At 36.6% G+C, this 72,089-nt stretch overlaps 1 protein-coding gene across 3 annotated transcripts; it reads right to left on the bottom strand.

Annotated features, from left to right (window-relative positions):
• Positions 1–38,347: 38,347 nt before the first annotated feature.
• On the bottom strand, positions 38,348–69,287 carry Hmgn3 (high mobility group nucleosomal binding domain 3). 3 transcript variants are annotated; one of them, XM_026410842.2, is made up of 7 exons: positions 69,102–69,287; positions 49,604–49,654; positions 42,953–42,982; positions 40,412–40,462; positions 39,153–39,266; positions 38,943–39,035; positions 38,348–38,625 (listed from the first exon to the last, which is right to left on the bottom strand). In XM_026410842.2, the coding sequence occupies exons 1-7, from the start codon at positions 69,114–69,116 to the stop codon at positions 38,587–38,589; spliced, it is 393 nt and encodes a 130-aa protein (XP_026266627.1). In that variant the 5' UTR covers positions 69,117–69,287; the 3' UTR covers positions 38,348–38,586. The 3 variants fall into 3 exon arrangements, with proteins under 3 accessions (XP_026266627.1, XP_026266631.1, XP_026266639.1); XM_026410846.2 differs by having other exon boundaries at positions 38,949–39,035; XM_026410854.2 differs by having other exon boundaries at positions 38,936–39,035; positions 69,102–69,286.
• Between the last annotated feature and the right edge of the window lie 2,802 nt (positions 69,288–72,089).

Below are 72,089 nucleotides of genomic sequence, written 5' to 3'. Positions count from 1 at the left end.
AAATATCAGACAAATCTCAGTTTAGGTACATTCTCCAAAATACCTCACCAGTACTCTCAAAATTGTCAAGGTCATCAAAAAAAAAAAAAAAAAGGAAGGTCTAAGAAATTGGCATAGTCAAGAGAAGTCTAAGAAGACAGCTATTAAATGCAATGTGGTATCCTGGGTGGGATCTTGAAAGAGAAAAAAGAAAAAAATATTAGGTAAGAACTATACTTTATTCAGGACACCTGAATAAAATATGTATTTTAGTTAATAAAATGTGTCAATATCTGTTTATTAGTTATAACAAATGTGCCAAACTAAACTATAAATAGTAGGGACAACTGGGTGTGACCATTGTATATGATCTTCACGTTTTTTATATAAATCTAAAACTGTGCATAAAGAGTTTATTTTAAAAGCAAAGCTACACACGGATATCTTATTGAACAGCATAGCTTTAGATCTGACTACTAATGTTCAGGAAACACACAAGACTGAAAAATATAAACTCTATGATGGGATGCACTCAGTAAAATCCAGGGCATAGAAAAATCAAAGAAAAAGTTGGAGATGAAGACGCATATCAACAGATCATAGCTTGTAGAACTTCTTTAGACACTGATTCAAACAAACTACAAATAAACCATATAATTACAAAACTGTTAGAAATTTTAACAAACTAAATCTTTGATAATTTTAACAATGACATGATACCAATTAAGAAATTGTTACTCTTGTTTTGAATGGGATAATGCTATTGTGGTTATTTTAAGAAATATTTATATTTTAAAGATATATATTGAAGCATTTAAGGATCAAATTATAGGTTACATGATATTTACTCCAAAATAATATGTGGTAGGGTAGGGATGGGTAGGAGCACAAACAAAGCAAGATTGGTCATGAGTTGTTAAATGTGGAAGCTGCGTTACATGTAGAGATTCATTATACTATTAATTATGTTTAGCTCATGTTTAAAATTTTCCATAATAAAGAGCTAAATGAAATAAACTTACAAAATGAAAATAGCTGTTTAATAAGCCTTACTGTATAGTACTCTATTCCTAAATAGTAAAGTGTTTTCCACCTACACATCACCATTTCTCAGAATAGCAACTTGAAGATAGAAAGTGACATTTAAGCTGTGTCTACAGGAAGCCAAAACCTACTGGTTGATTTGATTAATTCAGACAAAGAGCTAGTCAGTTTAGAAGAGGAAAAACAAAATCAAACTGCTCATTTTGTTGAGTGTACTGAATAAGTACCTCATATAGTAGCATGCACATAAGTAATTAATATTTGCTAATCCCTAAATCAGTGAATTTGATATTTGTTCCGGCACCTCAATGAAGACATGATTTGACTGTCAACAAGAAATTTAAAGGAACTGAGGAACAATAAGCAAGGTCACCTCAGCTGGCTCCGCACAAAACAGTAGAGAAGGAAAGATTCATTTTCCAAATATTCACGTGCAAGTTGATGACAAAAACTAGATCACAAACTACCATGAGGTTAAGTTTAACTAAAATTCCACCAAAAGTTATAACAATATACACTTAAGCTGAACTGATCTTTTCATTATAACACACACACACACACACACACACACACACACACACACACACACCCTATTCTTTTAAAGCCTAATGTAAGAACTCTAATATATAGCTCTTTAAAAAAATCACAAAAGCACTTTTATGTTGCAGTGTATCATGTTACCTCATTTTTGAATCAGACCAAAAAAATAGGTAACATTATCTCTGTTTTTCAGGTAGGAAACAGGGCTCTGGGAGGTCTCCTGGTGCTCCCATTGCCAAAAGCAGAGAAGTGGGGACTGGAACCCAGGTGTTCTGGCACCAAGTCCAGTATTCTCTGTTTCATTTAACTATTCTCAAAGGAAAATGTATAATGCATTCTTTTTGCTTCTTACTTGGATTATTGTGGAAAGAAAGTGGACATGGATAAATATCTCTAGTTTAGGTACACAGCCTTCTATTTTGTTAATCTCTGGTATGTAAATTGTGTCAATAAACTTGTGTTTCCTTTTAATGACTGTGTATTACAAATAGTCAATATTTGGGGCAAAGTAATGCTGCATTAGTAAAATATCCTGTTTGTTCAGTGATGCACGGCTAGAATCCAGAGATTAAACTCTGTGAGGAAGCAGCTAAACACTCTTCTCAACATTATTAAATCCTCTGATGTTGAAAAAAGAATATGAATTAAAGCATATTAAAATATTATATAATAATTTTATAATGTCAATGAATACAAAGCTGATCATTCTCACTCATTATTTGGCAAATAGCTTTATTCTTCCACAGTGTCTTTTTCTACGAGGACTTTTTGCTCCTCCTCAGAAGATTTACTCCATTTATTTTTCACACCTTCATTGCTGTTTGAATCCATTTTCTGCCCTATTTTATGTTCAAATAAAAACATTCAAAATAGTTTATGTGATGGTTTGTTTCTCAATAGTCAGTGACCATTTCCATTCAAATCATTTTAAACAATGTTTGGAATCAATTCATTCTTTTCGTTTGCATACATTCTATATCTTTTTTTTCTAACTTCTCCCAAATGACTCACTTTTGCTTTTGTTTTTAATTAAAGGCTCTTTGTATGGTTTCTTCCTGAGTATCCCCTTTGGAGCTAGACAAATACTTGTTTTGCACAGCAGTCTGTCCAGCCAAGAACAAAACTATAGCCATGCATTGCAACAAGGTTTTAGTGGATTTAATCAGAATGCAATTTAACAGTTTATGTCCATATTTCAAAGACGACAGAAATTAACATTATATGCTATTTCAGCAATATGAACAAGTCAAAGTGTCGCTGTTCCAGTAGAAAATAAACATAATTCCAAAATTGTTTCCCCAATTCACTTCAAACAGCCTGATCATACTGCAGAATGTGACCCATGGGGCTGCCACTTTACCTCCTGCAGAATAATCAAACTAAGAGGATCTGAAATGTCACTTCACAAACAGAGACTGAGGAAACTGGAAGAGATAAACTAAAAGAGATCTCTGGATTGAAAAAAAGTGCTTGGTGGGCCATGGCACAGTGGCAATGCATGTACCTGGGATAGGCTCAGAAACTTGGGTGAAAGTCAACGATGACCACTTGGTGCTGAAGTTTGAGGGAACTTGGATCTTCCTGGAGCATTTGCACCAGAAAGTTAAGAACAATTGGCACATATCATTGGGTCACTCATTACCCTGCTTCACCAAGATGTTAGATGTCTAATGCTACAGTAACAAATTACCATAAATTTAGGAGCTTGAGACAACAGAAATTTATTATCATAAGTTTCTTTAGATCAAAAATCCAGTAAGAGGGGCTGGGGATGTGGCTCAAGCGGTAGCGTGCTCGCCTGGCATGCGTGCGGCCCGGGTTCTATCCTCAGCACCACATACCAACAAAGATGTTGTGTCCGCCAACTAAAAAATAAATATTAAAAAATTCTCTCTCTCTCTCTCAAAAAAAAAAAAATCCAGTAAGAATTTTACCAAATTAAAATCTGTTTGTTGACAGGGCTGTGTTCTTTTCTGGAGGCCAGCTCTACAGATCCAATTTTCCTGACCCTTCTGCCATAATGTGGGAAAAGGTCTGTTTTGAGGGATTTATGTGATTAGGTTAGGCTCACCTGAATATTCCAGCATTTCTCATCTCAAAGTGCATAAACTTAATCTTATCTATAAAATCCCTTTGCTATGTAAGGAACATATTCATAGGTCCTGGAGATTCGGATGAGTGAGAGTTTTGGGAAAAACTATTATCCTGGCAACCACTCCAAGTGAAGAGTAGAAGGCTAGAGACTTTGGGTACAGGCTGCTCTTTCATCCACCTTTCATCTTTTCCTTGTATTTTAATGTACTGACTGGATCGGGGCCTACCATTATGTACCCCAACATATCCTAATCCTATACTTGTCTTACTGTTTATTTTCAGCTCACCTGGTTTGAAAACCACACCATCTATAATTTCTTTCATCATCGTGGGTTATTTTTATTATTATTATTATTTCTTCTTCTTTTTTCAATTTTAGTTGTAAATGGACGCAGTCTTTTCTTTCTTTCTTTCTTTCTTTCTTTCTTTCTTTCTTTCTTTCTTTCTTTCTTTCTTTCTTTCTTTATTTATTTATTTTTATGTGGCGTTGAAGATCAAACCCAGGGCCTCACACATGCAAGGCAAATGCTCTACCACTGAGCTACAACCCCAACTCCTCCCCCATTGTTCTTAACAATAATATCTTAAAGTGTGGAAATTTTATAAGACAAATTATTTTTATGTTAACTGAAAAAAAATGCATGTTAATTCTTAGAAAAAATATTGTATCTGTACATCAGTTGTCTTCTGGCTTAGGAGTCCAAATATCTTTTTCAAAATTAAATATGCTCATTACAATAGCATCACAAAGATTGTACTTTTAGAAATCCTTTATGTAGTTTGTTACAACAGCCCCATGAAGTAGGTCATCAACTATTTAACCATAACAGTCAATTTAGAATCTTTGAAGATATAAAAATACAAAAATTTGGGTTTCTTCAGAGAAGGAACCCCAGGAATTTCCTTGTCCTTTTTAGTTGTGACTTTGGTAATCTCAGGGGGCCAGAAAATTATATTATTATTTTCTTTGGTCCAAATGAATTAATGATTCTTATTAAAAATTATTTTATTTTCAGGAAACAGTTCCAATCCAAGTTTTGAAATGGGATAAATATTTTTGCCACAGTTTTATGGATCAATGGAGTTAGACTTTTTAAAAAAAAAACTAATGAAAGCAAAATTGAATTAACCTTAAAGCTAATTGAGCTTAAGGTTAATTCAATTTCAAGGCCCTGATTTTGTATGAATGTTATTTGATCATATTTTCCTAAAGAGAATAAAAATAAAAATTGCCTGTTTCAGATTCCATAAAACGTGTCCACCTGTTACTGGCTGGAGTTTTCTGTCTGAATTGCCTAAGTGTTTAGAATCGTATTGTTGTCTTTAAAAATATAAATTCAGTCATTTAATCTCACTGTTTTTTTCTATCATAGAAAGATAGACTATTTTATTTGTTCACCATTTTTTAAATTCTCTCCATTTTTACTATGTTCACTTGTAATTCAATGTACTCCCTTGCCCTATTGACTCTGGAAGGTTTTTGTAAGTGAAATTTGAGTTTGGAGGAGTATGCTATGTCCCAGCAGAAAATTTCAATGCCTTTGTGTGTTTGGGCTCTACTATGAGCATTACATATCCCAAGTACTGGCTGCTGCTTCCATCTGGATTCCAGAAGAGCAGACACTGACCCCAAGAAAGATCAGCACCAGACTAGTCGACCTGCAGCCTACATGTAGCTAAGAAACAACATTTGTGGTTGCTTTGAGATTTCCTACTGTAGAAAAAGCCAGGTGATCACCATTCTACCTGTTTTATCATAAGGTATCTCTCTATCAACATTAATATTTTCCATGCTTGCAGTATGTGTGTATATGTATGTATGTGTGTGTGTGTGTGTGTATGTGTATGTATGTATGTATATGTATGTATATATATATATATATATATATATATATATATATATATATATCACACTCTTTGGTTGCCTTTAACTAGCATACTTTTTTTATGGTTGCCAAGGACTGAGTCTCTTCCCTGGAGAGAGCCTTTTGTAAGTTCTTCTTCTTCTTCTTCTTTTTTTTTTTTTTTCTAATAAATTGGCAGGTATATACAAGGAAGGAAGTTTACATCATTGGGGACTTCAGATCCCCAACCCTGTGCTATACAATCACCATTTTCTGAAAATGTAAAATCCATCTCTCTGTTTTCTTGAAGTTATTTTATAAAATATGTGGAGTTTTTTAATCTAATTATTTTTAATTATGCCCCTATAGAATTAGTGCAAATTTCCCTTACTCGTTCATTTGGAAATACATATGAAGTGAGGCTATGTCCCCTGATGGGCACTATTTACATTTTAAAGCATCTAAACATGAGTCTCTTTTGCTGATCTTTTCCGGTGTGACCAAATTAATGTCATTCCAATTTTTGCATTTCCACTAAATATCCCTCATCAGTGATAATAGATGCTATTTTTCTGTATGAGTTCATTAAATATATTATTTCCTTAAGCACACAATATTATCAAGATACCTATCCCTTCCTTAAAAGGTGCTGTGATTCTAAACTATCAACCTTTTTGACTACATTAGATATATCAGAAACCCCTCCTCAGCAGGAGAGGCTCCCTTTGGAAGGCAGCATGGTATTATTTTGTTTTACAACAGCTTTGATAGGCTTGACTGAATGTTTACTTGAACCCTATTGCGAACTGTTTCTAAATCTAAATTGTAAAAATAGCTTTATTTTAAGAAATTGTTTTTTTTTTAGAAATAACAGTTATATGAAATCTTAATGCTACCTAACCTAAAAATCTTAAGCAAAGGAAAAAAGCAAAGTAAAAAAAATAATATTTAATACATTAGATTTTAAAATTATCTAAGAAGTAGAGAATGCCAGAATATTTTTATGCTTTATTTCTGTGTAAGCTTGAATGTATCCTTACTCTGGGAAAAAGGATATTAGGGAACATGATATCAAAATGGTAGTAGATACTCAACAAGTGTTTTGAGAATGAACTGGACTAAACTAAAGAAATGTGTCTTTTTTCAAGGGATAAGAAAATGGAAAAAAGTCGCTTTGAAAGCATTGCATGATATCTAGATTTAGGTTATGTTGATACCTATTTGGAATTGATTGTGAAAAAGTACATCTAATCACTTGACAGTACTACTTGTTATGTCATTGAGTGCTCCTTTAGCAAAGAAGATTTTGATTCTTTTAGGTCAAGATTGGTGGGTACACAAAGAGAATACTATTGTCTGAGGCCAATTAATACTGCACAGTCAGATCAGCACAGAGCCTGCCAACATTGTCCTTAGGCATCAGAGACCCTCAGGGTGCTTCAGGAGTCTTTGCCAGTACTTATTCATTCACTCGTGAACAGGGAATAATAAAGTCCCTATCACAATCGCTAGAGACAAGATTCTGGAACTCAAGCGTAGTGGAATAAATGGTGGACCTTCAAAAGACAGGTCCACATCCTAGTCCCCAGAGCCTGTAAAGGTTGCTTTTTTTTCTTTTTTTAAGAACTTCTTTGTAAATTTAATTGCAAAGATTAAGGATTTTGAGTTGAGGAAATCATCCTAAATTGTTCATATAGGCCCTAAATTGAAAGACATAGGTCCTTATAAGAGTAAAACAAAGAGGCATTAGACAGAAGAGAAGGTCACATGACCATGTTTCCATATTTTCAAAGATGAAAAACTTTTGGAGATCTGTTTTGCAACAATGTAAATATACTTACTGTTACTGAACTATGAACTTCAAAAGTTATTGGCTAACTTTCTGTTACTATGACAAAATGCTTGAGATAATCAACTTAAAAGGAGGAAAGTTCTCATGGTTTCAGAGGTTTCAGGCCATGGTCACTTGACTCTCTTGCCTTGGGCCTGTGTTGTCATAATACGTCATGGCCAGAGTGTGTATCAGAGGAGGACTGTTTACTTCATGGTGACTAGGAAATAGAGAGAAAGGAAGGAGTTAAACATCCCTCAAATTTCCTTAGATGGCACACTCCTGGTGACCTAACTTCCTTGCACTAGGCTCCACCTTCTAAAAGTTCCACTGCCTCCCAATAGCACCACAGCAGTAAGGACTAGTCTTTCAACACCAAGCCTTTGGGGGACATTCAAGATTCAAACTACAGTAGTTATGATGGAAAAATTTTGTTTATTTTAGAAACCCTTTAGAGTGTTTTATAGAAATACATATAACAAAACTGAATTAAATATAGAAATAAGAGAACATGGAAAGTAGGACAGAATAAATTTGAATAGAAAAGCAAAATTTAACTAGTAGTGTTTTGTTCACAATGTGAATGCTGTAAGGTTTTGTGCTTTTGATTCTAGGCTTTTAGCAGCCTTTGCCAACAGGAGACTAGTTACATGATTTTTATAATTTACAAAAATGAATTTATAGTATGATCTCAACTAGCTAAAATACATGTTTACATATATAGGTATAAAAAGACCTTAGAAAGAAATATGCACACACGCATACACAAACTTACAAATAAAGATACAAAATGTTAACAAAGATTATCACTAGGTGATTGTATTTTCCTCTTAATTCTTTTATATATTTTCTGAAATTTTCACAGTTGACCTATAACTTAACATTTAGGAGAATGATTTTGTGTCTTTTGATGACTTTCATAGAAATTAATTAAGTGACTCAAAGGGGAAAAAAAAGTAAAGCTATCAAATGTATAGATCTAGTACAGGGTAAGATTGACTTCAGACAGAAAGAGAAAATCCCCAAGAGGATGGTGTTGGCGTGGGGTGGCTGAAGGATCACAGGACTTATTGTCTCCAAGGAAGGGAAGATTTATGAAATCTCTGAGTCCATCATGCGTGCTGAGCACTGGGAGGAACAGCTTCTCCTGAGCCACAGTCTAATCTCAGTGTCTAGTGATACGTAAGGAACAGAGTATATCAGGGGAGAGAGGGCTAAAGTTCAAGCAATCTCTCTTGAGGGAAATATACCATTGCTATTTGCTTTTGTTGTCAATTTCCGAGATCCTAAGTTTATTTCCAGGTTCTTAGATTTCATTAATTCAGGCAAATTTGGGGCAAAGTTAAATAGATAATATGGAATTCAATGAATGATTTTGGAAATTATTAACAGCTCTATAGACATATAATTTATACATCATAAGATTTACCTGTTTAAGTATACAATTCAATAATTTTTAGTATTTACAGAGTTGTATAACAAATACAATTAGGGTTAGATGTGGTGTCTCCCAAAACTCATGTGTGAGACAATGCAAGAGGATTCAGAGGGGAAATGATTAGGTTGCAAGAACCTTAAACTAATCAGTGAATTAATCCCTAATGGGATTAACTGAATGGTAACTGAAGGCAGGTGGGGGGTGGCTGAAGGAGGTGGGTATTGGGGTGTAGCTTTGGGACATATATTTGTATATGGCAAGTAGAGACTCTCTCTGTCTCTCTGCTTTCTGATCATCATGTGAGCTGTGTCCCTTTGCCACACTCTTCCACCATGAGGTTCTACTTTACCCTGAGCCCTGAAGAATGGAACCAGCCTTCTATGGACTAAGACCTCTGAAACGATGGGCCCTCAAATAAACCTTTCCTCTTTGACAATTGTTCTAGTTGGGTCCTTTAGTCACAGTAGAAAAAAAAGCTGGCTAAACAAACACCATAATCTAATTTTTTATCAATCTCATACCTATTAACAGTCATTTCCCATTTTCTTCTATCCCAGTTCTAGGTAGCCACTAATCTACTTTCTATCCTACAGACTTGCTTCTGATAGACATTCATATAAATGGAATCTTATAATATATGGCATTTTGTGACTTGCTTCTTTCACTAAGCCTAATGCATTTTGAGGTTCATCCATATTATAAAATGTATCATTTTTTAAATTCCTTTTTATGGCTGAAATGTATTCTGTTATATGTACTACATTTTATTTATCTATTTGTCAGTTGGTAGACATATGGGGTTATTTCTACTTTTTGGTTAGATTCTTAACCTGTTGTTAATAATTTTTCCTATATGGAGCCTATTTCTTAAAGGTCCTTCTTTATGAAAGTCTTATTGGGTGATTAATTTATCCCATTTAAACTAATCAAGGACATTAAATGACCATTATTCAGAGTTTCTAAATAGCATGAAATAATCAATTATCCTTTGAGATAATCAACTACTGTGCTGAACCGATGTAACTTCAGTCAAAACCCAGAAACTTGGCACTTTAGTTGGTTCATACAGATTTAAGTTAAATGTCCCATTTCTATAAGGCTTTCTGATAAAATGAAAATAGTGCAGTTTCCCATCATTACCTCTGAGGCCATTGAGAGGCCTGGAGATAGAACCTGAGGTTGGGAGTCCCGCTTTCAAATTACGGAAAAGTATACCAGGCACTGAGCTTTATTGTTTTCTATTACATAAAGTAACAAAGACTAATTTCCAAAGCATTGGCATAAAATGTCCCCAGGGGATTTGGCTTAATGAACAGCTAAAAGTGATCTACAATGAACATATTTGCTATGGTATGTAAATGGTGCTTTTAAGAAGCTTTAGTGTTTTCTTCTGAGGGAGGTGAAATCTGGTTTAGCTTGCTCTTGTGCTTCAGTGCACAGAAGGGGAACTTCTTCATGGATTTCTGTCCCAGTGTTCACCCACCATCCCAAGAGAGTGAGCATCAGTTTGCTCTCTCCCTGTTGTCCTTTGTGCTGCTCTTTCCCACCCTTGGAGAAAGAGAACTGATTCTAACGATCTGATTTCAGCACACGGAAGAGGTAACTTCTTCCACAAGTCTAGCAATTATGGGTAGAGTCCCTTTTCAGAATTTCATTTCAGTTTTCTTTCTTTTTTTTCTCCCCCTTTCCTCCAACACAGTATAGGTTCGCTACCCTAACCTGAGAAGCAAAAGCAAAACAAGAGGAATGCTAACTCTTGAATAACATTTTGAAAAATTAGATAATGTTGATGAGAAGGTAGTAAAATGCCATGACATGGAGGCTATTCATAGGGTGATGCCCAATTTTCATGCTTCCCTATGAATCCATCTTGGCCTGCCTCTGCCCCGGGCTAGGTCTTCTTGATTCGACTTTGCCTTTGCTTTAAAAAAAAAAAAAAAATCAGTAGGTGAAGGTCCACAAAGATCCAGTGAGTCAACTATTTTAACAAACAGCCCCAGACTGCAGTGGCTGAAATTGGTAAAAACTAATTGCTTTCACATCATAGTCCAATAGGATTGGCAGTCATTCAGAAGAGGCCAGGCCTTCCACGATTTGACACCACTATTTCTGGTTTTCCATGCCAAAGCACCACCTCAACAGTATTTAACAGTACCTGAATTAATAGTAGAGATTCAGAGAAAATAAAATTCAAGAGTTATGCTGGATCTTTCTGAGAAAATGGATTTTGTTTGATATTATAAAGGTCAGCAACAGTCCAGTAGTATAGTAGAGCTTTGGTTCTTTCTTAATTAACCTTGTTGGAATTTTTTTATCATTTGAAAAACTTTACCTTTGGCAAGCAATGCTGTTAGAATTTTCATTTATGTATACAAAGGACCATACCTGACAATTTGGAGGCAGGTAAGCCTAGTGGTCAAGAGCACAGGTTCTAGGTCAGACTGTCTGAGAGTGATTTGGGGCCATTAACCTAATTCTCTATGCCTCAGTTTCCTTATCTATCAAGTGTTGGAGGTGGCTCCAGGGTGAATATATTGGTTCCTACCTGGTATACTATGAATTGCCTTGCTTACCTTACATTCTACCTCCTTCTAAGGGTCTTTCCTCTTCAGCAGAAGTTGAAAAGTTAAAATCTGCATTTCTAAAAACTTTAGGCAGGTGGGAACTGGTTATGATTTTGATTCTGTCATTTTGATGAATTTATTAGAAATTTGGAAGTTGGATATAAGGAGGCCATTATCTTGCCTATTTTGCTGCTGACAAGCAAGATTCTGGAGAGGAGAGGTTTAATCTTTAGCAGGGTTCCAGTGTCCTTTTTTCCAGCTTCCTGAATGTCTAAGGCAAGTGTTAGTAGTGGCATGTGCAACAGCTTCTTGAATCTGGATTCTGGCAGTAGGACATGTTCTTGAATTGACTAGCTCTAGTGACCTCAGAAGTAGTGGCTTTGGTAATGGGCTAGTTCTGTATTACTCTGGGAATTACTTATGGAGACCCAGACTAGAACCTATTCCTTCAACCCTTGCAGCTATTTCATAAAATCAATTTACTGTACTACCCAACTTGCAAAAATTCAGAGGTTCCTTTTTTTTTTTCCTGCAGTGAATCCTAAGGAAATCAATTTCTCATATGGTTGCTGTGAGAAAGAAATAATATATGTAAAGCACTAGAACTTGGTATGTAGTAAGTGCCAAATATATGTGAGCTTTATTATTATATACACTAATGACTAAGAATGTGAAATGAATTTTTATAGGATCCCCTAAAGAGTTCCATTTTAAAATATGAATTTGGCTCTAGAAATATGTGTTCCCAGCAGCAAATAAGTGGAGTTTGAGTCATACCCAGTTAATTTGCCCACATTCCTTTTCACATGCTAATTCAGGAAAAGCTATTTGGCCCTCTGCTGACCCAGGTACTTTGATAATTGCCATTTCACCTGGTTCTAAAAGGATACAACCCCAAATTATTATTTATCTTTTCGACTTGATGAGGACACTGTCGATGAAGACACAAATGCACCAACAACAGAGGTATCTTATTAAAACCCTCTCTTTTTATATCACTCTATTTAATTTCAGAAGCCCACTAAAGATAAACAACTGACTATTCTAAAGTAAATGCTAATATAAAAGATGAGACTTTGAAACAAAATTGTATTTGGTCACTCTATGAAACTTCCTTTATTCAGGGTATAAAAAAGCCTGATTTAACACTCATTATTTCATCCTGAAATTCATTCATTGTGCCTTTTTAAAAAAATAAATTAGCTTTTCAACCCATTCTTTGCATTGAAACCACAGAATTGTTCCTTTACTGTTCCTCCTGTTGCATCCATTTTTTTAATCAAAGCGACCATTAACATACTATGCATGAGGAATTTTCAACGAAATATCATTAATGAAATTTGAGTCATTTTGGGAGGGGATTGGCAGATTATTGCTGCTGCTGATGACTTTTTTTTAACAAAAGAGAGTAGAGCTAGTTTTTTTTTAAAATAATGATATATATATATTTTTTCAAACTGAAACTCTTGAATAACTTGATTTGCATTGTCAAAGAAAACTTGTTGGATGCTACATATAAGAGAGGTAAGAGGAGAGGTACTTTGAAACCAGGTAGACTCTGATGGAGACTCTACCTACGACTTTTATGACCATCTCTGTTTTTTCATCTGTGAAATAAGAATAATGAGGAAGGAGGGGAAGGAAGGGGAAGTATGGGGACTAAATGGAAACAAATTATATTCCATGCTTGTATAATAATGTCAAAATGAACCCTAATATTACATATATATAATGAACTATAAAAGATAAATTAAGGGGCTGGGGATGTGGCTCAAGTGGTAGCACGCTCGCCTAGCATGCACTGGGTTCGATTCTCAGCACCACATAAAAATAAAATAAACATATTATAAACCTATTGTGTCCATCTAAAAAACTAAAAAATAAATATTAAAAAAAAAGATTCTCCTCTCTCAGCCTCCCAAGCCATTGGGATTACAGGCATGTACTACCATGCCTCTTGATCTTGATCGTGGTGGGGGTGATCATGCAAGTGTATGGTACATGAAAAAATTTGTTAGGCAGGGCTGAGGGTGTAGCTCAGTTGTAGATCTCTTGTCTAGCATGTGCAAGGCCCTGGGTTCAGTGCCCATAGCCAAAAAAAAAAATTAAAAAAGAATAATGATAGTTTATTCTTAGATTTTTTTATGGAGAATATTAGTCATAATGTATATATAATGCTTCACACAGAACCTAGCAGATACTAGGGGTACTTATGACCACTAGTATGTTTTTTAGTTTTCTCATAAAACTTTTTTACAGAATATTATTAATAGTTTGTGTCAAGACCTAATGCATATATGTAGTAATTATTGTGCCTATTGTGATTATTCTCACAGTCATCTCTCTTTAAACTAGAATATTTGGTTAACAGAATACTCCTAAACTATGTTAGATTTATAAAGTATTACCCATTTTTGTAAGTCACTAGATGTTAAAAAATAATAGATTAAAAAATAAAACAAAGCTTAAATTAAAATGGCACAGACCTAAATGGCATAGAATCATTAATTCTATTGTTGCACATTCTATTGTTGCACAATCAGGATGGTATGGCCAGAGACAAAAAGTAATTTATCTTTCTATATGACCACCTGTTTATTTCAGTCACCAGAGCCTGAGAGATTATGTCTAAAATCTTTGCTTCTGTGCCTAGATTATAAACTTATTCTACTGGCAATTTTTATACTATATCTAGACATGAAATATGAACTATTCATAAAAGTATTAAGTATTTTTATAGTTGTTCCTGAGAATGTTTTATGTTTACAAATGTGATTTAATTATAAGCAAAGAGTATTAACAAGCCAAAGACAAAAGGCTCTTGGTGGAGATTGTGCCACTGACATTTTCTGCAATGATCATTTGTAGATCCTCAGGACTGTTTTCAACTGTGCCTGCAAAGAAGCTGAGATTGTTTGTAGTTCAGAGTGTTGTGCTGAGTTTGGAGTATTCTGTTAGTTTTGAGTTATTAAAGTCAGGGTATCTGACCAGGTTCAAGGAGCTGACTGGGTCTTGGAAGTTGAGGAATGCGTTTCCTTGTGAGCAACCAGTGCCACTTGTCCTTTTAGGGTATGCCCCACTCAGTACCAGGGAATAAGGACCCTGACCTTCCACAGTCATACTTGACTATCTGACTTGTCTTTCACTCGGCCTGTTTTGCTGAACCAGGATCCTCAGTATTCTTCCAGTTACATGTAATCCAATGTGAACATTAACGTTCTGCCCACTGGCGTCAGCACAGAGGCTTATAACAATGTGCATTTGACTTCTCTTCTAAAAATGGTCTGGAAATACCCTAACTGAGACGCCTCCATCAAGATCAGGGAGTTTGATACTAGAGATTACAACACAGAAATTGGGAACAGATACTGAGTAAAATCATCCTTTTGTGGAAAAAAATATTGTTTATCTTTTTTTGAAATCCCCTAATTTAAAAACAAGACTTTATATAAGTATACTTTTTATATCACAAACTTTACACATTTTAATTGCACAATTCAATGATTTTTTTATTGGCAAATTTACTGAGTTATGCAACCATCACCAAAACCTAGTTTTAGAATATTTTGGATTGTTTATTGCTAGTATACTGAAATTTATCGATTTATATATGCTCTCTCTATATATTTGAGACCTTGCTTCACTTTAAAAAAATAAAGCCATTTTAATTGCTTTTCTTGTTATATGTATGTTGCTGTATATACATGATCCTGTTGTCTAAGAATAAACATGGATTCTACACCCCTCCCAACTTTTAATTAAACAACAGATACCAAATCTAGTCCCTTCATGAGGAGGAAAAACTGGGAGGAGACATTAGTTTTAGTCTGTACAGGCTATGGGGATGTCTTTGTGGCAAGTTATAAGAACCAAGAGCCTATTCTGTGGATTCAGGAATCCACAGAATCCTCTTCGCAGTTACTTATTTTTGTCTGTAGTTATAATTATATATCATATTTTTACAGGTATTTATATTTATTGTTACTGGGGTTATTTACAATAGTTAATGAGAATGGTTTTATTCAAATTCGGTTGAAAAACAAATCTCTCACCATGCAGAAAACTCAAACTCTAAGTGGATCAAGAACCTAGGAATTAAATCAGAGACACTGCACCTCTTAGAAGAAAAAGTAGGCCCAAATCTTCATCATGTCAGATTAGGCCCCAATTTTCTTAATAAGAGTCCTATAGCATAAGAATTAAAATAAAGAATCAATAAATGGGATGGGTTCAAACTAAAAAGCTTCTTCTCAGCAAAAGAAACAATCAATGAGGTAAATAGAGTCTACATTTTGGGAACAAATTTTTACCACATGCACATCATGCAGAACACTAAACTCTAGGATATATAAAGAACTCAAAAATTTTAAAACTAAAAAAAAAAAAAAACAAAAACAAATAACCCCATCAATAATGGGCCGAGGAACTGAATAGACAATTCTCAGAGGATCAACAAATATATGAAAAAATGTTCATAAGCTCTAGCAATCAGAGAAATGTAAATCAAAATTACTCTAAGGTATCATCTCACTCCAGTCAGTTACTATGGCAGTTACTATGAAGACAAATAACACTAAGTGTTGGTGAGGAGGACGGCGGGGTGGGGGTGTGTGTGGGGGGGTGGGGGGGGTGGAGGGGGGGAGGTGGGGGGGTGGGAGGGAAGGCACACTCATACATTGCTTGTGGGACTGTAAATTGGTACCACCAGTACTGAAAGTAGTATGGAGATTCCTTGGAAAATTTGGGATAGAACCAACATTTGACCTAGCTATCCCACTCCCTGGTCTATACCCAAAGGACTTTAAATCAGCACACTACAGGGACACAGCCACATCAATGTTTATAGAAGCACAATTTACAATAGCTAAACTATGGAGACAACCTAGACACCCTTCAGTAGATGAATGGATAAATAAAATGTGGAATATATACACAATAGAATATTATTCAACATTAAAAGAGAATAAAATCATGGCATTTGCAGGTAAATGGATGGAACTGGAGAATATAATGCCAAGTAAAGTTAACCAATCCCCCCCCAAAATGCCAAATGGTTTCTCTGATTTAAGGATGCTGATTCATAATGTGGTTAGGGGAGCATGGGAGGATTAGATGAACTCTAGATAGGGCAAAGGTGAGGGAGGGGAAGGGAGGAGGCATGGGTGTAGGAAAGATGGTGGAATGAGATGGACATCATTACCTTTAGTACATGTATGAAGACATGAATTGTGTGACTCTACTTTTTGTACAATCAGAGATATGAAAAATTGTGCTCTATATGTGTAATATGAATTATAATGCATTCTGCTGTCATATAAAACAAATTAGAATAAATTTAACAAAAGAAATTCAAGACTGAAATTCAAATGCCTTTTGATGACATGTATGGATATGACCAGTGTTTTATATATTGTAATTTCTGCCAGGAGTTCCTGGCCATCACTTCTTACTCAACTGACAGTAGAAGAATGACTTGCCTCTTTTTCTCCAAAAATACATGTCTCCTTTCTTTTCCTTCATAATTTTCCCATAGCACTTGATTTTATATCTTCTTGTACTCTCTTCAACTTCACATCCATGAGCAGTTTATTGGTGAATCCTGCTCCTCTCTATCATGTTGCCATGAAAGATTTCTCTCTTTAAATTGTATTTCTCCCCTTCTCTCCTTGGCCACCTGGAAAGTCAAAGATATTTTCTCCATTATTAAAGCTATTCAGAATTCTTCCAGATAGAATGTCAAACCTCAGGTTTCTCGTTTCCCATCTTGATTAATAGATACTTCTCTGTTGGCTTTAATTATAAATCACTTCTATTTGCCCCAAATAATTTTCCATCTTTGTTCTTGTAAGAACACACCTTTACTGGTCTCCTTTTTTGTTAACTCCATTCCCCTCATAGGATTTTCATTACGTCATGAATCTAGTTCGTCTTTCCTTTCATCCAGCTTTAGCTAATCTTTTGGTTTTTAAGGTACAAAGTAAAACAAATCAGAGAGGACTTTTGTCAGGGTGTAGCCATCTTTTACATGTCATTCCCCTACTCACTTCAGAGAGTAGTGTTCATGCATTCACATGTTTACCAAATCAGAGGCTGAAGAGCCAGGGAATGTGTTCTGTTCTTATTGTCCGTGTTCTCCCAGCACTTAGTGCAAGTCCCTGTACAAAGAAGCCACTGTATGTTCCTGTAGTGACTGACTACCTTCCCCATGCCTGATGCCTTCTGGGCTCTGGGACATAAAAAGGAATTGCCTGGGCTTTGATGAACTTACAATCCAACCTCCAGTGTGAAAAGGACACCTTACTATTGTTATGAGTGCTGTGATACAAGCAGGGACCTGCTGTATGGAAACACAGGAAAGATGTATCCAGGGAAGGTGAGCAGAGGTTTCAGGAAGAAGGTGGAACTGGAACCAGGCTTTGAAGGGGATTTTGCCAGAAGAGAACCTATGTAAGCAGAATAGTTCTGTGAATATTTTAGACTGTCGAAACAAGGATGAAAATAGCAACATGGTGAGGGCAGACATTCTGAACTCCGGTACCATTTTGGGGGGTTTTCTAGACAAACGATCTTGAGTATATCACTTATATGTGTCTGATTTCCCACCTTTTAAGTGGAAGTGATATAATAACATTTCTCTTAAAATATCTGTGAAGATCACATGAAATGATTGATGCATGTGTAAACCCACATGTAAAAACCTACTTCTAAGAAATTATATGAAAATAGCTTAATATCAATCTATTCTGCAAACATGGTATGATAGTCCCTCTTTGGAAGCCAATGGATATTTGTGGTTAAAGATTATTTTTATGTTACAAGTAGAGTACACCTTATCTGGAATGCTTGGGGCCAGAAGCGTTTCAGATTTCACATATATTTTTTAAATTTTGGAATATTTGTATGCACATAATAAGACATCTTGGGGATAGGACCCAAGTCTAAATATGACATCTAGTTATGTTTCATGAACACTTTATACACAAAAGCTGAAGATAATTTTATATAAATTTTGGGGGGTACTGGGGATTGAACTCAAGGGCACTTAACCAGTGAGCCACATCCCTAGACCTATTTTGTATTTAATTTAGAGACAGGGTCTCACTGGCTTGCTTAGTACCTTGGTTTTGCTGAGGCTGACTTTGAACTCATGATCCTGCTGCCTCAGCCTTCCTCCAACCCACTGGGATTACATGCGTGTGCTACCGTGCCCACGTTACACAATATTTTTAATAATTGTGGGCATGAAATAATTTTATGGAGTTTACCACTATGGCCTCATGTTGGCACTCAAAGTTTTGGATTTTGGAGCTTTTCAGATTTTAGATTTTTCAATTAGGTATGCTCAATTCATATATTATATATAACAATATATAATTATTAAAAATTATCATGATTTAAGCAAATCAAGTCTTAGGGTTAGAAAAACACATTATGGAAGTGAAATACCAGAGGAAATACCTGAAAGTGTATACATTTGGGGTGTGGGCATGGGGGGAAAATGTGTAGCAGGCAATTGTTATTATATGCTACTTGACTCATACAACATTTGGTTTAAAAAAGTAAAAGTAAATTAAAAAGTACAAATGGAAAAACTTGAAGGAGTGTGTTTGTGACCTAAGATCCTCTGTTCCATCATACTTCAAAACAAAAGCACATACCCCACTCCTTGGGCCTGACTGCATCCCCAAATTCCAATCCGACTTCATGATCAGAGGTAACCAAGGTTCTAAGTTTTTAATGGGGCCTGTACTATGTCCTCAAAGGGTGTTTTGGACTTCTGTTAAGTTCTTACTAGTTGTTCCAGTGACAAGTTGCAAGGAGTTTGTTGAGGGAGAGTCTGGAACTGGTTAGTGACCTTTTCTAGGCAGGAACCAGGGATACTAGAAATCCCAACGTGTAGTGTGCAAACAGCTGTGCACCAAAGGAGGGCTGTCCTGAATTTTTCATGACTTTTACATATCCCCCCAGACATTCATGTAGATCTAAAAAATTCCTGTAGTATCTAAGCCTAGAATTTAACTTTGTTATAAAATATCCATGGTGAATATTCTAAATTTTTTTGCAGAGTTTTAAATGTCACAATCAGTTTGAAGTTTAAGTATTGTGTATCATAAAAAAAAAATCATTGTCAACAACAAAGCCATTTGTAGTATTTGAGTCTCCAGTACAACATTAGCCATTGCATTGTAGTGATTTCACGCATGCATAGAAGAAGTACATATGTTCCCTATTTCAGAGTTGCAAATATAAAGGAAGTCTGCTGATAATCCACTAACTATATCATTTTTTATAAATCAAAATATATTTTGTGCATCTAGCTACTATGCTATGTCTTCCTGTGAAGCTATGCCCAAGCATTTCTGTATGTAGTTTATATTAAATTACTTTTTAAAAATCGATATTTATTTTATAGTTAAAACAGTATATTGAAATTATTCCTTAAGGTGGAATATATTGCCTATAAGCAATATATTACAGGACAGTGAAGAGGGTGTTAAATGTCTATTATGTAAGTGGGTAGGTCCAATAAGGTTGAATACAGCTATTATAAGAATTGAAAGTTCTTTAAAGTTGAGCTGGATTCCTCCTGTCATTATTAAATATCATTTCCAGATTTCAGTCATTTTCTACTTCCCTAGAAAGTAGCTGGAAAATAGCTACTCAGAACCGCCTTAAATTTTTTTCTTTTTCTTTCGTTCTTTTTTTTTTTTTTTTAGTCCAAAGGTGTCGATGATGTCATATCTTATGTCCAATAAGTTTGGCATTGTAAAACCTTTTCTGAGTATAATTTTACATGGCTCAAAGTTCAAAATCCACATTTCATGTGGAACCAGCCAAAGGACAGCAGCAGCCTTTCTGCTGTCTTTTCACAGCAGCCTTTCCTGAGCATCCCAGTTACAGGGCTGGTCCTGCTTCATGTGTGATTTGTGGGGCCCTGTGAGCTGGGGCCTGCTGCACTCTGCATTTTTCCCTTTGCACTGCTAATTCACCAAGCTAATTAGGCTAGTTAAGGGTCTATTAAGGCAGAAATCTGTTGGAGTTTAGTCTCATTCATTTCTTTCAGAGGAACTTGCAAGGAAGCTCCTGTCAGCTTTTGGAACAGGAACAGAATCTCAAAAGCTTGGCATGAGAAACAGCTGAAAGCGCCAACCTTCCAGGCCAAAGATTCTAGTCACAAAGAGTCCCAATTCAACTTGTTCCCTTGAGGCAAACTTCAAAGTATGCGGGAATCAAAAACTCATATAATGAAAATAAACCAAGGGGTAACACACTTAGCTTGGACTTGCTGGAAACACAGTTCTTCCACTCTTACCTCCATCCCCTCTTCCTCCAGAATAGCCTCCTGGTCCCTAATGACTTGTAAGAAAGAGAGAACAGGTTTTCTGATGTTCATTTACTTTTTTACCCATGTGCTTGTTTTATTACACACTTTAAAAATTATTCTTAATTTGTGGATGAAGAAATACATAAACATTGTTTTAATTTTCCTTTAGTGGTGTTTTTCTTTCTTTGTTTTTTCCCCTTACATAAAGTTTTAGGACAATATGTAATTTTGTCTGAGTACCAAATTTTTTTAATGATTGAAAAATCATTAAATGACTATAGTAGAGATAGAGTAAAGTACAATTTCAAAACACAGTATTTGCAGTTGTGGGGTTTTTGTTTTAGGTGAAATATCAGCTACTTAAAAAAATTTTAGAGCAGGGCATAAATGAAAACTTTTTTAGAGATTCATTTGGCCATTAGTCTCAATTTACCAGAATAAATCAACACCAGAGGTTTTAATCTCTTTGATTTCTCTTGTTTTTATGTGCTCTTGGCATTGCCTACTTTTCCCCCCACTGGTGAATTGCTTACCTCCAGGCTTTTTTGGGATGGCAAGAGAAGAATGGCATCCTCACAACCTGTATAAGGGCATTGTTCACACATCAGAGCACAAATTCAAAGAGCAAATGTCCAACCATGGTGACTACTGCAGTGGGTCATTCACACTTTTTGCTTGCACCTATATAGTACCATTTATCTGCAATCTTTTGTGATGATTTGATTAAAATTTAATGCATATTCAGCTAGTTGGTTTAAAAATTATCAAAGTGCTTGCAAAGTCTTGAAACTTGTGGTCTATGAAAATTAGAACTTTCCTATTGGAGTATTTTGCATTTCACAAAAGTGGACAAAAGCTGTGTTTGTTAGATAGCTCTTGCCTCATCTAATTTATTTAGGGTACTGAAATTTTTACCACCACTATTTTGGAATTCTGAAGTCCCTGCCATTTAGATTTGGATTATTGTCAACTACCAATTAGTGGAGAGAGGTATGGGACTGCTCTCCCCTTTAAGTTTTTTCCATGCCATTGAAACTTTACAGCAAACTTGCTATTAACTGGAATGGTCAGAGAATGTGGAGAACTGATTACTTGGATAAGGGAAGAGTTAATGAGGAAGCCCATTCTCTTAAAACTCTTGGACTTCTTTGTAAAATTAATTAGTACCCTTAATGGCCTTAGAAAACAAAGTGTGTAATATTAAACATCACTGAATATTTCTTTCAGAGAACAAGGTATTGCTATGCCTCAGTGTTCTCATTCTGTAAGTGCATTATTATTATAATACAGAACTGTAGTTGGAGAAGAGAGGAGACAGGACTGAACCTATGTTTCTCCCTGGCCTACATACTCTGGAATTCTTTTCACTCTTATCTCTGATATAAGTTGTTTCTTTATCAACAGGATAGACAGGCTCTGGAGCAGTTTATCAGGGATTAAATTTTAATTCCATAATTCATTCACTATATGATATTAGGCAATTTAATTCTGTTACTAAGTTTCCTCATCTGTAAAAGAGGCAAAATAGTAAGTAGGGTTTATAATAACCCCTTCATGCTAAATTTCCATACAAAAGCACTAAGGAAAATGCTTATTCCTAGAATTAGCCAAACTGCAAAGTCTTACGACACAGTTCTCAAGAGAGTCCTCAATTTCAACAGCTTGTGTTGGCCTACTTCCAATTTTGATAATTCATTGGAAGAATTCATAGAATTCACTGAAAACCATTGTTATCATTTATTACAGTGAAATGATACAAGAATCTAGGAGAGTTTCAATCTTTTAAGTTTTCCTTGTCCTCAGGATGTTCTGCTGTTCAAGTATCAATGGGAGGTAGTATGCATGGAGTTATTATCAACTTGGAATGCTTGTTTGAGCTTCAGTGTCCAGAGTTTTTATTGAGACTTGATTACATAGTCATGGTTGATTGATTGATTGTCTATGAGGTTGAACTAAGTCTCTAGTTTTCCTCCTCTCCACTGACGTTAAGCTGATACCACCTGGCCCATGGGCTACCATGAGTCACTTTGTGGCATAAACCAACAGGTATGAACAAAACCTAAACCTCTCTTTATTATACAACCTAGCACAGAGTAAGTACTCTCCTAAGTAAGTACTTATTTTATTATTAATTATCTTCTTTCTTTTATTAGAGGATCTCAAAATATTTTCCAATTTCTTCATTTTGTATTATGAAAATGTACAGACATACAGAAAATAATATTACATAACTACCTGTATAGCCACTGCTAGACCCAAAAATTAATATCATGCCATATTTATTTTATCTATTTAGATGACTGTGTATAAGGTATGCATAAAGAACATGTATTGATAGATAAATATATAATTTTTGTTTGTATCATTTGAAAATAAGTTGCAGGTATCAAAGCCATTCATCCCTAAAAACTTCAGCACACATGTCTGAAGAATAACCACAGTATCATTATTACAATTTAGAAAACTAATAACAATTCCCTAAAATGCCATATCCAGACTATACTCTAATTAAAGAAAAAATATGAGTTAATTGAGGGAGACTCTTCTTTCCAAAAAAAAAAAAAATAATAATGCTCATTCTCCCTCTCCTCTGTAGAAGAATCTAGGGTGGCTTCTTGTTTCTTACTGAATGAAGTCCAAACACTGGTGGCCACCATTCAAGGCTTTGTATGATTGTGAGTCTCATGTACTTCCCCTACATTCCCACATACATTTACATAACATTTCCTGAGTGTTTACTCTGTGCCAGCCATGGTGCGGGGTGCTTTATGTGCACGTCTCAGTTCCCACTGCTTCCCACCAGCAACTCTGTGCTCCAGTGATGGTGTCTCCATATCTGCACAAACTATGCCCACCATTATTAGGAGGAGTCATTCTGTCACCACAGAGGTTTGATTCCTTCCTTCCTTTCTTACTTAAGCTCTGACATAGACCTTTAGAAGTTCCCTGGTTTGGGAGTCTTCAAATTGTATCCGATGGGATCCACCTCACGGGTGAGGCAATGGCCAGGAGGATGAGTTAACTTCCTGCTCTGAAGCTCCCCTACTACCACTGTGCAAGAATTATCCACATTCAGTTGCTTTAAAAGTGGCTTTAATCAAACCCAGTCTGATCATTTTACCGAAGAAATGGAAGTGCAAAATAGTGAATGGATTTGCTCAGGTAGTCAAAGCTTGATTTTGAGAGAAGAACCTAACCTAAGGACTTTTGACTTCCTGTATATTACCCTCCGCCTCTGGAAAAGTTGCTTCCATGTTTAAAAACTACTCTCATTCTTCTCTGGTCCATTCCAATCCCTTATAGGATCAGGAGCATCTACATTCCCTCCACCACTAAATCTCCCAGCTGCTCAAGATTCTCTTCTCTGGTCCCTTAGAACCCTTTTAGTCTGAACTGCACACATTCAACACTTAATTGTGTGCACCAGAAAATCTTTTCTCCTCTTTTATATGTTTTAGTACTTTAAGAGTTGGGAGAACAACTTGGACTTTTAATTTGGTCCATGTAAATATTTAGTAAACATTCATTGATTAATTACTGTGTACCAGGCATCAATTAGGTGCTTTGGAGGTCAAAAAGATGACTCCCTGCTTCCAGAGACTCAAATTCTACTTGTGTAAATAGATTGTATTCTACAGTGTGAATGAAATGAAATGTCCTGTTCTGTGAGCAGGCAATAGGAAAGGCAACTCATTGTGATAGAAATGATCGACAAAATTCTTCTTTGTTTCTATCCATCATGGATCATGCAGTAAACACTTGTTGATTGACAGAGGGGTTTATTCCATCTTAGTTCGATGAAATATTATTCAAATTTGCTGCATTAAAAAAAAAATGAGAAGTGAATTTGGCTAAGGACCTATCTTGCCCATAATGGCAAAGAGGAAAATTTCATCTCTTTTTGGAGTTGTGATTACTCTGTAGGTGCAGGACTCAGAACACAGTGGCTGCTTAACAGTTACTTGTTGAACAGTTCTTGGTGCTTTGTATATGCTGAGTAAGCCCGTTTTTAAAAAGAGTACCATTCATTACCAATTTTTCCCATTGAATTCCATCAAAAACTGAAAGCATATTTTTAAATCACCTTATTCTGATTTAGTTCCCACTACTAGAAGATCTTACAAAATTCTCAGAAAAAAAGCAGTCCTTTTGAAATTCAAGGGAGACAGCTCCAAGAACACAACTATAGCATATTATCACTAAAGTCAATCAGATTCTGTGATTTCCAACTCTGAGACCACCTTCCTCTCATTGTTTATTCCCCCCAAACTCTGTTTTACCTGTTAGGTCATTCAAATTCCACTGGACATTTGTGTGACGGACTGGAAACTTCTGATCCAAAAAGATATCAGTGGAAGAGCCATGAGAAGTACTCATGGCTAATTATTTCTTGGAAGTACAACTAGACGTTAATTATGCCAAACCCACATTGTCATTTTTGGCAGGCACTCTATGGCAACCAGATGAAGAATACTTAAAAAATGCTATTCAATAATTTAACTTAGTTTATTGTGGCTTTGTTTATGGCTAACATCTGTTAGGGTCATTGAGATATAGTCCTGAAAAGGAAATCCATTAGAGGAATGACATCAAAGGTTTATTGTGGAAGAAGTTAGGGATCTGTAATGGCTCATGTAAATATACATTTATTTATGTTACTATGTAATTAATGTAGACTTCCTTACTAGATTCCATATTCCATAAGAGCAGGGAAACCTACCAACACCATTGTATCCCAGTACCTGATACTTATATGTTTAATATATTTTTGATGAACGTGTGAGCCTAAAAGAAGAATTTGATGCAATCTTGGAACACTCTTTGCCCAGTAAAGCGTATTTGTTAATCAGGATGAACTCACAGAAGATATACTAATAAAATTTTCAAAGGGTAAAATAATTGGGGAAAAGGTATAGGTTGGGCGAAATGAAATCATTGTTACTACAAACCTAAAAAAGAAGATAGGCATTTCCTAAGTTCCACCTAATTGCAATTGTTTTGAATAATTTTTGCCCCCATTTCTCAACTCTGAATTCAAAGGCTCATTGAAATGCATCACATTTTAAAAAGAAATCTATGTCCTACAACAGTAGTCTATGAGGATGCATGAGAAAAAAAGAGGTGTTTCAAATTGGATGTGAAAGGTATCTTCAGATGTTTGAAGAGCTGCTGGGGAAGAATCAAGCTAATCCATATGCTTCCAATCCTAGCAGAACTGGGATAAAAAATTGGAAGTGACAGGGAGCTAATTCTTGTTGTACCAATTAGAAACCATTCTCTTAACTTTCAGAGCTGTTTGGGTGTGAGAACTTCTTAAAAACTGAAGGTGTTCAATCCATCTGAGCAACTCTGGGGAATCTAAGCCACATAAGAGAGAGAGTAGATGACCTCAGGTGTTGTTCCAATCTTTTATGTTTATGCTTTGGCTTCAAAGAACTCATGAGCCCCATTAACCTAGATCCAAGAATATTTACCTCTAAGGGAATATCCTTTGTTCAGTTGTTAAGTACTTTATGATCTGGAAAGAAAGGTATTATATAGAGCATGATGCAATTTTTCTACAAGAGTGAAGCTGGACCTGTATTAAAAGTTAAGTATGTACATGAGCTGAACAAGTATTGTCACAAGAATAGTACCACAGGGGGGAGGGGCAAGCAGAAAAAATCAAAGTGATAGAGTGCCAGGGATCCCAGCAGCCTGGAGCAGGGCCCCGGAGATCCAGGCCAACTGATTCGCGTGGCCTGCCCTGCGGCTACAGAAGGCGTGGCGCCTCAGTGAAGCCATTAATTGGCAAGCAGGGAGGTTAGGGAAGGCCATTAGGTGGAATCCCACCAGCCAAGCCCACACGGACCCTTGGGCCGAGCACGGGTTCTCAGAAGGGGAAGGAAGCGGTACAGTCCCATCCCCCACAGCGGACACTCCGCCGAGGCAGTCAGCGGCCACCATCCGGGAAAGCTGAAGGATACACCGCCACTCTCCTTCAGAGTGCGACATCAAAACAGGTCGGTGTCATTCAGCTCACCCCCCAGACAGCGGGAATTCGCATAAAATCTCTCCTAGGCTTGCCGGGAGAGGGAGTATCAAGCTGAACCTCCATACAGACTAGGGGGAAACCAGAGTCTCCTGACCTCCAACCCCTCCTCCCAGTAGCAGCCAAAAGGAAACCTGGCTAGCCAGCACTGGGGGAGGGGCAAGCAGAAAAAATCAAAGTGATAGAGTGCCAGGGATCCCAGCAGCCTGCAGCAGGGCCCCGGAGATCCAGGCCAACTGATTCGCGTGGCCTGCCCTGCGGCTACAGAAGGCGTGGCGCCTCAGTGAAGCCATTAATTGGCAAGCAGGGAGGTTAGGGAAGGCCATTAGGTGGAATCCCACCAGCCAAGCCCACACGGACCCTTGGGCCGAGCACGGGATCTCAGAAGGGGAAGGAAGCGGTACAGTCCCATCCCCCACAGTGGACACTCCGCCGAGGCAGTCAGCGGCCACCATCCGGGAAAGCTGAAGGATACACCGCCACTCTCCTTCAGAGTGCAACATCAAAACAGCGGACACTCCATCCAGGCAGTCAGCGGCCACCATCTGGGAAAGCTGAAGAATACACCACCACTCTCCAACAGCTTGCAACATCAAAACAGCCAGCAGCAGGACCCCGGAGATCCAGGCCAACTGATTCACGCGGCCTGCCCCGCAGCTACAGAAGGCATGGAGCCTCAGAGAAGCCATTAATTAGCAAGCAGGGAGGTTAGGGACTGCCGTTAGGTGGAATCCCGCCAGCCAAGCCCACCGCCCACGCCCGGAACAGGCCCAGCGACCTGCCAACATTGTAGTCACGACACCACAATTGGAATAGGGACAGAGCAGAGCCGCCTTCCACTCCTGGAACAGGCCCAGAGAGCCGCCAGCGTGGTGGACACGTCACCCCAATTGGAGTAGGGGCACAGCCGCCGCCCGCACCTGCAAGGGAGACTTTTCAAGTATACAAGAGCAACATAAATAAATAGGGGGTAAATTTCAAAACACAACAGTTGCACCAAGCAGAAAGAAACGCGAGCAGTATGAAAAGACAAGGAAAGAAAGGACCACAAGCAATGCAGGTCAACTCAACTTTAGAAGAGGTAATAGCTGCAACAGATGGAATATCAGATAAAGAGTTCAGGATATATATGCTTCAGATGATCTGGAGTCTCAAGGAAGACATGAGACAGCAAAATCAGACAATGAAAGATCACATTGACAAACAAATCCAGGAAGTAAAAGATCAATTTCACAGGGAGATAGAGGTAATAAAAAACAAACAAATTGAAATTCTAGAAATGCAGGAAACAATAAACCAACTTAAAAACTCAATTGAGAATACTACCAGCAGAGTAGATCACTTAGAAGAGAGAACATCAGACAATGAAGACAAAGTATTTCAACTGGAAAAGAACATAGACAGCTCAGCAAGTCTGCTAAGAAACCATGAGCAGAACATCCAAGAATTATGGGACAATATCAAAAGACCAAATTTAAGAGTCATTGGGATACAGGAAGGCACAGAGCTCCATTCCAAAGGAATAAACAGTCTATTCAGTGAAATAATACGAGAAAACTTCCCAGAATTGAAGATTGAGACAGAATCCCAAATCCTAGAAGCCTACAGGACGCCGAATGTGCAAAATCAAAAGAGATCCACACCTAGACACATTATAATGAAGATGTCCAACATACAGAATAAGGAGAGAATTTTAAAAGCTGCAAGAGAAAGAAAGCAGATTACATTTAGGGGTAAACCAATCAGGATAACAGCTGATCTCTCAACACAGACTCTGAAAGCTAGAAGATCCTGGAATAACATATTTCAAACACTGAAAGACAATGGGCTCCAACCAAGAATCGTGTATCTGGCGAAATTAAGCTTCAGGTTAGAAGATGAAATTAAAACCTTCCACAATAAACAAAAGTTAAAAGAATTCGCAGCTAGAAAACCATCTCTTCAAAAAATCCTTGGCAAAACATTACAGGAAGAGGAAATGGAAAACAACATTGAAAACCAACAATGGGAGGTAGGACAGTAAAGGGGGGAAAGTAGTCAAAGAGGATAACAAATCAGGTTTAGTAACATCAATAAACAAATATGGATAGAAGAACAAACCATATCTCAATAATAACCCTAAATGTTAATGGCTTAAACTCACCAATTAAGAGACACAGGCTAGTAGAATGGATCAAAAAACAAGACCCAACAATATGCTGTCTACAGGAGACGCATTTGATAGGAAAAGATATACATAGACTGAAGGTGAAAGGTTGGGAAAAATCATATCACTCATATGGACCGCGGAAACAAGCAGGAGTGTCCATACTCATATCTAATAAAATAGATTTCAAGCCAAAGCTAATCAAAAGGGATATAGAAGGACACTTCATACTGCTCAAGGGAACCATACACCAACAAGACATAACAATCATAAATATATATGCCCCAAATAATGGTGCAGCTGTATTCATCAAGCAAACTCTTCTCAAGTTCAAGAGTCTAATAGACCAACATACAATAATCATGGGAGACTTCAACACACCTCTCTCACCACTGGACAGATCTTCCAAACAAAAGTTAAATAAGGAAACTATAGAACTCAATAACACAATTAACAACCTAGACTTAATTGACATATATAGACTATACCACCCAACATCAAGTAGCTACACTTTTTTCTCAGCAGCACATGGAACCTTCTCAAAAATAGACCATATACTATGTCACAGGGCAACTCTTAGACAATACAAAGGGGTAGAGATAATACCATGCATCTTATCTGATCATAATGGAATGAAACTGAAAATCAATGATAAAAGAAGAAAGGAAAAATCAAGCATCACCTGGAGAATGAACAATAGGTTGCTGAGTGATCAATGGGTTTTAGAAGACATCAAGGAGGAAATTAAAAAATTCCTAGAGTTAAATGAAAACACAGACACAACGTATCGGAATCTATGGGACACATTGAAAGCAGTTCTAAGAGGAAAATTCATTGCTTGGAGTTCATTCCTCAAAAAAAGAAAAAACCAACAAATAAATGATCTCATACTTCATCTCAAAATCCTAGAAAAAGAAGAGCAAAACAACAGCAAAAGAAGTAGAAGGCAAGAAATAATTAAAATCAGAGCTGAAATTAATGAAATTGAAACAAAAGAAACAATTGAAAAAATTGACAAAACTAAAAGCTGGTTCTTTGAAAAAATAAATAAAATTGACAGACCCTTAGCCATGCTAACGAAGAGAAGAAGAGAGAGAACCCAAATTACTAGCATATGGGATGAAAAAGGCAATATCACAACAGACACTTCAGAAATACAGAAGATAATCAGAAATTACTTTGAATCCTTATACTCCAATAAAATAGAAGATAGTGAAGGCATAGATAAATTCCTTGAGTCCTATGATCTGCCCAGATTGAGCCAGGAGGATATAGACAACCTAAACAGACCAATAACAATAGAGGAAATAGAAGAAACCATCAAAAGACTACCAACTAAGAAAAGCCCAGGACCGGATGGGTATACAGCAGAGTTTTACAAAACCTTTAAAGAGGAACTAACACCAATACTTTTCAAGCTATTTCAGGAAATAGAAAAAGAGGGAGAACTTCCAAATTCATTCTACGAGGCCAACATCACCCTGATTCCGAAACCAGACAAAGACACATCAAAGAAGGAAAACTACAGACCAATATCTCTAATGAACCTTGACGCAAAAATCCTCAATAAAATTCTGGCGAATCGGATTCAAATACATATCAAAAAAATTATACATCATGATCAAGTAGGATTCATCCCTGGGATGCAAGGCTGGTTTAATATACGGAAATCAATAAATGTTATTCACCACATCAATAGACTTAAAAATAAGAACCATATGATCATCTCAATAGATGCAGAAAAAGCATTCGACAAAGTACAGCATCCCTTTATGTTCAAAACGCTAGAAAAATTAGGGATAACAGGATCATACCTCAACATTGTAAAAGCAATCTATGATAAGCCACAGGCCAGCATCATTCTGAATGGAGAAAAATTGAAGGCATTCCCTCTAAGATCTGGTACAAGACAGGGATGCCCTCTCTCACCACTTCTGTTCAACATAGTCCTCGAAACACTGGCCAGAGCAATTAGACAGTCAAAAGAAATTAAAGGCATAAAAATAGGAAAAGAAGAACTTAAATTATCACTATTTGCAGATGATATGATTCTATACCTAGCAGACCCAAAAGGGTCTACAAAGAAGCTATTAGAGCTAATAAATGAATTCAGCAAAGTGGCAGGATATAAGATCAACACGCATAAATCAAAGGCATTCCTGTATATCAGCGACAAATCCTCTGAAACAGAAATGAGGACAACTACTCCATTCACAATATCCCCCCAAAAAATAAAATACCTGGGAATCAACCTAACAAAAGAGGTGAAAGATTTATACAATGAAAATTACAGAACCCTAAAGAAAGACATAGAAGAAGACCTTAGAAGATGGAAAAACATACCCTGCTCATGGATAGGCAGAACTAACATCATCAAAATGGCGATATTACCAAAAGTTCTCTATAAGTTCAATGCAATGCCAATCAAAATCCCAACAGCATATCTTGTAGAAATAGATAAAAGAATCATGAAATTCATATGGAATAATAAAAGACCCAGAATAGCAAAAACAATACTAAGCAGGAAGTGTGAATCAGGCGGTATAGCGATACCAGACTTCAAACTATACTACAGAGCAATAGTAACAAAAACAGCATGGTACTGGTACCAAAACAGGCGGGTGGACCAATGGTACAGAATAGAGGACACAGTAACCAATCCACAAAACTACAACTATCTTATTTTTGATAAAGGGGCTAAAAGCATGCAATGGAGGAAGGATAGCATCTTCAACAAATGGTGCTGGGAAAACTGGAAATCCATTTGCACCAAAATGAATCTGAATCCCTATCTCTCGCCGTGCACAAAAGTTAACTCAAAATGGATCAAGGAGCTTGATATTAAATCAGAGACATGGCATCTGATAGAAGAAAAAGTTGGTTATGATCTACACGCTGTGGGATCAGGCTCCAAATTCCTCAATAGGACACCCATAGCGCTAGAGTTAACAAATAGAATCAACAAATGGGACTTACTCAAACTAAAAAGTTTTTTCTCAGCAAAAGAAACAATAAGAGAGATAAATAGGGAGCCTACATCCTGGGAACAAATCTTTACTCCACACACTTCAGATAGAGCCCTAATAACCAGAATATACAAAGAACTCAAAAAATTAGACAATAAGATAACAAATAACCCAATCAATAAATGGGCCAAGGACCTGAACAGACACTTCTCAGAGGAGGACATACAATCAATCAACAAGTACATGAAAAAATGCTCACCATCGCTAGCAGTCAGAGAAATGCAAATCAAAACTACCCTAAGATACCATCTCACTCCAGTAAGACTGGCAGCCATTAGGAAGTCAAACAACAATAAGTGCTGGAGAGGATGCGGGGAAAAGGGCACTCTTGTTCATTGCTGGTGGGACTGCAAATTGGTGCAGCCAATTTGGAAAGCAGTATGGAGATTTCTCGGAAAGCTGGGAATGGAACCACCATTTGACCCAGCTATTCCCCTTCTGGGTCTATTCCCTAAAGCCCTAACAAGAGCATGCTACAGGGACACTGCTACATCGATGTTCATAGCAGCTCAATTCACGATAGCAAGACTGTGGAACCAGCCTAGATGCCCTTCAATAGATGAATGGATAAAAAAAATGTGGCATTTATACACTATGGAGTATTACTCTGCATTAAAAAATGACAAAATTATAGAATTTGGAGGGAAATGGATGGCATTAGAGCAGATTATGCTAAGTGAAGCTAGTCAATCTTTAAAAAACAAATACCAAATGACTCCTTTGATATAAGGGGTGTAAACAAGGACAGGGTAGGGACGAAGAGCTTGAGAAGAATATTTTCAGTAAACAGGGATGAGAGGTGGGAGGGAAAGGGAGTGAGAAGGGAAATTGCATGGAAATGGAAGGCGATCCTCAGGGTTATACAAAATGTCATATAAGAGGTAAGGAGGGGTAAGTCAAGAGAATACAAATGGAAGACATGATTTATAGTAGAAGGGGTAGAGAGAGAAAAGGGGAGGGGAGGGGAGGGGAGGGGAGGGGGGATAGTAGACAATAGGACAGACAGCAGAATACATCAGACACTAGAAAGGCAATATGTCAATCAATGGAAGGGTAACTGATGTGATACAGCAATTTGTATACGGGGTAAAAGCGGGAGTTCATAATCCACTTGAATCAAACCGTGTAATATGATGTATTAAGAACTATGTAATGTTATGAACGACCAATAAAAAAAAAAAAAGAAGAGAACTAGAATGAATGAATGAATGAATAAATAAATAAATAAATAAATAAATAAATAAATAAAGTATTGTGACAGAAATGAGGGGCAGTGTTTGGAAGCATCACAAACCTTTCAGTATAAAGCAATATTTTCAATTAAAAAAAAAAAAGAATAGTACCACAGCTAACAGAAAGAAGGTCTTAAAGTTATGGCACTAGTGTTTTCAAAGGTGTTAGCTAAATAAAAGCTAAATGAGATAAAGATGGTTTAATTTTTTTGCATTAATTCTAAGCAATACTGGCCAGAATTGCAGTGGATAGGTGTGGCTATACCATCCATTTAGCATAATTTGGAGATTAATATAGATTGCAGTGGTAACAACCCTAAGCCTGGTTCTTCCCTGACCATTGAAGACCACAGTCAATTCAACATTGCTTAGTGGGTCTCTGTGTGTCAAGTATTGAAGGAGCAAGGGAGAATGAAACCATGCTGCCTGCCCTTAAGGAGCTAACATCCAGGTAGCCCCTCGTTTTGACTGATAATATTAATACTTCCCGGACACTTACTTGTGTTATACCCTGTACAGTCAATGCGATTTTTGTTCCCATTTGTAGATGGGGATGCTAAGGTAAGAGGGACTGAGTGAACAGTCTATGGTAACACAGTCAGTAAGAAATGGAGACAGGACTGAACTCAGGCACTCTGGCTTCAGAGTTCACAAGCTTAAAATGTACTTTGAAGTAAAGCACAATTCTTCCTTTCATGCTGTTCAGGGGAGACTCACTCATCCAAACTGACTGCTGACAACAAACGCATGTGATATATAATCATTGGAGAGTGCCTACAAAACCCATTGGTACTCATCCAATTCCAGTTCAATTAACGCATACGGAAAACCTACAGCATATTAGGTACTGTGCTGATTTCACAGTAACCATCTCATTCAACCCTAATGCCTTTGTTAAGCAAATATTATCTCTATTTTAGAGATGAGAATATTGAGAGGTGGAAGTTGACCTATCTAGGTTCATATAGTTTCTGAGTAGTAGTAGTACTGGTATTTAAATCCAGGTCTCCAGATTCTAAACCCAGGTCTCCAGATTCTAAGTGTTTTCTGTAACATAATAAATGCCATTTTTTAAATAAAGAGTACAAGTCTGTGGTGGTTAGTACATTTGAAGTCATGCAAGCATCATCATCATTTAATTCCAACATTTCCATCACCCCAAAAGATACCCTGCCCTCATTAGCTGTCATTTCTCATTTCTTTTTTCCCACAGCTCCTACTGTGTCTCTATGCTTTTTATAGACATTTCATATAAATGGAAACAAAAAAATATGTGGCCTTTTATGCCTACCTTCTTTTACTTAGTATATTGTGCTTGGTATATTGTTTTCAAGGTTCATCTGCTTTGTTTTGTTTTGTTTTAAAATCTACTTATTTGTCGATGGCCATCTGGATTGTTTTCACTTTGGGGCTATTATAAAGAGTGCTCTTACTGCACTCATATACTAAGTTTTTGTGTGAACATGTTTTCAGTTCCCTTGGATATATTCCTAATATTAGAACTGCTGGATGATAAGGTAACTGGATGATAAGTTAAACAACTTTCTGAGGAGCTACCAAACTATTTTCCAAGAAGGCTATACCATTTTACATTCCCACCAGCAATGAATAAAAGATCCAGTTTCTTCATATTATCACTAATCCTGGTTATTTTCCTTTTGTTATTGTTACAGCCATCCCAGTGGGTGTAAACTAATCTCATTATGTTTTGAAAGGCATTTCCCTAATGACTTATGTTGACCATCCCTTCATGCACTTATTGGCTATTGCTGTGTTTTTGAAGATATGTCTATTCAAATCCTTTCCCCATTTTTAAATTGTAGTTTTCAAAAAAAATTTTTTTATTTGGTATTTTTAGATATACATGACAGTAGAGTCTATTTTGACATATTTATACAAACATGGAGTATATCTTATTCTAATTAGGATCCCAATGTTGTGGTTGTACATGATGTGGAGATTTCAAAGTGGATTGTCTTTTAGAAGTTATTTATATAGCCTGGATTCGAGACCCTTATCAGATATATGATTTGAGAATATTTTCTCCCAGAAACCTGTGTGTTGTCTTTATTTTCTTAGTTTTTAATTTTGACACCATCTAATTTTTGTTTTTTTGTGCCTTTGGTGTCATGCTTAAGAAATCATTGCCCAGTTCAAGGGCATGAAGGTTAAAATGTAAAAATCATCTTTAAGACTTTCTTTTCTGCCATAATGGAGAGACGCATGATCACAAATTTCTCTTTGCTGTTTTAAGTGAACCAAAGCCACTATTTGGTGTGGAAAATTGGGCTTATATTTTTTACGAGGGGATAGGAAAATGACATTAAATTAAAGAATTCATAAATTATCTCTTAAATTGATAATTTATATAAAGTGCTTATTATAGGGCACCAAATAAATTCTAGATATTATTACCTTAATCATTATAATTATCTTGAGATTTAAAAATCAATGTTCTGAATAAAATAATAGAAAATAATAAAAACTTGGGATTCATGACTAAGAAAAAAGCATTAGAAGAAAAGACACATTAACATGTGATGGCTGAGAATTGAGATGGCTTCCCTAAGCCTGCTCATCTGGTAACCTAAAGGGTAGCACTTACACCTCTAGCCAAGAGAAAAGCCCCCTAATTTTGACTATCTTCGTTTACACCTTGTTTCAAACTTATTATATCAATGTACATTCAGGATTTTAAGGGATGGTTTACATATTGTTAGAACAATGTAACTTGACTTTTGGTTCACATTATCCTATCACAGAACTGGCAATTTGTGGGCCACATTCCTCTTAAAGCCCCTCTTACTCCAACAGAATTCATTGGGCACACTTTATTGCAAGCAACTTGTCCTGGCTTTGACACTGTATTAGTCAGGTCTTCAGGTTTGGGGGACCAATTTGAGGTTCTTGGTTGTTCTGGGGGAGCTGTCAGTACTACAGTATTCATAGGCATACTGGAGTATGTGGTAATAATACCCATGTACTTAGACATATACCAGTATTCCACACAGCACTCTTGATTGTTGTGTGTTTGAAAGTAATAGCATCAATAGTCAATGATTTAAAACTCTACTTCCTCAATAGAAAAATAGAAATCAGAATTCACTGAATTCAAATGGTTAATAAACACAAGTTCAATTTAACCAGTAAGACAACAATTGAAAATTATAACTGGCATATTTCTCACTTATTAGATTGGTAAAAATTAGAGTTTGCCAAAGGTGGAAGAGATGGCATTCATAAGCTGTTGGTGGGAGTGGCGTTTGGTACATTGATTTTGGTAGTCCTCAAAATGTCAAATGTACATTTCCTTTGATTTAGACATTCCATTTCTAGGAAAACAATTTAGCTTAGCAGAAAAACATAAGTAGACAAAACTTTGTGTACAAACATGTTTGTTGTAGTTTCATTGGTAACACTGAAATATTGGAAATATAGAAATGTGCTAAGTGTGGAGGTACACACCTGTTATCCCAGTGACTTAGGAAACTGAGGCAGGAGGATTGTAAGTTTTAGGTCAGTCTCAGTAACTTAGTGAACCTGTCTCAAAACAAAAAAATTAAAAGAGCTGGGGATACAGCTCACTGATAAAGTGCCCCTGCATTCAAACCCCATGATTTGGAAAAAAAAAAATAAACAAGAAATAGAAAAAAGAAAATCTTTATCTTCAACTGGACTTTATGGTTGAATAAACTCAAACATAGTGTGATTCATTCTTTTAAAAAATTTATGTGCATACATATGTGTATGTGCATGCACACATATGTACTTATACACACACACACACACACACACACACAAATAGACAAAATGGTATGCAGTAATTACCTCTGGGATATAGAAATAGGGGAAAAGAAGAGTTTAATGGTTTGATTTTTGCTTTATATATTATTATAATGTCTGATATTTAAAAAAATCACTTGTATCACTTTTGTAATTTTTAAAAAGTAAATCTAAAGTGCACTTCTGAATTGGAAACTAGCCAGCAATGCACTTCAATTGTGTATTAATGACACTTTAAATATATTTTTTGTAAAGTGTTCACAGGATACCAGCTATTTTTCTTTGAAGTGAAAACTGTTTGGGGAATCTCTAAAACTCAGGAGTTAAGGTATGAATGAACAGAAACCAAGAAAACTAGAGATGAGATTATCTTGTACATACTATGACAATGACAGATTTGAACAGTGACACAAGTTTAAGTTCTTACCAACAAAATACATGCTGGAGGGGGGACCTTGTTTTGTTGACAATATAACACACAAGCGTCTAAAGTCCTGAGGGTCAACAGTTTTTTTGCAGAAACTACTCTACATCTTAAAAGATGCTAGTCTTCAGTTAAGTGGAATCCAGACAATTCAGCTTTCCTGAGGTGCTGACAGTTCCCAAGCTTCTGAAGGGAACACAACAATAACAACACATTTACAGAGCACCTCTTCTGTTCCTGGCATTGCTCTGTTCCTTCTGTAGACAGAAGGATACTATTTAAAAGTCAAAGGTTGAACAGTCTGGATTTTCCCCTTCCAGTATGTCACACACACCGCACACTCCCACTTCTTAGCCTAGAAAAGAACTCTAATAATATCTATGCCAACCCTCCTCTCAGACTGATGCAAGGCTGCAGTGTGGTCGTGCTGGCTGAAGAGCTTTTAGAGCTGTGAAGTCCTCGATGAAGAGGTCAGCATTTTAGCACAGATGTGACTCTGTCATTTTGAAAGTGGGAGATTTTCAAAGATGAGCATGTATTTAGGTTTTTTATGGTTTGGCAGAACTGTATCTTGTTTTTAAAGACTTTAAAAACACTGGTATTTTAAAGCTTTTATTATATATTGAAGTTGCATCTGATATAAAGTGAGTTAGATGTAATCCTTCTACACTAGAAGTCACAGATGTTTTATTAAAATAATACCAATGTTAAAGGTCAAAAAATTAAAAAACAGTCCTGTTTGACTTTTTAGAGATATTGTCATGGGACAGACTAAAAATTCCTTACATCATTTGCAATAATAAAATGAAACTATCCCTCAATTTAGTAAAAATACTACGAGGCAGGTAATTTGCAGACAAGAACCTTTTATTTTAAACCACAAATAGTCAGCAGGTGGCCACAACTATCCATGTTTCATTAAAATCACATAAAACCTAGGTACAAAAGCACCACTGATTATTGCTCTAGAAAAACTGCATGAAAAATTTAAATATGCACAGTAAAAACACCACATATGCACAGGACCAAGTTTTTTAAAGCAAATGTATGGAATGCTGAGTCAATTTTACAAACAGCTTCCAATATTAAATTGATATTTATTTTGCTTGAGGATGATGGAGATTTCCAAAAAGTACTATGAGAGGGCAAAATGTCCATCCTTATATATTTTGTAAGCCAACTAGTGGACTCCTAAAAAATTAGCATTTACAAAATACTTGGTAAAAATAGCTTTTAAAAGTTGTCTCAAGAGGTACATAAAATCAACCCCAATTTTCATGATAATTCATTCTCTCTCGTTATCTACAGATTCAGTTTTCTGAGCCTGTGAAAAAGAAAGAAAAAAGAATATAGTTATCACTTAAACTACGATAGCCAAGGAAAAGTCCACCCACTAACACACAAGCTTTTGAACATATGTTTTTTTGCAGCTCTACTGTACAACCTACTTCAACTCTGGGTGGAGAACAGACAAGGCAGGAGCACATGATGCCAACACTCTGCTGCGTTTATTGCTCTCTGCTTTTCAAACAGCCACAGAAACCTTACCTGCAAACCCCCACTGCTCATAATAAAAAACATCGCACTACTATCTGATTCTAGTCACTGCAAACATGCAGAATTTTCTACTGTACCCTTAACTCTCACTGTTTCAATTTGCCCCTTTACTGACAGTGTGCTGGGTGGGGTACTTCTGGAGGCTGAGACATTAACAGTTGAGCGAGAGATGTGGATCTGCAATAACATTACAGGCAATAAAAAGAGACATTATGAACATGCTATCACTGGTTGAAGGATTGAGCAGTTTTTAAGACACTGATTCAATCAGTGGGAGGTATTTATGGAAAGTACCTCTTCAGCTTTAGTTTCACCATTTTCAGATGGTGTAGTACCTTCCTTTCCAGCTTCCTGCTTTTCCTCCTTCTTTCCTTTAGCACCTCTGCTAATCTTTGTTCCAGGTTCTTTCTAACAGAAGATCAAAGCACAAGGAAACACAGTATGTTAGACACAGTGTGGTTAGCCAAGATCAATTAACCTCTGTCCAAGTACAATGATGCCCACCATGGTGGCCTTTTAGAGGAAACTGAGGGCCCAGTTATTCTGAGTTTTAACTGAGTTACACTGAGTCTCCAGGAAAATCTAATAGCCTGCTTTGAAAGCCCATTGGACTTTCCCTTCCCTTGGAAAACAAGATGGCAGCCCTCATTTACTGGTTGGGTGGACCACCTCTCCACAGTGAGAAGTGATTCTGCCATTGAGAGGGCAGCAGCAGGACTTGGTGACATAGGAAACAGAGCAGGGGAGAACCTGGCTGTGGTGACTTTGCTGCTGCTTTCCAACAAGACATCTCATATGGAAATATGTGGCTTGCATGACTTGAAAGCTGAGAAAGCACTTGAAAACAAAGGCTCAGATGAGGAAAAGTTTCCTAATTTTAAGACCAAGCTACCTAAGTGAGTTCTGTTTCTGAAATCAACAACTCACATCACCATACAGTTTCAGGCAATTCACAACAGGAATGGTGCTCTGAAGGGCAGAGCACAGAAAAGCAATTTGGGGGGTAAGTTCTTGATAATTATATACTTCAGTTTCCTCACCTGCAAAACAGGATGTTTATATCTACTTCAACTGAGTTGATGTGAGTGTTATATGGTCAAACAATCAGAACAGTGTCTGGCATAGTATGAGCTAATTATTTACCAATTATCTGCTGGCATTAATGAGTATTTTGTTATTATTAGTTATGAGACTGGCCTTCTACCAGCAGTTATGTGAGGTCAGAAGCCCCTCCCTGCAGGCCCATCCAGGAACCGTGTGAACTGCATGTTCTGAGACAGCTGCCAATACCCCGGTGGACACGAGGCTTCCCAGAGCAACCTGCTCTGACTTCCTGCGCCTCATTGACCAAATGGAAAACACATTCAGCTAAAGCATAAAACTGTGCTTTATGCCTTTTAAGAAAACCCATAATAGTGGTAATGGCTTTCTGGTCAGAACATTTTAGCCTGAACCATTAAACATGGAGTTTCCTTGGATGATTTTTGGGTAAGGAATTATAATTTATTCATTGTTTTAAAAACCAAAGGTGGGAGGAAGGGAGCACCTCTTACCTTAGCAGATGCTTTTCTTGGTTTAGGTTCAGGTTTTGGTGGAGCAGGTTTCTGCAAAGATAAGTTATACAAATGCTGACAAGGAGAATTGTTAGCACTAAGAGGAACTCAAAAGGACTGCAAAGACAACTGTCCATTTTGAGTTCTACTTTGTTCATTCAAAGGCGATTGCACCCTATTTTCAGCATCAGGGAATAGCATAAAGACTTTGGCATTTCATTAACTATTTTCATCCTGGGTTTGCAAGCCAATGGTAGGTGAGATTGAAAGCCGACCCATTATTCCCCAGTCCAGAATAGCTCTCTGGGAACAGAGTTAAGCTTCTATCACTGATGTCTCTGTAATTCCTTTTATCACAGCATAGCAGCAAGAGGAATGACTCAGGCCCTTGGCCAAACGGCTCAATGAATTCAGTTGCATTGGCTGTCCCCAAAGTCTAGAAACCACAGCACAATCACAGGCAAAGCCCATCTAGTAATGAAGGCTGCTGTCTCTGAAGTAGTTCAAATCACTTCCAAATCCTTTCCGCTCTGATGTAGATTTCAACTTCTCTATCCAAGCTTCTTCTTACTTTCATCTTTTCCCATGCTAGCTTAAGGTGACAATCTCTCGCCCACTCAGACACTGAGCTCATTTGTCACTACTGCTTTCATTAGAACACAATTATAGTGATAACATGTCCACCGTTGGCTCCTAAAGTTTAAGAGTTTGCAGCTAATATTAGCAAGAGAGCCCTCTAGGAACTATTTTCTCCTGTCTTATGTGGTTTCTCTCCTATTCTCAGAAGCAGTTCCTAAAGCCCTCTGGCCATGGTTCTTCCTCCATAGAGCCAGCTCCACAGGGTCTGAGACCAAGAGGCACTTGTGGACACTGGGGAAAGATAACCAGTTTAAACCATGGGTTCTCTGTAGATATTTTCAGGCAAATATTCTCATAGAGCTAGAAAAAAATGTACATTTTCTCCAAGCACTAGAAGAATGGTTTTTAAATAGAAAACACTGGCCAGGGTCTCTTTCTATGGAGAAAAAATTTATGTCCTCCTCTAAGTCTCCAAGAGGTTAAGGGTCATATTGAATCTGGCCCTTTTCATCCAGGGCATAAAGTGCAACTATAAGCAATGCAACTCCAGAAGACAGACTGTTAGAAATGACTTTTCAAATACCAAAAATAAAACTGAGCTTGAAAAGTAAGGAAAGTTTTTATTAATCTTTTTACACCCTAAATCTGCAGACTGTTCCCCAAATAAAGCAGCTTTCATTGATCTTAAATTTTCACGATCTAAAACACTTGTTATTCTAAGTTTTGACATATTAATAGACACATTTTCTCAATTTACAATGAGTAATTTCTTTTTATATTTTCTGTGAGACAGACCTTTCACCCTGCCTCAACAGTCAGTGATTTTGATGGGACCAAGAGTGGAAGTTGTGTAGTCTATAATACTGCTAGCCTTGGAGGAGGCTGTGTTGGCACACAGAGTGATCTCAGTGAAGGGGCTCATATAGTTGGTTCCTGGCATTCAGGGAAAGTCTTCTTTTAAATTTTGGTTTTCCTTTGACATACAAGGACCATTCCTTTAACTGACTAGAGGTTCACAACAGCATCTGTAGTTCTTAAATCCTTCTGCTGGCTCTGATACCTCTACCTTACAAGAACTCAAGAACTCACTTAAACCAAACTCAGCTACACTTCTGAACTTGTGACCAGTCCTAATACCCATTTCCGTGTACAGGTATGGGCTGTGGACAAAATCCAGCTTGCAGCTCTTATAACATCCAGTGTCAGGATAAACATTATCAGCCAACAGGTCAAGCCCTTTCTACCACCTTCCCAGTGAGCTGCTTGGGCTGCAGGAATCTGACCAAAATCCTCCACTAAAGTCAGACTGATCTGTCTGGTAGTAGAATGAGAACCAGTACATCAGGAGGGCAGCAGGATGGAGCACAAGAGCCAGTGTGGTGTACACAAAGGCTGGTGAGGAAGACTGAAGCACAACTATGGTTGAGGCTCCACCACACCTGCCCATTCCAGTTTCAATTCTAATCCCCACTCATAGAAGACTCCAAGTAACAAGGTAAAATCACTATATTTCCAAAGATGTTCCAGGTCTGAAATGAGGCTAAAGTGTATGGATTCAGACCACATTCTGATGCTGGCATAAAATGTTCTAAAGTATGAGTTGTGGGCAAAACATCAGAAATCTTGTCTACTTCAGCACATCAGGTCTACAGTTTAAAGACAATGATTTTGCTTAAGGTACTTCTTTCATTGCAGACATCTAGCAATATCAAACAACACCCTGGGCTTTATTTTCCTGGTCATAGCACTGGTCACTGATTTTCACTGATACATCTGATTAAGTGAATTGCTTGGTAAACATGGGTCAAATTTGATAGAAATTGTGACCCTAAGTAATTTTCAAAAATAAAATAAAGAAACTCAAGGGAAATACCACCTTAATCTTCCTTTTGCTGCTTTGCTTTAGACAAAGGGAAAATGTACACATAAGAAGAAACACCAAAGGGGTTCTGAGGCACTTACTGCTGACAATCTGGCAGACCGTCTCGTGGGCTACAAAAGGAATGGAAAAAACAAAAACATTTTTGTAATTACATACAACCAAGTTGACTTTTAAAAAATTATTCTTGACATATCCTACTTTGTTGATAGAATGTAATATATGACTTCCATCACCCTCTCCAGGTGAAACGCACCCAAGTTGCCTGGGTACCATAATAACTCCAGACAAAGTGTTCCTAAAGAGGTGTAGGCACAATGTTCACATAATTGGCGTCTACCAATTAGGGGCATGGTGAGAAAAAAGGGAAAGGAAGTTGACTTTTGACTCCATCCTACACCATAATCCTTTCTTTTGTGATAAAATTGAAGTTTAAGAAATGGTCTCTAGTCTTATTCTTGTTCTTTAAAAAATGGAACTGAAGCTTACAAATTAATACAAGAAGACATATAATAAGAAACGAAAATAGCAGGAGTCTCCCATTTTTTGCTATGTCGGAAGAGAGAGAATGACTAAGAATCTTCCCAGCTAACAAGAAAGAAAGACTTCTTTGTGCCTATAACAAAACAAATACACTTATCTACTAAAAAAGATGTCAAAGATTTAACTAAAGTAAAAAGTTCACTTATCTTTTAATTTCAAAGTTTAGAAAACCAAGAGAGGGACTGTACAGATTAGATACTGATATTGAACTTAAAGTCTGGAATTTTTTTCAGAAAAATTTTCTTCAAGGATAGTACAAGTTAATAGCAAATGAGACTGTAAAGAAAATTTAAGATAACAGAACTGTCCTAGGTGCTTCAGTGATAACACACAGAATTGTTATTCTACTTACCATCCAGCAGAAGCTGGCTCCCCAGGGGATTTCACATTCTAAAACCACATTTGCCCTTCTTTACAAGTATTTCAGAAATAAATACTCCATACATTTTGTCTGTTTATTCACTGCTCCATTTCCAGAAGAATAGTATACTACCCAACAAACAGTACATACTCAAAAATACTTGCTGAATAAATGAATTCAAGCTTTTTCCTAATTCTTACTCCCTTATGAAGACTTTGCCTCATTATGATAGCTTGAATGTTTCCAATACTTTTTCTTGAGGAGGGTAGCAAAAGTGGAAAATAGGAACCTATGCCATGATTGCAAGAAATCATGGAAATTCTTGAAGTCATGCTTAGGTCAGTCTAGGTCAGCTGCTCACACCAAACTGGAAGAAATATTTCTTGCCACTTCCACATCGCATTTATTACTGAAAACAGCCAGAGAATCTAAATTCATCTTTCTTTAAACTACAGAAGGAAATGAAGAACCAGAGCCTCCATGAATAATTTTAACCTTGGGGTCTCAAGGAAAGATCAGAGCTGGACTTAGGGCCAGCTAGCAGAATGTGCTGAGAATAGGTGACTGTGCAGGTTAAGTGGTTGACGGGGATACATTCACTGCCCAGAGCAGGAGGATGTATGGGGTCAGCACACAGCTAGATCACTGCCTTGGGATAACCAGGAGAGAAGGGTGTGTATGACATTCTCCACAGTGCTTGCTATGATTATCATAGATGCATTTTGATGATGCACCCACAAGTCTCTGGGAATCAGACCCAAATCTTTCAGTGTTTTTCCCAGGATAGTCAATCACATTACCTGGTTAGCACTGAAAAAGAGGTAACATTTTCCCTTTAACTGGGCAATAGTGGGTGTCTTGTGTTTCTTCAACATGCTGAGCATGAAGGAGCAAAGGAGGATCCACCATTATTAAACAGAGGTCAGCTTCAAAGCTTCTGTATTGCCTCAAGAACTATTGTCACCATCTCACAAGTACAGAAAGCAGCATGTTACCCTCTAGGAAGAAAAGTGGAAGCCTCTATGCTAAAGAGAAGTGAATGGGCCTTATGTGAATCCCCCTGCCTGGTTGTCAGCAGATGGCACCATGTTGACTGCATCTCATTGTTCACCTCTTCTGTTTCACATCTATCACTACTATTCAGGACAATCTTTCTCTTGGGCTGGGGATGGTAGCACGCTCGCCTGGCATGTGTGCGGCCCAGGTTCGATTCCCAGCACCACATACAAACAAAGATGTTGTGTCCGCCAAAAACTGAAAAATAAATATTAAAATTCTCTCTTCTCTCTCTCTCTCTCTTTGAAAAAAAATTAAAAAAATAAATCTTTCTCTTATATTTTGGTAGTTCCAGTGTTTAGCAGGGGCCCCTCAATATATGTTGAGATGAAAATAAGTGGCCAGAAATTAGTATATTACTAATTTACTCTCTAATGTGGGCCTGACAAGGAGCCAAACGTGTTTGCCTGTCAACTAGTGGTCCTGTGTAAAATCTCACTGAAGTGGGACAAAGTCGTGAAAAATTCCCCTTCTGTGACGCTCTTGCTCTTGTCCTCTCTTCCCCATGTGAACACCTGAACACATTGAATAGGCTGAGTGGTGTCAGAAAGCCCTTGTATTTCCAGGCGGACATTCCAATGCTGCTGCTATGCAGGGCCTGAAAGGACTTAGTTCAAGTTCAGTATAAGAGTTCCAAAATAAAAAGCTTAAGTAATTAATGCAAAAACAAAACTTCCCTCTATAAGCTGTCTAAACCAGTCAGTCTCTAAAAAGCATTATCTTTTACTGTAAAATCATTTTATGACTTCCTGCCTAAAATTAACCAGCTCTTCTATGTTATAAAAAAAAAAAAAGACTTTTCTTATGATTTTCTTTCTAGCAACCACTACAAGAGATTTTCTTTTTCATGCAAACAGTGAAGGCTGAGACTAACCTTTCACTCAGTCAGCAGTACTGATTATGCATGCAAGTGTGGACGCCTTCCTGGAAAGTTCCATCAGCTTTCACAGCCTTAAAATCTATAAATGATTGAACTATATTTATTGGATATGAAATAGACTAGACTGCTATTTTTTCCTTGTTAAAACACTAGCATTTGAAGTACTTAAATTAAGACTCAGGCTGGTTGGGTAGGACTAGGAAAAAAGAAGATATTAAGAATTTCTCTTCATTTGTTGATTAAGTGTGAAACCTCAGGAAAAGCAGGCCAAACAATGACTCTCAGAGAAGAAGAAGGCTTTTAGAATGACAAGTCACCGGTCCCATGTAATTGTGCACACATGTAATCCCAACTACTTGGGAGGCTGAGGCAGAAGGGTAGCCTACTTGGGCAACCTACTGAGATCCTGCCTAATAAGGCGGAAAAAAAAGAGAAAGGACTGGGGATGTAGCCCAGTGGTAGAGTGCTTAAATAGAATGGTCAAGGCCCTGGGTTCAATCTTCAGTTAAAAAAAAAAAAAAAGCATGAACCATGAGATTGACAGACATCAATACAATAAAGTTGATGGTTTATTACTGTGCTTTCTGGTGTTGGGCACATTAGAATCATTCAGTAATAATTTGATTAATTGATCATTTCCTAGGTTGGAGAAAATTCTGGTGAAGACTATCCTGAAATACATGAAGTCTTCCATAATTGCAAAAATAGCAACAAGTCTAATCTCACAAAAACAAAAGTTCCCAGAGATAGCTAGATTGAAGGAGAATCATTAGAATTTGTTGAATATTGCTTCAAACGTATGGATCATTCTATTGGAAGTACTCTTATTTTCATGAGATTTCTTTTGCTCCTAAGCCTGACCATGTACTTCTAATCAAAACCCAAAAGTCAAGTTGCTTTGAATTCTCAAAGACAAGTGAGAAGGTAAATAGAAATTACCTTCTTTTTAAAACTGGGAAGTAGGGAAAGATAGAGCCTTGGATGGGCAATGGAGAAGACTGGAAACTGGATTTAACTGTATATTTATGAATGCCAAAAAGGCAAATGGGACAGAGGATTTTGGATCAGGAGATTCAGCTATCTTTACTGGTTCCACAACTAGTGAGCAAATTGTTCTCTCTCTGACAACCTTACTTGCGCTAGTTAAAACAGGGATAATAACATCTCCTTGTTATCAAAACAGCACTTCTCCAACATTTGCTATTCCCTCACCTGGGTTTATTTTTTTTTTATAGCAAATATCCAATTATTTTGCTTTACCCCTACCATAATGGAAGCTTTGCAAAGTCTGGAATTTTGGGGTTTTGTTTCCTATGGGATCCATAGTGATTGGCATATTTTAGGTGCTCATATATTTTTGTTGAGAAATGAATCTGGGGCTAGGGGTATAGCTCAGTGGAAAAGCATGAGCCTAGAATGCTTAAGGCCCAGGGTTTGATCTCTAGCACAAGAAGGAAAGAAGAAAAAAAAAGAAAGAAAGAAAGACAAGGAAGGAAGGAATCTTAGGGCTATTGTATGGATCTGACAAAATAATGAATGTGAAAAGGTTTGTAAACTGTTCAAATAATGATCATAATATATGGTTTCAGTTATTGTTCAAGTCTCCTGAAATACTGTACACTCTGCACAATGCCCTTCAAATACCACAGCAGTGGTGGAAGACTTTCAAAAGAGGATCCCCCTTTGTAATTGTTTTCTATTCATTAGAGTCAAAGCTGTGCATACTCAATGACATAACTGGAAAATTCAGCCTGAACTGAATTTCAATTCAACAGAAAAAAAAATCAATCAGTGTATTCTCTGACAGTTTTTACCAAAAGTCACCAGCTCAGTGACTGACCTTTTCACTTTTCCAGCAATTGTGTTGACATCTTGTAGACATAGCATGAGTTTTAATCTGGCCTTGGCTTAAATGACAGGTAAAGAGTCTTGTTTTGAAAGATTTTTGTTACTAATAATATTAAAAATACACAAAATAAATAGAAACAAAATAGAAAAATAAAATAATAAAAGCATAATATAAATAAATAATAAATAAATAAATAATAAAGGTCCTTGGGCTAAACATGTATGTATAAATAAATATGTATGTATATGCATGTATATATGACAGCTATGTAAGCAATATATATATTCTAAACAGCATTATTTGCTTGTAGCATAGAGGGATTGGGAAGACTTTCTGCTATCAATTATCTATAATGATTTCTAGATTTTCTGATTGACAGATCAACTAAAATGTCAGTCTTCAAGGAGAAACCCAAACGCTTTTCTTTGGTAACTAAATCTAAAAACATTAAGGTTAATTACACTTAAGAACTATCCTAAAAATCATACTTTGCCATTTTCCAAGAAGTATTCCTAAGAAGTATTCCAAAAAGTATTTCCTAAGTATTTAGGATTGGCTTTTATTATTTGGGGTTGGTTCTAGTATTTGTATGGTGACTTGACTTTGGATCACAAACTTCATGACTATGCCAAACTCAGGAAGACAGTGAATGCCAGGTATATAATGGATGCCATTGCTTTCTTTGTTTTTTTTTTTTTTTTTTTTGCAGTATTGAGGATTGAACTCTTGCATGTTAGACAAGCACTCTATCATTGAGCTACATCCCACCCTTTTTATTTTATTTTGAGATGGGGATTCAATAAGTTCTTTAGGCTGGACTCAAACTTTTGATCTTCCTGCTCTGACCTATTTAGTGGCTGGGATTACAGGTGAGTGCCACCATGCCCAGCTAGGGTAAAGATGGTAAAGACAGGCACTTTTGTTTGCTTTGCTTTTAGATTACTTCTTTATAATTTCTGCTAAAGAGTTTCCATTTGGCAGAACTAATTTCCTTGTACAAATCTTGTGATGGTGTTATGACAAACTTCTCTGAATTATGAACTATGATGTGAATCACTAATTAAAGAATCTGTAACTGGATATTGTTTCTGTCTTTTTCAAGTTTATAAGTGCAAGGGTAAGAGCAGTAGTTCTCCACACACTGTAAAGCTCTGTGCAAAAGGGAAGGGCTTTCATCATAGATACGTCTCATTTCCTACTTTTTAGTCCATCTCCTTTCACATGGTCATAATATTATCAGCAAGGCTCAAACACAAGCATTTCTCTCAAGTTCCTGGCCTTTTGGAAGTTTCTGTATTTTAATACAAAATATCTTTGATTCATTGTCTAATTGATTATCCTAATACCCTAAGAGTTTTCTTAATTAAAAACAAAAGCTTTACTATTTTGATATATTATATATCCTTCCATAGTTTTTGACCTTAGAGGAGAATCCTCCTAAGTGAATATTTAGAATCTAAAGGGTAATTGATAATTCATTCACTGGAGCAGAAAATTATGAAATCAACAGTCTTTCATTTTCTTGCTATGAATGGAAGACTTTGTTCTCCTATATGAATTACCTATTATCTCACTCTTTTCCCAAAAGGAATTCTTTCAGTATCTGCTTTGATAGACAGCAGAACTAACAGGTAGAAACATAAACAACATAGTAATTAGAAAATATCTCAATCAGTGTACTCAGATGAAATATACTTTGGCCAAACAAGATGACACCCACACACTTATCTGATTTATGTAGTATGGACAATTTTTTTTTTGGTATGGGCATTGAATTCAGGGGCACTCTACCACTGAGCCACATTCCCAGCCCTATTTCATATTTTATTTAGAGACAGGGTCTCATTGACTTACTTAGCGCCTCGCTATTGCTGAGGCTGGCTTTGATCCGCCTGCCTCAGCCTCCTGAGCTGCTGGTTTGAGAGGCATGTGCCGCCACACCCGGCTCAGCAATGTTATTACAACAGTGTTCATTTAGATATAGACAAACATATTAAACATTTCAACATAAAGAATTAAAAAGAGGATGTCAAAGATACACTTACCTCCTGTTTGGTTACTTTGGATCCATCTTTGCCCTCTGTATTCTCTGGGGACTAGAAAGAAAATAGTTCAGTGAATTGTATTTAAATTGGAAATCACATATTAATGATTAAAATATACAAAGCTATTTTGATTCCTGAGATCAGATAAGCCAACAGATATTTTTTGCAAGGAAAAATAAATTTATGAAAGGATTTATTTTTACACACACACATACACACACACAGCATTTAGCTGCATAATTGCTCTACTTTTAAAACAGGAATGGGAAAGAATAAATATGAGCCCTTGTTCTCAGTACATGCATACCCTAAGCAAATTTTCATTTATCTTCGATAAGTCCATGACAGTCAAAGAGCAAGGACTCAGTAGTCAGTGGCAGGGGTGCCTGGGATCCACCCCCTTGTTTCACTTGCTTGTTCTAACACTTTGTCCTTGAAGATAAAGGCAGGATGCTGGTAAAACCAAGGTCAACCACAGAAGCATATTTTCATCCCATATCTTCCTTTCTTTGATTTCTAGCTCATTTTGAGATATGATTTGACAGATTTATCCTGAATTACTATTTTTCCATATCCAGCTCCAGCATCTCTACTACAGTCCCAGTCTCAGCATGACAGGAAAGCACCTTACCACCCCCAGATGATTTGTTTCCATATTTTGATCCATCCCCTGGGGCAGCACCTGCCCATCCTGTGACAGCTCAAACCTAACAGGAAGCAAAACTTGCACACAACCATGGGGGAAATATAACTTATATTTTCTTTATATATTAAAGTGAAATGTATTTGAGATTTATAAGAATCTTCACATATCCCAACATATTTCTATTGGTTAGGAGTTAAAATATGAGAATAAGACAATTAAGTTAATACAAAATTAAACTATTTAACACAGTTTACAACTACATAATGCTGGAAGGTAAATACTCCTGCAGCATAAATGGGTAGCTGATATGAACAGAGCATCAGAAAAGATACAAACAGTGAACTCACATTTGGCAGAACATTTGGCTTAGCAAAATAAAACAGCCATGTGGCAATGCCTTATCTAATAAGATGAGAAGAAAATTTACAAGGTCATAAAACCCACTGTTCAGTGGAGCTGGTCACATGAAATTATATAATCATTTCAAAGAACAACCTGGAATCATGAAAAAGACACACAGGACAGGACTAATCAGATGACTACTCAGTAATTTCAATTTTCAGACCAGATTCAAAAAAAGAAACTCTACTAAAATATGGTTTATTTGCACTTTTTCTAATATGGAGAATAAATTCAATAAATAATAGAGAATTACTTAAGCTATGTAACTATTAATGCAATGGGATTAAAATAGGCTATCTGAATATATAGAAAGTATATAAAATAATGCTAAATTTAAAAGCTTACATAAATTTAGTAAGCAAGACATGGTCCCAAGTAAATAAACAAATCTTAGAGCAGAAACTTCCAAGGCAAAGTATTACAGGGAGCGTTCTCTTCTCCCCGGAGCTGTACCTACAACTTTTCAGAGCCTCTCATGTCTATGAAGATAAATCCTGTTTTCCAAGTGGAACAATTGTTTTCCCCTCTGCCAGGGAGCCTCTTGGGTTCTGAGGGGAAACAGCTTCCTGTTTTCTGCTCCTCACTCTCACACTGGAAAGTTTGCATCACAGACCTTGAGTTGCACTGGCCAGTTGAGTGACAGACCGTGAAACCTGAGCAAGTCTGAGCATATATGAACATGATTCCTACATGGGCCATTTAGTTTTGCTCAGTTCCATGATTACAAACTCAATGCTTCTGGTCCCACACCAGACCTTCTGACTGGGAATGCCACTCTCATTCATACCTATAAGGTCACTCAGTAGATTTCAGTCTGGGGTACCCTCTATCTGTAATAGTTAGGAAGTTAAGGAAGCAGCACATAGCTATTATCAGGAAAAAATATGCTAATGACATTATTTTTAAAATTTTCAAGGCAGTGTATTAGAGGCAAGCAATATGATCAAGAGATCACTCTCTAAACACTGATCCAATAATGTTTGTATTGGATGAAAATTACTTAAAAAGAAGAAAGTAGGAAAAATGCATCAGAAAAGCAGGTATACTAAAAATGTTAATGCCTTTGGATGAATGAACGTTAAGACTCTAGAAGTGATGTCCTACAACTCTAGATGAAAATCTCTCCAAAAGGGCTTTCTATGAATAAGAATATAAAAAATTACAATTAAGAATAACCTTTCTTTACACTGGGATCAGTATCAAGACACTTGGCTTGAAACTTGGCTCTCTACCTAGGAGGTGTAAGATTAGGGATGATGACTTGATCACAGAGGCTCATTCTCTTCACCCAAGAATGACAGATGATAATGACAACTAACTCAAAAGGTCATGCTCATGATCAAATGAGAGATTAGAGAAAGCATCTCTTAAACTGAATTGTTACACAGATGCTATGAAACAGAAAAGACACAAGATCTTAAGTTGTCTTCTGAATTATAACATATGAAATTATATTCAATAGATATTCAGATATTGATCACATTTCCTAAGTCCAGATTCCATGTAAATTGGTCATCTGTTTTCTGTTACCTCACAGGTATACTATTTTGGAAAGACCCCCTACTATAGGATGTTGATTTCATAAATTTATAAATGGGAGTTCATAACCCAATTGAGTCAAATGTATGAAAGATGATATATCATTAGCTTTGTAATGTTTTGAACAACCAATAAAAAATTTATAATTATCCCCCTCTACCATTTACACTTAGTCATGTGGGTAGAGAAAGGAGGAGGCCATGGTATGAAGAGATTGAAACAAAAGCCCAGTGCTTTTTGTCCCCATCAGTTGTAAGGAATGACAAAGAAGTAGGAAAGGAAGGGTTGAGATATACTTCAACCTTCTAATGGGCTGATGTGAAGAATGAGGTGAGTTAAATGGGCTGCAGGGAATACCAAGGCAAAGGGGTTTTTGCCCAATTTACCAGGACACAGCAGGTTTACACTAATCCAGTTTGAACCAAGAACCGTCAATAGGGTGAGAACCATGGACAAACAAAAATGTCTACTCATGTGTCTGAGACTCCCTCAGCTGGCCCAAGTGCAGAGTTGGGCCAGCATGGAGGTGGGGGATACATAGGGCAACCAGATGGAGGGCACTCCCCGGGGGCTCTTGAGAATCTAGGCACTATCAAGAACTGACGTTAGGACAAGTCAGCGGGCAGGTGGACCACGGAGCATCTGGTGACTGGATTGACAGAAATCAGCAAAGAGGGCCTGAATTTTGGCATGAAGGGATTATTTTAAGTGAACATGGCTGATCCAGAGCAACCACCAAGGGGCAGGTAACTCTGGTTGGCTATAAGCCAGAAACTTCACTATGAGAATGGAGCTGAGGAAGCATCACTCTCTACAGGGTAAGTTTAAATGGTATAGGTACTGGTCATTATTAGGTAAGTATGTATCAGGTGTGTATAGATGGCCTTAGGCCTTAGCCTAAGCAACTCCATTTTAAAACTCCAGTTTGAACCTGCAGTCTCACTAGGCACACCTACGGAACCCTCTAATGTAATCATCAGGCATAGCCTGACATAGACAAGTCACTTCTCACAACCCAGACAAAACTCAGAATGAAGTCTCTGTCATGTTGCCCTTGCCCTGATAAAGCAAGAGGCGGAGAAAATCAGGGTGGGAACCACCAGCTCAGATGCCTTAACCTCAGGACAAATGACATCACTGAGAAACACGGTACCAGCTGATAGGGATTGAAAGAGCTGTCAGAAGCCCCAAAATTCAGTGTAAATGAACAGATATTCAGCTAGACAACACTGATGCCCACATGCCGGAGAGCTTGATGAGGACCTGGACTGACATCCCAACTCTTCTCTTCATTTGCCTGATCCTCTGTATTGTTCTCACTGCTCTCAAACTCTACAGCCACATTTTGACCCTGGTGAGAACAGTGAATTCTCCTTATGACCCTCTCCTCAGCCGGCCATCAGCTCCACATCAGAGGAAGCCTCCATCAGTTCCTGACCTGATCACTATGGTCTGAGTAAGGATATGTCTGCTGGACTTAAAGCCTAAGGCTTGAGATTTTAGATCTGGTACTTGAGCTTAGAACGCAGAAGGAATATCTGTCATGAGCCTGTCATGATTAAGTGTGTTTGCAGTACTTAGAATTAACCTAGAATTGTTTGCTGTCTATTACAGTGCCTAGCATTAATGATTGTCATTTTCTTGATTAAGAACCTATAGAGTAAAATTGTATTGAGTGATTTGAGTGAATAAAGCATTGAAAAGGGCAGAAGTGCATGGACACTATTTATTTCTTCCCCTCAACTGCATAAGTCACACCTTTGCCCATCATGACAAGGTGCTGTCTGTGAGGGGCTGGTGGAATGTTCATCAGGAATCTGATGGACACTAGAGCAGAGTGGGCTGCTGTGTCCTAGAGGAGTTTGTATGAATTCCAGATGGAGGCTTACAAATGTGTTCCAGGTCCTAACAGATTCTAAGGGGTCTAGGGATTACTGGCATAGTAGACCCAGTGTCTTCCACTCAGTGGGAACACTGTATTTCTAAGCCAAAGAAACAAGGCATCCCTGATAGCTGATGTGGTATTTAAGATGCATAAGGGTCAATTTTACTACATTCTTAGAACACAGGCTTAGTTTTCAAGGACACACAGGTGGTGTGGAGTGTGACCACATATCAGGGCTTAACTGGAGAGTCATTTTTCCCCACACCCAGTGTTAAGACTACCTTAGGCAAGATCCTCATACCCATTCTCTCCAAAAGTGATTTAATTTTTTGTTGTTTCTTGTGTTTTTCTAGGCAGCTGCTTAGGTAGGGTTATTCCTGTGTGTTCTCTCACTTTATGTGTGCCAGAGGCTTTGTTTTCTGTCATCTCTCTCATTTCTCAAAGAGAAAATAAGTGTGGGGGGTGCTTGCTCAAGCAGATCTCAAGACTTAAAAATAATAAAATGAATAATATGAATGTAGCTAACTAACAATTATACAAAGGATGGTATAGAAAATCCAAGGACACAGGAGCATAAAATAAAAGGATATCAAGAATATACAATAAGCTAAAATCTATTAAAGACTAGAAACAACTCAGATATCCACCACCAGGAGGATAGCTAAATACATTATAGAACAGAATAAATAATATGTAGCACTAAAAACAAATGATCTATGGGTATTCATATCAACATGGATAAATCTTATAAATATAATGTTGGAAAAAATAGAAAAGAATTGCATGATTCTAAAGCAAAGTTTAAAAGTAAACGTACATGATAAACCTATAAGAAAAAGCAAAAAAAAAAAAAAGATAAATACAAAATTGTCTTAAAGTTACCTTTGGGCAAGGGTAAGAGAGGGTGATTTGACTGGGATAAACAAAGTTATTGGTAAATGATATTATTCTTATCTAAATCAAATATATGTAAATATTATGTATGCACATATATTTTATATTGAAATGTCTTTTATAAAAATAAGAGGTTCTGAAGCAAAATAATTATAAAAGAAAAACTAGTTAATTTGAAATTAAAAATTCTCAAAATAAAACCAGCTCATTGAAATAAAAAACTCAAACAGGATAAACTCGAGATGAGGCACAGTAGAAGAAATGGTGAACTGTCACAGAATACTGAGGAATTAACACAGAATGCAAAGAGCCATAGACATGAACAGTATGGAGGAAATTACAGCACACCTAGTTAACTGAGAAGCTCCACATCTAGCTAATCGACATTTCTAAAGCAGAATGCAGAGGTACGAGGAGAATAGCAAAAACACATGGATGAGAATTTTCCCAAACTGGAGTTATGCACACATCAAGGAATAAATGGGAAACAAACTGAAACAAACAAAATAATACAACACATACTGTCATAAAACTACAGAACATCAAGAAAAATAAGAAAAATTTTAAAAATTGTCAGAGTTAAAAGATGGGTCACCTATAAAGAATTACATCTCGACCAGCTACAATGAATGTAAGAAAATACAGAGTATTGTTCAAGGAGTTGAAGAAAACTATTAACTTAGAATTCTTCACCCAGCTATCATTCAAATAATGGCAAAATAAAGCCATTTCACAATACAAACACGAGTGAGGTTACCAAGTCTTTCTTTCAGCAAGGATCTACCATTAAAGGATGAAATTCAGCAATAAGAAAAATTAATCTAGATGAAAGGCAAGCATATGAAAAGAAATGGCCTGTGTGCTGGGATATTTGTAATTACAGCTACCTAGGAGGCTGAGGCAAGGGGATGGAAAGATGAAGTCTAAAAAGTAAGAAAGGGTTGGGAATGTAGCTCAGTGGTGGAGCCCTACTACTTTGCCTAGCAAGTTAAAAACCCTGGAATTAATCCCCAGTAACACACACATATACAGGTAAAAATATATTGTGAATCTAATCAACTATTACATATAGACAGTACTACCTCTTGTTTGTGTGTTTAAAAAGAAGTTTTAATAGAAATCTTAGACCAGTGCTGTCTTTTTCGAGAAATATCATGTAATTTTAAATTTTCAAACAGCCATATTAAAAAAGCAAAAAGAAATGGGTAAATGAATTGCAATAATTTATTCAGCTGGTATATATCTAATTTTTTATCCTTTCACCATGTAATAACATACAAATTATTATTATCTTAGGGGTGGATATCGGGGATTGAACTCAGGGTCATTTGACCACAGAGCCACATCCTCAGCCCTATTTTGTATTTTGTTTAAAGACAGGGTCTCACTGAGTTGCTTAGTGCCTCATTTTTGCTGAGGGTGGCTTTGAACTTGTGATCCTGTTGCCTTGGCCTCCCAAGCCACTGGGATTATAGGCAGGTGCCACGGTGCCCAGCACATACAAATTATTAATTAGATACTTCAAATGTTTTAAACTAAATCTTTAAAATATGGTATGTATTTTACATTTACAACAGATCTCCATACAAATACTAGATTTTCATTGGGAATATCTATACTTAGAATTCATAAAAATTTATAGTTTTTTCAACCAGATTGTTTCAAATGTATTTAAAATTTTCCAATAATTGAATCTTATACAATTTTTAAACTTAAGTTGATTAAAATTAAATAAAATTGAAACTTCAGGCTCTCATTCTTTGTAAGTACTTAATAATCTCATGCAGCTGGTGGCTGCCATGCAGGATGGACAGCAAAGCTCTAAACAGTAATAACCACAGGAGATGGGAGTGGGGTGAACAGATAAGAAAGGAAAGCAGGCCATGGTTCCAGTTTTGCTCAAGGATGACAGATATAGAATAATTTAGGCTTTGTTAAAATAAAATTAAAAGATTACCATTAAAAAATCAAAGAACAGAAATAGGATAGGATATTTAACCTTCCTAATCAGGAGGGGTGGAATGAAGCAAAATTTTACAAATAAAAGGGAAGAAAAGAAAATAAAAGAAAAATGTGATATATAGAAAATACAATAAGTCATCAGAAAAAGTTCAAATATGTCAGTAATCACTATATATTGAAACAAAGTATACCCCTTCATTATGTCAAGTGAGGGAGGTTCACAGAGCAATACAGATACATGATTCCACTTTGAAAATTATAAAACATGTACATGTTAATATTATGGATGTACATATGTAAACATCATAAAAAGTATAAAACATGGAAAGGAAGAATATACACCAATTTTATGATAACAGTTACCTATAAGGAGGGACACAAGGAAAAGGGACCAGGGAGGTGTTTCAAAGGAAACTTTGTAACAATTTATTTTTTTAAAAGACACAAAGCAAATATAATAAAAAGATTCAAATCTGTGAAATCTTGGCAGCTGGTTAATAGGTATATTATATCATTTCCTGGATTTTTCTGCTTTAAATTTTTTTCCAAATAAAAATATTATCCAGTACTGAGAAAACAAAAACAGACTAGCAACAAACTTTTTTCATATTTTAAGTCCAGCTTAATAGTGCCATGTTTATTCCCTGACACAAATTACAAATCACTCAGCATCTTCTATATATCTCAATAATGTCTTATGAATGTGGTTCATAAACTGCCTTCTTTCTTGTTTAAGACACATAATTGCTTTGCCTGTGTGATATGAAGAAACTGGACACAAAACTTCTCTTTCTAGCCATCATGGGAGGAGCTGACAGAAAGTATGCAGATGATTTCAGTAGCTGATCAATTATGCTATCTGCATTCCCAATTTACACAAAGGTGCTGCGTCGTGCATCTTTAAGATGCTCAAGTGTCCTGAAGGGAACACAACTATAATTTCCTTATGCCTTTCCAGCAGTCCAGAAGAGAAACTTGGAATTTTTATTCTACAGGCCATTCATTAGGAATGCACAATAAATGTTGGGTTTCTCTTGCAGTAACAGAGGTAACCCCCCCCATAGAGCCCCATTTTCTCCCTCCAAACCCAGGAAGGTTTCAGAGAAGATGAAACACCAGTTGCTTGGGAACTGTCCTAGATGGCATCAGCCTAAGAATCTGCCACTGCAGAGAGAGATCCTGAGGGTATAGCAGGAAGCTGGGGAGAATAAGGCTACTGTGCCCATGGTCTTCAGACACTTGTGAGAAGAGGGCTCAGGATTCTCTGTGGGAGTGCTGGACCTTTCTCATATTAAAGTGCCAATAAGTCTTTTCAGTTAAGTGTAGGCTCTTAGAGTTCTACTTCTAAGAGTTTCGTTGACTGGGGCTATTGCTTATAACTTCAAGGCGAAAGCCAAGAGAATTCATGAAACTCAAGTAACCATGTATCAGCAGCCATAGAATAAATTTAGTTTCAACACTGGGTTATACATACCAATGTGTTAAAGCTGGGATGGAACAGTACAAACAAAACAATGATCACTTCCTTTAACCTTGAACATGTATTACATCGAGATGATTTTTCTCCAAGTTGCTGACCAATATTTAAAAATCTTTATTCTATTATTTAAAAGTCCTTTTAAAAGTTAATTTGCATATTCTGTTATAAATCAGAGGTGGAAGTTTAAAAGAAAGAAAAGAAAAAAAAAAGGCAGCCCACTAGTAAGCTTATTAGCAGAAGCTAACCATTCTGGGGCCAAAAAATTAAAATAATCCACCATGAAATAGACTGAAAATATGCCTATCCCTAACTCTGTCACTCTTCATTTAATATTAACACAAACTAATTGATTAATCCAAGGTTATTTTCCCACAAGTGGGGTATTACCCATGAAAATCTCATGAGGTTTTTTAAAATAACAGGTTCCCTTAAATTAAAATATCCTATGACATATGAAACACTGGAAATTTTACTCAAAGCCACAAGGATCATATGTTAAATGTTGGTATGATTGGTTTTCATTCATCCTGCAGCTCTATGTTTGGAATCCCTTGCTGAGCATTGCTTTTTAAAATAATCTTTAAATAACCAATAGTTGGAATTGAGAGGTCACTTTAACCGTATTAATGATCAAACCTGTATAAAATTTCCTTTGCTATTTCCTCCCTGGTTTGGCTAATCAATTTCACAGGTAACTTCTATTAAACTGTACTGCATTAATAACAAGGTCACTGAAGGCTACTATGTCTTCCATAAATATTTTGTTATTCAAGATAAAAATAACTGAGCAAGCTTTGGATGAACTGTAATGAGGGATACTTGGAAAATATTTCACTTATAATCAAATATAAAAGGTAACTAAAAATAAAGTCATGTTCAAGTATGTTCAATACAATTTTATTAGTGTAAATATACATAATTCAATAATGGAGGTATACCTGTACTATGAAAGAAATAATTTAAAATAATCTACATCTCTTTAGTCTGAGGTGACTCCTTCACCTAAGGTATCTTTTCCATGTGTTACTTTTTTTATGGGTGAGATCATGGAGAAAGCACCCAGCTGGATCAGAAAACTGAATTCCAGTCTGGCTCACAATTGACTTCAGTGGGCCTGAGTTTCTTCACCAGTAAAACTTGAAAGGAGGGACTTGAAGATCTCACTCATTCATTGTAACTGCTTACATGCTTGTATTTACAACACAACAGAAGTGTACAGTGTATTCTGGGAATGTCAGACAGTGGGATCTTGGGAAAAGTCCAGGGAAGGAGTGCCGAAGAATAACAGTATTAAACATATATAAATATTGGACTTAGATGTAAGGCAATGATCAAGTGATTTAATTCTTACCACAATCCTATGAAGATGACATTGCTGGTGAGTACAAGAGGATGATTCAGACTAAGGTAGGCTGCCTCAAAGTTCATATCTTTAATAGCACACCACTCAAAGTGACTTGTGTTGGCATTACCAATTTCAAAACTGGCCTCAGATTTGGGATGCTAAATAGGAAGAATTTCCACTTTGAGAAACATCTTAATCTGTATCCTTGTCCAAGGAGCACATGATATATACTTTAAAATATACACTTTAAAAAATTATGTTTATAATTAATCAACTGGTAATCCAGAACACTGGAATAAAAATTCATGTAATTCTATGTATAACAGACTTTCATAGCTATTAAGCTTTGATTCTTATTTGCTGAGTTCTGAAAACAAAAGCACTTGCTCATTTTTAAAATCCAATACCTAAGTAAGTAATGGCTGAATATGTTCATTACAATCTCTGACTAGAATGTATAATATGCAAGTGCATTCACATGTTCCTAGTTATAGAGGAAAAACCCTTATTATTATATATAACAAACAAGTAAGACATGGTTTATTGGAAAGAATAAAGCCACCAGTTCAGGATGAAATGTAAAGAAAACAAAGAGTTTTTGATTTTTAATATTAAAAAAAATCAGTAGCTGAGTGAAGAAATATGTGTGTGTGTGTACATTATCTTGTATATAATCCCAGAGACCATTAGTTACTGAAATGCTGGGAGACTTAATGTGCCTTCCTACCAAGCACAGGCCTAGACTGAGGCCAGCCTTCAGATAAGGCTACAGATGTTGATGACTTGTTGGGTAACATCCTATAACTGGGGTCTGGAAGGAATGGCATCAGCCTATGTCTTAGTAAAGGGTAACATTTTAAAACAAATGATGCAATATTTATATCACTCTGGATTCTTCCTTCTTTCATTCTTTAGGAATCTCAGTTTAAATAAAAATATATGAAGCTGTTAGAAATAAACATGTATGGGAAGTATTATGGTATTATGATTAAAAGCAAATTCTTGAGTAAAATAGGCTTGAATCAAAGTGCTGCTTTGCTTTACTCCCAAACTGTGTGGCCCAAGGAAACTTCCTAATCTCACTAAATCCCAGTATTCTCTCCTGTGTGTGAGAAAAGCTGAAGGGCTCACTGATTAAGATCAAAGGATCTGTCTGACATAATTTTCCCATGTACATACATGAAAACAACATAGTGAATCCCATCACCATGTACATCCATAAGAATGGGACTCTAAATAGAATAAGATATATCCTATGCTTGTATAATTATAACAAAATGGATTCCTCTGTCATGCATAACTAAAAAGAATCATTTTTTTTCCTGAAAAAAGACCAAGGGCTCCAAACCAGACTTGTAGAAGTGAAATTCCAGCTCTACAGGGCCTTGGGGAAATGTGTTAGTGTCTAGGTATCTCAACTTCCTCATTTGTAAAATGGAACTAAGAACAGAGAGTCCACATCTTACTGAGTGGTTGGGAGACTGTTTACTAATACAGTGTGAAAAATGGTGCCTGACTCATAGAAAGTCCCCTGAATACTAGATAGTCATAATAAATAAGGCTTCTCTGTGAGATGAGGACAGCCTCACAGAACTATTATGAGAACATTGCAAAATTATACTATAATACTTCCTGTACAAGCTTATTTCTAATAATTTCACATAATGTCATTGAACCAAGGTGCTTAATGAATATAAAGCACATAGCTCAGAACTGTTAAAACAGACATTCAATGATGGTAGCTATTTTAAATTTTAAAATAATAAATACATTTCTGTTGATTACTGATACAAATTCCTTTTAATATAATAAAATTTGAAACCAACTTTGAAATTTAAAATTAATCTGTTTCCCTACTTCTGAAAATGCTTACTGTTTGTTTTGTGTGACTGAACATGCATTTGCCTTGGGCACATCTAACTGGCTCTGTTTTTGGACATGTCCACAAGATATAAGACTACTGGACTCAATACCTACCTCAATCAACAACCAGTAGGTGATATGACTGAATTCTTCAATAAGACAGTAAAATGTACAATAAATAAGCAGTCAGTGAAAAAGAAATTCAACATTTTGATTTGGTTTATCTTCAACTCCGATTTTTAAATTACTCAGGAGACTAACATCATATTTCAACACACTAGGTACTGTGAAAGCAGACAGCTTAAATGGTATTTATTTCAGTCACCATTTCCAAATTGTACCCTGCAGAAAAGTGGAATATATTTAACTTTGGTGTAAACAAAAGCAGCGTTTTAGGGGGAAAATATAGGAAAAGAGGATTACTTAACTGATTTGCCAAGGGAATCTTAATGTTATATGGAGATATTTTTAAACATTTTTTTTTCTGTGAGAAAAATCAACCAAGTAAAAATGCACAAAATTAAAGCTTATGTTCTTTCAAAAGCACTACATTTGTTATTTGGCCCTTGAATATCTACTTCCATAACTGCAGTTAATTAGGCATCCAGGATGAGGTCTACTTGTTCCCCATCCACTGTATGTGTCATGTGTCCTCCTATAAAACGAAGCTTGAGGTTTATTACAAGCTTATTATTTCATTGTGGCTCTCTTACTAATTAAAAATATCATCATCACAATAATGAGTATTCATTGACTGTTTTACCCTTGCCAGCCATGGTGCTAAGTACTTTATATTCACCATCTCATTTAGCTCCTACAACAACTCAATGAGGTAGAACATATTATTACCCTGAGAAACTGAGTCCTAGAGAATTAGGATCATAGGAGTTTAAGGAAAGGCCAAGTAAGCTGCCCCAAATCATATAGCTGCTAAATGGTGACTGCTAGAACCACACTGGACTTTTTTTTTCCAAAAAGCATATGAAATATTTAACTACTCTCTACTTAACTACTTTCTCCCCTTGAAAACAATTCTTTGATCTACTCAACGAATACAGCACCTCTGGTAGGTGTTATGGGGAATAAAAGAAAGATCAGAACAAATAAAGACTTCATGGTCAAGTCAAATTAGGAGGATTACAATACAGATTCATTCAGAAATAGGTAATTGATCAAATAACTTGTGCTGATTTAGAAACATGGTGCCAGACAACAACCTTTAAAAATCAGAGGTTGAGATTTATGTGGTATATTCATACATGAACATAGGAAAGTTATGTCAGATTCATTCCACTGTCTTTCCTATTCCTATCCTCCTCCTTTCCCTTCAGTCCTCTTTGTCTAATCTTAATATAACGTATATTCACAAGGATGGGGATCCTAATTAGAATAATATATATTCCATGCTTGAAAAAAAACATCAAAATAGATTCTGGGCACTGCTAAAAAAAATGTTAAAAGCCACAACCTCAACCCTTTAATTAAACAATTCTTTGTTAGTATTTTTTCTCTGGACATTCAGGTTGGCCAAACCTTTGGATGCTCAAAGCTCATAACTTTCCTCATGGCTAATTATCACTTTTTGCCATGAATTGTAAATATTTATATGTATGTCTGTTTTACCTACCCTGTGAGACTGAAAGATCCTTAATGACAAGGACTTTAACTCATTCACTCTTAAAAGGGTTGAAAAAAATAATACTTCTTCACTTAATTTCCCAAGGCGGTGTACCTTGCATAAAGGTGATGCTCAATGAATGTATGTTTAACATGGAGTGGATTGAATGAAGGAAATGTACAGCCCTGACATTTTTGAGCCTTTACTCAAATATAGGTTTCATATCAATATTTAACTAAACTGAACTCAGAAAGAATTTAAGGATGGCAGGCCCATTCATATTCAGATTGGGAGACCTGCCACTAGGAAGGCAATTCTCCTCGAATTAATTTATAGATTCAAATCTATCTCTATCAAAATTATGGTGAGTTTTTGTGTAGAAATTTATAAGCTGACTTTAAATTTTATATGGAAACACAAAGAACCTAATTTTTAAAAGTGGAGGGCTGGCACTATCAGATTTAAAATCTTGTTACAAAATCATAGAAAACAAGTTTTTGTGTAAGGACAGAATTAAGGTAATGGAACATAATTGAGAGCCCTGAAATAAAGCTTTACATTTACAATGCACTAAGTTTTGACAAAGGTGCCTAGGCAATTCAGTGCAGAAAGGATGATCTTTTCAATAATGGTGCTGAAATAACTTGCATGTGAAAATAAAGAAAAAAGAAAAAGAAAAAAAAAAGAAAAGCAGAATTTACATCCTTATCTCATATGTAAAATTAGCCAAAATGTATAATACAGCTAAATATAACATTTAGATCTATTAAGCTTCTGTTTTTATAGAAGTAAAAATTTATTATATATGACACTAAATGAACTACATAAAAGTTTAAAACTTTTGTTCTCAAAAGGCACCAATAAAAAAAATTAAAGGCAAAAACTGAAAGAAAATAATCTACAAATCATACATATGATAAAGAACTTATATATAAAATATATAAAGAACACTTATAATTCTTTAATAAGATAAACAACCCAGATTAAAAGTGAGCAAAAATTATGTGAACGGACATTTATTTAAAAAATACATATAATGCTAGTTAACATATGAAAAGGTGCTCATTATCATTAGTTATTACGGAAATTAAATAGAATTTATTAGAATGCCTATGAGCAAATAACACCTTACTATACCCGGTATAAACAAGGAGGTGGAGAAATTGGAATCCTCATGCCCTTTGGAAAACAGTCTGGAAGTTTCTTGAAATGTTAAACATAGATTTTTCACATCACCTACCAGTTCTACTTTTCAGAATCTTCAATGAAAATATATATCCATAGAATTAAACACAAATATTCATCACAGAATTATTTATAATAACTGGAAGTTGAAACAATCCAATGTCCATCAACTTGTAAAAAGATAAACAAAAAGTAGTACATCCATAAATGGAATATTATTAGACAATAAAAAGAATGAAGCATCGATACCTGCTACCACATATATGAACATCAAAACCAATATGCAGAGTGAAAGAAATCAGAAACAAAAGACTACATGGTGTATGATTCCTTTTATATAAAATTCCCAGAGAAGGCAAACCTAGAGATAAAAAAAGTATACTGTGCAGGGCTGAGATGGAAATAGAGGTTGGATGCAAACAATATAAGGAACTTTTCTGAGGTTATGGAAAAGCTATTAAACCGGATAAAGGGAATGGTTGAGTAACTCTCAATTTACTAAAAATCACCAAATTGTACATTTTCAATGGATGATTGGACTTTATAGTAAGCAGGTCATCTTCAATAAGTTATTTTTATTTATTTATTTTTTAAGGAAATGTAACTCTCATCCACATTCCTTGAGAGTGCACTGGACTGTGATACTTTCAATCTTTTTTAACCAGATTTTAAAAAAAAAACCTCATCATTATTAATAATGTACATATTTTGACTTCTAGTAAAACTAAACATTTTCATCTACTTGGGTAATATTTTTCCAATAAGGATATCCATCTTTTCCATAAAGATATATAAGACTCTTACCTTCTTAAAATAGCAAAACGTTTTCAGTGATATCCAGTACAAATACTTTTCCCATCTTTTCATAAAATTTAAAACTTTGGGTTTTTTTCTATATTGAACCATTTATTTTCATCTAGCTAAATGTGTGTGTGTGTATATGTGTATATATATATATATATATATATATTCACTTATAGTTTCTGTCTTTGCTATTATAACAAATGATATTCTATTGAAAGATTATCAGAAATCTTGAGCATTGTTAATTAAGCATTCCCTATGCCAACCTCAATGCTAATGGGTCTCTCCATTTGGAAAAAAAGATAAAAATCCAACTTAAAATTTCAAAGTCAGGTGTCAACAGACTCTTTTCTTCCTTTATCCCTTAAATGGAAAGAGACCACTGCTTGCCTGACAAATTCATAAATTGCTTCAGTAGAGAATTTACAATGTTGAATACTAGACACAAAAGTTGTAGGGATGAGGAACTAGAAAAATAAAAAGGATGTGAAAATGTGTTTGCTCTTGCTAATCATGCCAGAACTGTGATTCTAGGCCTTGCTAGCTCATGCCTCTTTTTAGAACATCAGATCATCACTTAATGACATGACCACTGCAAGCATTTGTGGATGTTTGATCAGAATAGCCTAGAACTCAGTTACTCACTGTCCCACCGCCAGTCCCCCGAAGTCCATGAATGTTATATTTGCCCTGCTCTTTCACTCATTCATCACCCATTAAGTAAAACAGGAAACTCAACTTGATTTAAATCTTACAAACTCAGACACAGGTCACATTGTTAAGTGCTATCTTGCTTAAAAAAATAACACAGTGGTCATAATTTTTTTTTATTAATGTTGCTGTGACTATTATCCACAAATATATACATAAAACTTACATTTAATAAGACCATTTTATATTACATGCAGATGATATTATGGCCTAGAAGTTGTGTAACTGAGACCTAGTCATATAAAGATACAATCAGAAGGGGCATTCGAATGCCTGATAACAGGAAAGGACTCTGATTTTGTCTTTGTGTATTTGAGTCCTATCCACATTTTCAAGACCAGTCCAAATTCAGTTTTGTTTTCTTATCTATGGTAGAGCCTTTGAAATCTTACTAAACATTCTGCAACATATGCATGGACTAAATGTTGTTGAACTGTTTTGTGCCTGCTAGTCTTATTCCTTCATTAAATTAAACATAAGCTCTAAGAGAGCAAACTGCATGTCCTTAACAACATTAAAATAGTACTAGGACTCCAGATCTTTTCATTGACTTTACTAGTACCACTTCTTGTTCTGCAGGACAACTTAGAAAGAAGTTCATTAAATAACATTTCTTGATTTCAAGGTAAAGAGATACAAGGAACTAAGATGGCAAAAATGTATTGCCATGGGGGCACTTTTGAAGCTGATTATAATGTAGAATCGGCAGTTGTTCAGGCAAAGAAAATATTGTGAAGTAGTACGTAAATGCTTTGGCAGTTATCCAACTGTACAGATCTCCAAGAGCTATGCATGGATCATCTCCAGTTCTCTACCTCCTTCTTTTTTTCCCCCTTATATGGAGGTAGGCTTTACCTATTGACAGTGGTTGCCAATGTAAGTTCCATGAACTCCAGGATTCCATGGGACAGCTCTAAGGTTTGACTGATAGAGATGGGATGGCCCTGACAAGTTTAATCTGTGGTTACCTCAGCTCAGGTTATCAACCCAGGTTTTTGAGCTCTAGGTATAAATAAAAAACCCTTCCCATTAATAAAGGAGAGTTTTCCATCTCTAAAAAACTTTCAGATGTCCTAAAGAACCACATATAGGTGCCTGTATACAGATTTGCCCGTAGACATAGAACTGTTGGTTAGCTCATTCATAGGAGTTCTTTCTTGCCTTCCAAAACCAGTTGTTCTACTGCTCTTCTTTTGCTCCCTTCTGTCGTGGGCAGTGACATAAAGTCAGGGTGATGGTTTTAACAGCTCTGGTTCTTGAACAAGGTAAAGTTCCAAAGTTTGGGTTTATTGTACATAAAGATGCACATCTAACCTGCTGTTTATCTAAACATTTGTTATAATTCCCAGGGAACAAGATGGCTCCAATTTACTTTATAATTCATTTCTTGATTATTTCATTGGGTTCCACTAAAAGTCCAAACCCATCATTAACCCTCAGATAAATGTTGAAAATGGTAACATCAGTTTAAAATACTCGTTTTAGTACAGTAGCACTAAAAAATAAATACTTTTATAAAAATTAAATTTAAATAATGAGTCCTAAATACTAATATTCTTAAAATACCATCCATCTTCTTAAGCTAGAAGTCCCTTTAGATTTCCTAAATTCCTCTTGTCCCACCTATCACTAAATGAAGAGTAAATAATGGTCGGGTGTAAGGACTGTGGGATTTACAGCAATTTGATTCCATCTTTGCTATTACCTATGGGTTGGTGAGAGGTTGGGTAATTTATGTCTTAAGTACAGTTCAATGAGGTTAATACCTGCTCAAAGAGTTCTGAGATTCAATGAGATAATGCAAGTCAAAAGCATGAGGCACAGAGTATGTTTACATGGAACTCTTCAAGAATTTTTTTAAAAACTGCTTTAATTATTATTATTATTATTATTTTTTAAAAAAAGAGGAGTAGGAGACATGTCTACTCCAAATTCTCGGTGATAACAAATAAGAATGTAAAAGATTCTGGATTTTAAAAGGTCCAGTATTTTAAAATAGTTCACTCTCTCTCTCCCCTCTCTCTCTCTCTTTCACCTCCCTCCCTCCCTCCCCCCCACCCAGTCCACAGTCTTTAATTAATAAGGTAGTTTATTATTTGTAATTTCACTTCAAGTTTAATAGTCACACTATTGATTTGTTGGAAACCCTGGGGCACTTTGGTTGGAAGGTGCAAAGCATTTTCTTAGTAACCATTGGGTCACACACCAGCTTCCCCAGGAAGGTAGAAAGATTTCCTTCTCTTACTGGAACAATGTCAAGTCGCATCCCGACCCCAAGGAAGTATGTGCCCCCACACGTGGTACTTGGTGTAAGAGGCCTGAGCGGAAAGGAACACAGTGTGTGAGGGCACACAGTCCTCAACAAGCCGGGGAAGTCTCAAATGACCCCGCTTCCTTCAGTGCACCGACGAGCGCTAGAACGAACCAGTGTGAGTTCAGAGACAACCCGGTGGCCCCTGACCTTGGACCAGCCACGCCAGGCGTCCGCGGCACGTTTAGATCTTTCACGCTGCCAACTCCGCGGCTCTCACAGCGAACTACTAGTACGTCCAGGCCGCCGGGGCCCCGCCTGCGCAGTCCCCAGCCCTGACTGACACCAGAGTTGGTACATACGGGTCTACAGCTGAGGAGAGCAGGGGGTGGGCGCTATTTTAAACATGGCTTTCCCTCTTAGCCTCAGAGCTACCGCGGCACAGTGGGCACGGCCCATATGGGGACAATCTCAACATCTGCCAGATTTTATTTATTTATTTTCGATTTCTTAATGCTCGTAGTTTTTTCCTCTTCTCGTTGATTTCTCTTTCACACTAATCACAACCTGGAGTTTGTAAAGAGGAAAACTCTTCTCCTACAAGGGGAAATAGAAATCTCTTTTGCTGCTTTTTCTGGAAGTGCAAACCATTCTAGTGAGAATGAGTTCCTAAAGAGGGGAAGCCCCGTCGCTGGAGAGAAAGTAACATTCAGAGATCGATGGGGACAGAAGGTGGGAGAGAAGAAGAGAGAGAGTAATGCCTGCAACAGGCATCTGAAAACAAGTGTGGAGCAGTAAAGAGATCCCCAATTCCCGAGTTACTACTGCGCGAATTCAGCGCGTCCACGGCAAAGACAGGATTTGCTGTAAGCGCAACTGAAGGCCTATGAAAATCTTTTTAGGTAAGACTTACCTTTCTCTTCGGCATAATGACTATATTGGTGCAGCAAAAAAAGTAAAGCAACGGGCTGGATCTGCTGGCACCGCGGTTGGATGCTGCCTCTGCCGCTGCAGCTGTTCACGCGCAGGGCACAACGTAGCCCGGCCTCTCCGACCTGCACCTCCGCGGCTCCCTCCCGAGGCCCTCCACTCTTTCGCTTCCCGTTCCTCCAATGAGAGATTCCCTCAGCCGGCCGCGAGGCCCCATTGGCTGAGGCAACGTTCTAAATTCCACGAGGGCACGCCCACCTCCGCGCGCACTGTACGCGCTGTTGTAGTTTCCACTTCGCTGAAAAATCTGCCTGGCGACTGAGCATGCCCAGTTCAACTAGTAGCCTTCGGGCCACACAATCCTGGAGTTTTATTGTTTTGCCGCTTCTTTGGATTGTATCAATTAGAACGGTATGCATCTTTATAGAAGGAAAAAAAAATGTACGGATGGACGCATTAACTTGACAATATAAATATATACCCAGTAGGTAGTTTACTTATTTCTTACCCAAAAAAGCTTGTGATGAATGTTGAAAAGATGGAGACTAGTAAAGGTTAGGAAGGTGCTCACTTCTACAAGTGTCTTGCAATCTTTGAGGATCTCAGTTTCCCCCTCTAGGAATCTAGAAACAGGAATCCCTAAACTTGCTTAGCTCTTATTTTCTAAAATCCATGATTACAAGTTACCCACTAATATTTTCTAAAGTCCATGATTACAAGTTACCCACTAATTCGGCCAACCTCAAGCTAGGTGTGAAGATGATTAGAATATGTTTTCTATGGAAATAACAACCAGGGCGAAAATGAACGAGTTTAGAAATATTTGAAACACATGTTTAAATGACACCTATCATGTCATATTTTGTGCATAGTTTAATGTTTCTCGAAGTTCTGCAGTGCATTGAACAGGCATTTCAAAAATACTTATGACTTTATTTTATAAGAGTAATTTTACCCTGGTAACAAAACCAGTGAAAAAACTCAAAAGAAAAGAAAATTATAGACCAATATGCTTCGTAAACATAGTAGTGAACAAAATTTTAATAAATCAAACTCAACCTTTGAAGAATAATATGTGACCAGTGTTTAGCCTGAGGATACAAATTTAAGATCAACTAATGTAGTTCACCATAATAATGTAATAAAAGAAAAATATGATCATTTCAACAAATGCAGTAAAAGTGCCAATGAATGGTTAAATAAATTGTGATAAATACATACAACGGAGTACTACTGAGCAATAAAAAGAAACAAATGGTCCTACATGGATAAACAACAAAAATGGTAGGTGATAGAAGCCAAATACACAAGACCATACTGAATGATTTCATTCATAAAAAATTATTGAAAAACAAAATTAGGCAAGTTTGGTTTCAGAATCATCTTAGAAGGCAAAGTTCACATCATAGGAAAATGTACTGAAGCCTTAAACTACAAATATGACCAAATCCAATTTGGTCACATGGAGGCTGTAAATGCAATCAAGCAATACATTTTAATACCTTACTTTTTATTTCTTAATTTTCAGAATAAATGAATTGATATTCTTTCAAACTCTAGAATGGATTGATGAGTTTCTTTTTGGAATATCTTTATAAACTCATGGTATGTTTTCAGTCTTTTGCTATTATTATTTGGCATGCTTCAATCTACTGCTATCATTACTATTTTTAATTGCTCCTATTGACTTATTTATGGTCAATAAGTCTTTCCAAATTAGTGTCTTTATCATTTTGTCCTGACACCGATTGTCTTTGGTAGATTCCTTGCTCTTTGGCATTCAGTGGAAGACAATATACTCGAAAGAACAAAGATAAAACCTATTCATTGCTTTAGAGCTTCATAAAAATGTAGAAATTAATAAATTTACCATTAAAATAATATGATGAAGATGGCTTATTTTAAAGTTAATTTGCCAACAGTGATAGTTCAAAAAAAGTCAGGGAAGGGGCTGAGGATGTGGCTCAAGCGGTAGCGCGCTCGCCTGGCATGTGTGCAGCCAGGGTTCAATCCTCAGCACCACATACAAAGATGTTGTGTCTGCCAAAAACTAAAAAATAAATATTAAAATTCTCTCTCTCTCTCTCTCTCTCTCTCTCTCTCTCTCTCTCTCTCTCTCTCCTCCCTCTCTCTCTCTTTAAAAAAAAAGTCAGGGAAGATACACACACACACACACACACACACACACACACACACACACACACACACACCAAAGGTGCTTAACCACTGAGCCACATCCCCAGCCCTTTTTATTTTTATATTTTTATTTTGAGACAGTGTCTCACTAAGTCACTTAGGGTTTTGCTAAGTTGCTGAAGCTTGAGGCTGGCCTTAAATTTGCAATCCTCCAGCCTTAGCCTCTCCAGCTACTGGGATTACTCCAGCCTTAACCTCTCCAGCTACCAGGATTATAGGCATACACACTGGCCTGGGAAGATAGTTTTAATATGATGTACGGGAAAGATGTTGGGTAGCACTTGAGATCTGGGTTGAATTGTTTTTCTTTATGAAAATTTAAAAGTGTCAGAAGAAAGCTTTAGTCTTTAGTCTTTTGGGCTAAGAATCACAAAATTGTTTTCTTTAGTTGATATCTTGCAAGGACAAATGCTCAGTTAACAACAGCAAACAAAATTGCGATTATTTTAAATGCACCTAATAAAATGATTGTAATGAAATCGAAGCTTGCTAGCTGGAAAAAGAAAGTTGATTGCAGAAGAAACTTGAGTCATTTGAGCCTTTTAGCTCATTTACAAATACTGAAACTAACAACTTTGGTTGAAAAATACAAACGGTTATCTGTCCTTTGATGTGGATTGCACCTGACTGAGTGGGACTGGAGGAGGGAGTGTTCTCCCTTGTTCCTTTAGTAGCCTTCAAGATCTGGGAAAATCAACACTGATCTCCACTGGCAACACTGGAAGTTAGAAGAATAGGCAAAAAGAATGATCAGTAGGTAGCTAGAATTCCAGTT

This window comes from Urocitellus parryii, chromosome 8 (genome assembly GCF_045843805.1).
Source record: "Urocitellus parryii isolate mUroPar1 chromosome 8, mUroPar1.hap1, whole genome shotgun sequence".
Classification (NCBI taxonomy): domain Eukaryota; kingdom Metazoa; phylum Chordata; class Mammalia; order Rodentia; family Sciuridae; genus Urocitellus; species Urocitellus parryii.
The sequence above is the reverse complement of the archived record's forward strand: the minus strand, read 5'-3'. Positions and strand labels throughout refer to the sequence as shown.

Bases quoted from the DNA above. Each gene is read 5' to 3' on its own strand.
- Hmgn3 (XM_026410842.2), bottom strand. The intron at 40,463-42,952 runs GTAAGTGCCTCA...TTATCTTTGCAG, and splicing joins GGTCTGCCAGATTGTCAGCA to AAACCTGCTCCACCAAAACC. The intron at 39,036-39,152 runs GTACTTTCCATA...ATGTTATTGCAG, and splicing joins GTGAAACTAAAGCTGAAGAG to ATCCACATCTCTCGCTCAAC.